At 37.2% G+C, this 72,089-nt stretch overlaps 1 long non-coding RNA gene and 1 pseudogene across 2 annotated transcripts; both read left to right on the top strand.

The window, feature by feature from the left end:
- Positions 30,559 to 31,172, top strand: MKNK2P1 (MAP kinase interacting serine/threonine kinase 2 pseudogene 1; annotated as a pseudogene).
- LOC105376496 (uncharacterized) lies at positions 32,099 to 57,955 on the top strand. Of its 2 annotated transcripts, none has more exons than XR_930823.1 (3): positions 32,099 to 32,505; positions 51,863 to 52,046; positions 57,801 to 57,955. It is a non-coding gene; the product is annotated as an uncharacterized LOC105376496 (long non-coding RNA). The 2 variants fall into 2 exon arrangements; XR_930824.1 differs by lacking the exon at positions 57,801 to 57,955 and adding an exon at positions 52,564 to 52,642.
- The last annotated feature ends 14,134 nt before the right edge of the window (positions 57,956 to 72,089 follow it).

Raw genomic sequence — 72,089 nt, 5'->3', positions numbered from 1 at the left:
AAGGGTCTAGTTTCATTCTACTATATGTGGATATTGAGTTTTCCCAGAACTATTTATTGAAGAGACTGTTCATTTCCCAATACATATTTCTGGTATCTTTGTCCCAGATGAGTTGACTGTAAATGCATGGGTTAATTTCTGGGTTTCCTATTCTGTTCCATTGGTCTATGTGTTAGTTTTTCTGCCAGTACTGTGCTGTTTTGGCTACTATAGCTTCGTAGTATAATTTGAAATCAGGTAGTGAAATGCCTACAGCTCTTCTGTTTGTTTTGTTTTGTTTTGCTAAGGGTTGTTTTGGCTATTCTGGGTCTTTTGTGGTTCCATATAAATTTTAGATTTTTTTTTTGAGAATGTCATTGGCTTTTTGGTAGGGATTGCATTGAATCTGTAGATTGATTTGGGTAGTATGAACATTTTAACAATATTGATTCTTCTAATTTGTGAACATGGAATATCTTTCTATTTTTTGTGTGTCTTCAATTTCTTTCATCATTGGTATATAATTTTGATTATAGATATCTTTCACTTATTTGATTAAATTTATTCCCAGGTATTTTTTTCTTTCATAGCTATTATGAATGGGATTGCTTTCTTGATTTCTTTTCCAGATTGTTCACTATTGGCATGTAGAAATGCTTCTAATTTTTGCATATTGTTTTTATAGCCTGTAAACTTACTGAATTTGTTTATCAATTCTAATAGTTTTTTGATGAATTATTTAGGTTTTTCATAATATAAGATCAATTGTCTATGAACAAGGACAATTTGACCTCTGCATTTCCAATTTGGATGGACTTTATTTCTATCTCTTTTCTTACTGCTCTGGCTAGAACTTCCAGTACTGTATTAAATGAAAGTGGTAAAAGTGAACATCATTGTCATATGATGAAATACCAATGACATTCTTCACAAATTTATTATTGTACAGTTCTGAAGGCCAGGAGTCTGAAATGGTTATTATGGGGTAAAAATAAAGGTGTTGGCTGCATTCCTTCTGAAGCCTCTAGAGAATACATTTCCTAGCCTTTTCCAGCTTCTGGAATTTGCCTGCATTCTTTGGCTCATGGCCACTTCTTCTATCTCCAAAGCCAGCAGTGTAGCACCTTCAAATCTCCTTCTTTTTCTCTGAATCTGGGTCTGTCATTATATCTTCTCCCCTTCCTCTGAGTTTCCTGCCTCCCTATTTTATTCATTTAGACCTTTGTCCTTGTAATCTCCTCTTCTCAGATTTTTAACTTAAGCAGATATGATTTTTTTTTTTTTTTTTTTTTTTTTTTTTTTTTTTTTTTGCCATGGAAAGTAACACATTCACAGGTTCTGGGGATTAGAATGTGGACATCTTTTGGAGCCATTATTCTGTGTACCACAGTATAAATAGCACTTAAAGGTATACATATTTTCGCTACAGTAGAAAGCAGAAGTAGCTTTAGTTGAACAACATACAGGGTTCCACCACATATGTATTATATATTTTCAAGCAATTTAATGGACTTTTTATATCTTAAAGATAAATATTCGTATTTTTATAGGTTTGTCCTAAAGTCTGAAGAATTTTTAATGTAATGAAATCATATTACATGAAGGTTAAGTTCTAAATTCATACATAATGTCAAATCATTGCATAATCAAAATTATTTTTTGAAAGACTGAAATATTCCTGAAAATGTAGTATTTTTATTTTTATTGCATTTTGGCTGCAGTTTCTTCCCCTCTCTCCACCACACACAGTAAGAGCCAAAGCCTGGAAGAATAATAGAATAAATCAAGAAATTCTAACATTTCATGTTTGTTTTATTTGTATGTTTATTGGGTTTTCTGAGCATTTGACATGAATTTGCATAAGTTAAAGATGCCTATAATGGATTCCACTTTTATTTACAGAACCTGGAATTTGAATCCAGCACACTAAATGTGAGTCCTTGTCCTGTCACTGATTATCTGCAAAATCTAGACTATTAAAATATATGTATATATACACACATATACATATAAAGTTTATTGAGAAATAATTTATATTCTATAATATTTACCCATTTTTAACTGAATTCTGCAATTCAATTATCTTTTGATATTAAATACAGTTTTGCCACCATTAACATAATGTAATTTTAAATATTTTTATTAACGTCCAAAATTCTCTCTTGCAATTTGCAGCCACTTCTTTTCTCATTCCCAGTCTCAGGAAATCACTACTTACTTTGAATCATTATAGATTTGATCCTTTTATATAAATGTAGTCTTGTAGTATGTGGTCTTGTATGTCTAGCTTCTATCACTTAGCACAGATATATTTTAGATGCAGTCCTGTTTTAGTGTGTATCACTAATTTCTTTTAATTGAATAGTATTAGATTTTATGATGTAACAGATTTTGTTTAGCTAATTACTAAGAAACTGAAATTTGAGTTGGTTTCAATTTTTGGCTATTATGAATAATGCTTCTACAGACATTTACATGCAAGCCTTTGTCTGGACATGTTTTCACTTTCTTAGGTAGATTTCTAGGAGTGGAAATATAGGGTCATGATACATTTATATTTCACTTTTTAAAGACATTGCCAAAATATTTTTTAAAACACTTGTACTATTTTATATTTCTACCAGCAATGTTATAAGGGTATCAATTTATCCACATCATTGCCAACACTTGTTATTGTCTTTTTTTATTATAGTAATTCTAGTGGATGTTAAATGGTATATTGTTGTGGTCTTGATTTGCATTTCCTAGATGACTAATAATGTTGAGATCTTTTCATGTGTTTATGAACCATTCCTATATCTTTTTAGTGAAGTATCTATTCCAATATTTTGCCCATTTTTAAATTGGGTACTTTTTAATAATAATTGTAAATTATTGCATCATCTTAGCAAGTGGTAGGATCTAACATTAATCTTACTAATAAGATGTAGCGCCTAACTTTTAACTTGAGACTTGGTACCTGACCCGCAGTTAAGCTGATTTTTCCCATTATATTTCAGTCTTTTTGTTTTGTTTTGTTTTTTGAAATGGAGTCTCACTCTGTCACCCAGGCTAGAGTGCAGTGGTGCCATTTTGGCTCACTGAAATCCTGCCTCCCAGGTTCAAGTGATTCCCCTGCCTCAGCCTCCTGAGTAGCTGAAATTACAGGTGCATGCCACCATGCCTGGCTAATTTTTGTAGTTTTAGTAGAGATGGAGTTTCACCATGTTGGCCAGGCTAGTCTTGAACTCCTGACTTCACGTGATCCTCCTGCCTCAGTCTCCCAGAGTGCTGGGATTACAGGCGTGAGCCACCATGCCTGGCTAGCGTTATATTCCAGTCTTGTCCAGTTCTTGTTTCCTAAATGTTAATTTGCTGGTTCTCTTATGTTATTGGAGCACTACTCACACTTGTTTAACTGGGACCCTGAAAACTTCCATGGCATTTTAATGACATGCTTAGTGACATTCTTAGTGACAGACAGATACATGATCCAGAACCAGAGCACCCTACCTACCTAACTCCAGTTACCTTGGGTTGGCAAGACTATATCTGTTTCTAACCACTTGAGAAGTGAGAAGCATCCTCCTGGTTCTCACACCTCCGTGTATCATGTTTGTGTAATCCTCCCCTCTCTAGCCACTGTGCTCTGGGCTGTCATGCTTCTTTCAGTTTCTTTTTTCTTCTCCACAAAGGAATGTTATACTTTGGCCATAAGAACTATATGAAAGTGCAAAGGGTGTTCAAAGGAAGAAAAATTTGTATTTTGTTTAGGGGATCAAGCACAGCTTCATGGATTTAATAAAGTTTGAAAACAAGACTGAAGACTGAATACTGTGCATTCTACAGGGCCCCTTAAGCTCTCAGACTCTCCTCTAGAGTTTATACAAAACCAGCCCTCCATTTTTTCACCTCCATCACAGAGTAAGTAATGAACCATGTTCCATGATGCAGTTCACATTTTGTAATCCCAAATGTTCCCGCTTGCCCAGCACTCGACCTTTCTTATGCTTCTCTGTTCAAGCTAACTTAAATAGGAGGCAATATACAATAGTGATCATGAGTGTGAATTCTGGGTCCAGATTGCCTGGCATCAAACACTGGGAAAATTACTACATCTTTCTTTGTCTATGAATCTTTATCTATAAAACGAGAATAATAATAGCACGCATTTCATAAGTTAGTTTTGAGGATTATGAATTAATACATGCAAAGTATTAGAACAGCTCCTGGCACATAATGAGACCTGTAAAGATGATAAGCCAGTTTTTCTTCTTATGGATCCTCACATCTAATATCTGGTACTGTTTGCCTGGTAATAAATTTTGCTTCATTCTCTGTTGCTGAGAATTTCTATCATTAACTGAGCTGCCTCTGGCCATGCTGAATAGATAGCCTATGTAATACCACCTGGCTCCTGGGGTTACAAAGGGAAGCATCCTACAGTTGTTAACTGAACTGAAGCAATGAAATAAACAGACTTGAACCTCTGCAAAATACTACTGCTTTTTTTTTGTTAAACTTGAGCAACTAACTCAACCTCTCTAGGTTCATGCCTTATGGAGTGATTATAGATATAAGCAGGTGTCTCATATAAAATATGAACATAGTAATGCACTCAACACTAGTTATCTGTGGCTACTATTACCATCACCGCTATTACCAAACCACCGCTTTGATGCCACTTCCAATATAAGCACCAATCAGATGGTGTGCCCTAGTCTCTTAGGGGTCCAGACATGTAGAACAACAAAACACAGAAGTTCATTTATACAGGAGGAAGAAACTAAATGAGAAAAAGAATAAGGTTGGTAAAAAGACCAAAAGGTAACTGTTGATCCAATTTGATAAGCCCAATTTAACTAGACATAGGGACCTCTGGGAGAAATCAAATAAATCTTAACACATTTTTTAATCTGAAAACTAAAATGACAGAACTTATGCTTTAGGAATGTAAACTTGGCAGTAAAGAAAAAAATGTCATTTTGAGGGAAGGCAAGGGAATAAGATGTAGACAGCAGTTAGAAGCTATCGGAGTGGGGAGGCAAGATGAAACTGGAGCATTCATTACGTGCTTGACTGTCAAGATAGAAAGTAGGGAGATACATGTACCTGTAGAAGCAATATTGCAGAGGAAACATGACTGGTCTGAGAAATGAATATTTGTGTCATAGAGAAAAAAAGAAGCAAACATGACCATGAGTTTTTGAGCTAAATACTAGAAAGACAGAAACAGGACAGTTAAACTGAGGAGTAATTGTGAATAGATATTTATGCCTAGATTCCTAGGCATAAATAAAAGAACATAGACTTTGAATATATTTTGGTGGGATGTTGCCTAAAATATCTCAACTTCAAGATTCCTTGGATGTCAAATGGGACCAATGACAATTACCTTGCCAGATAATATAGGAAACTAAATTAAGGAGGAAAATACATATTTAGGTACAGCACCTACTACAGAATTTGAAACAAAGTAGAGATACCATAAATGGTAACCATTTCAAGCTTCATTCTTGTCATGATAACTTCTGTGCAATTTTAATTAAAAGGGATATCTAAAGGCAAATGTTGAGCATACATAGTAGTAGAATGGGAGACAGGTTGGAACTAGATCTGTGGATCTTCAGTTGATGGCATAAAGCCATGATAGTTGAGGAGCTATCCATTCACACAAGAAGGAAGTATGGCACAGCATTCTGGAGCCCAAGTTCTATAATCAAACTCCTGGATTAGAACTTGGTATTTCCAGTTATTAACTCTGACTTTGGGCAAGCTACGCAATCTCTCTGCCTCTGTTTTTTTCACCAGGTAAACGAAATTAGTGACAGAACCCTATATAATATAAAATTATTGTATGTATGAAATATTATTATGAATGTAAAACATTCAGAAAATAGTGCCTGACCCTCATTAGATGTTTAATAAATTAGTTACTATTGTGATCTTAGTTGTCAAATATCTATTATAACTCTCCTTTTTATAAGTCATTGATAGACAAAATTTTATGAAGATAAACTTTTACTATAGTAGAGGAAGGAAAGAAAATTGCAAAGGAATGTGAAGAAACAATCTGCTAAGTGGATCCAGGCTGTGTCACAAAGTCCAGAGGAAGAGTGACTCTAACAAAGGAGGGAGTGATGTTTTCTGACTAAACATTTCAGTGAAATTAAAGCCTGATGATACACTGTGAGGCATATGTGGCAGACAGAATAATGGCTCTTCAAAGATGTCCACATTCTAATCCCTAGCGTCTGGAAGTATTTTACCTTACATGGTTAAAGGGACTTCGTAGATATGAATTAACTAAGTATCTTGAGATGGGGAAATTATCCTGGATTATCTGGGTGGAAGCAGGGGTCTTGTAAAAGAGATGTAAGAGGGTCAAAGACAGGGGAGATGATATGACAAGAAAAACAAAGGGAGAAAAGTTGATGTGATATAGGGCCATGAGCCAAGGAATGCAGGTAGCCCTTAGAAACTGGAAAAGACGAGAAAATGGATTCTCCCCTAGAGTCTCCAAAAGGAATCAATCCTGCTAACTCCATTTTAACTTTGTAAGACTCATTGTGGACTTCTCTTTTCCCAAGCTGTAAGATAGTAAATTTATGTGTTTGAAGTCACTAAGTTCATGATAATTTGTTATAGCAGCAACAGGAAACTAGTACAAAATACGTATTATGAGATCTGTAGTGATTTTAAAAGTAGTATATTTGGAAAAGCCATGACTACAAAACCCAAGAGATAAAAGGTTAAGAACACAAGAGTATGTGAGAGAATGGTGCAAAGGAATCATTTGGAGACAGTCAATGACACTTTCTTTCTTTTGAGCACCAAGTTTAATTCACTGCATAACTCTCATGTTCTACTGTATGCAAAGCTCTACATTGCAAAGATGTAGGATATAATTTTGTCCTTAAGAAGTTCACACTCCCAAGTAGAAGTGATTAAAATGTAGTGAAACCATTCTTTTTGTCATAGCAAAGGAGAAAAGAAAAACACACTGGTTCTTTCTGACTAGGGAAAGGAGAGGTTTGGAAAGACTTCACAATAGAAATATCCTACAATTTGTGACTTAAAAGTAGAAGTATCCAAGAAAAAGCTCTGGAAGCAGGGTACTGGAGGCTTTACAAACAAACGAGTTGTGAAAGGCACAATAACATTGTGGAGCTGGCAAATTACTTGGCATAAGTGTAAATTAGAGTGCATGAAGGGTAAACACTAAAATTAGGATAACAAACTTTGACTCTAATAAAGAATCTCCAAAGTCTATTCTTGATATATCTACTTCTCTTCATCTATACTGCTTCCCCCACCCCCATTTCAAGCATCATTATCAGTCATAACACTTGTTCAGTAGAAACTAGTGCCCGTTCTGTGCTAATTCCACCCTTCTATTTTATATCCTTTTTACCTTTTTTACTTAAACATTCCCAACTTTTTTTCCTTATAGCCATTGTACTTACTACCCCTTGTGCATAGAACATCTAGGCCCCTGATGCCTACATAGTTTGGCCTACTTGTCAATTATGTCTTAGTTTAGTAGAGGGATCTTCCTTGGCTACGGTATCCAAAGTAGCCTCCTCAGACACACCATATCTATAACATCTTATTTTATTTACATCTTGACATTTATGATGATCTGAAATTATCTCATTCATTTACTTAGTAGATTGTCTCTATCATCTCACTTCCAACTCCTGCTAAAATCTAAGCTTCTTGAATATGTCTGTCCTTAACCTGGTTCACTGATCTACCTCTAGGGCCTGGGTTGGTGCCTGAGACATATTGTCAACTCAGAGTATATTTTACTGAATGTGTCTTGAAGGCTCTTGAATGCCATGGAATGTGGTATACAAGTTGCAGGTTCAAATATTACCAGTCATTTACTTTATGAACATCCTTTGGAAAGTTAATGTCCTTGAGTCTTGTTTTCTTGATACATAAAATGAAAATTCTAATACCTTCTTTGTAGGGCTCTAGTGAGGATCAGTAAGGATGCAGCCAAAGCACCTAACATAGTCATTGATCCATACTAAACACTTGATAATGCATGCTATTATTACTATTTTTTCCATTAGATAATGGGAGATGTTCATTGGAGACGGCCATGAAGTAGCTAAATTTTCAAATATCAAAGAGTCAGTAAATGATAAGATGAATCAAATAGAGGTGTAGCTCAGAAAGAAAGATGATTCTCTAGGTGTACTTTTGTGTGACCCTAGAAATACCTTGACCTATTACATATAATGGAAATTTCGACTAAAGAGAGGCATTAAGTTCTTATGGCTTGGGATTATTTGTAGATTTCCGATGGCCATTTTTATGAACAAGGAACAGAATTTATGCCACTTGTCTTAGTCTGTTCTGTGCTACAATAACATAATACCTGAGACTGGGTAATTTAAAATAAACAGAAAATTACTTGGCTCATGATTCTGGAAGCTGGGAAGTCCAAGATTGTAGGGACAGCATCCAGTGAGGGCCTTGATGCTGCATCATCCCATAGTGGATGGTAGAAGGGCAAGAGATGGTACAAGGAACAAAAAATTGAACTCATAGCCTAAGCATTAATTCATTCATGAAGGTGGAGCCCTTATGACATAAACACCTCCAATTAGGCCCCATGTCAAAACACAGTTGCATTGGGGATTAAGTTTTTGACACGTGCTTTTCGGGAGACAAATTCAAACCATAGCACCACCACCCCTAACCAAATCTTGAAATAATATTTGTCATAATATAGGATTCTTGGGAAATAATACACAGTGAAGTAGACTTGCCAATATAGAACAAATAAGTACAGTAGAATAAGCAGCTGCTAAAGTTGATGGTTTCTTAAATTTTTAAAGTAAATACAAAGTTAGTGAATGCCATTCCAAATAAAATTATAAATGATATCAATAATACTTTGCTTACATTTATATAATTAAAACACTTCGGCATTACAAAAACTGGTGGACTGAACATAGCATATCAACAAAAGTCTCATTTTCTTCATACTGATTTCACTCTGTGCCTGCCATGGAGAAAGTGTGGCACACAATAATTAATATTTAAAATGAAAGCAAGACAGGTTTTCTTCAATCTAAGTAAAATTAATATATCAAATAATATTAATTTACGAAACTTATATATTTGAGGGGCTTCCAAAGAAACCTTTGGCTTTACTAAATGACTCACTGCCATATTTCTGTTTATTTAGAATCTGACTCTAAAACACAATGTTCAGATTAAGGGAGTTGTTACTCTTACTTCACTTGATATTGATTAGAACCCAATTTAATAATTGTATTCAGTTTGGGGAGTCATATTTAACCTGGTCCCATATTATTATAGGTTATTAATATCCTGAAAAGCATTCAAAGAAAGACAAAGAGCATAGTAATAGAAATCTTGAAACTATGTTGTAATAACTAAATCAAGAAACTATGAATTTTTAATATAAAGGAAGAAAAATGCAGATGTGGTGGAAATTACTAGGATTAGGGGGCTAAGATGGTTGGTTGGTTTGTGAGATGGCAGCAGTTTCCAAATGGTTGTACTGTGAAAGGAATTATGTGTCATGCATGCAGTTCTAGAGGACAGAATTAGGATGAGAAGCAAAAGCTACAGGGCACATATGTGGGTCAACATATGTATAGACATTGCAAAAACTAAGACCAAACACTTCTTAAACAATGACCTCCATCTTAAATTGATATTGAGGTGGCAATGGAATTGCTTATATCATCTACAGAGTTCTTTCAGTATAAGGAGATAAGAAAAAGATGAATAGAGAAAAAAAAGATAAAGTAACTTCCATTCAGTATATATGAGGGACATAAGTTTGTCAACAAAAATAACAAGCCAAATGTTTTGATTATAAAATCCCTTGCAAATTTCTGTGTTTTCCTGGTAAGTTCCTGGTAAGTTAATATTATTCATTTATACTGATGTCATTATCAACAAGTTGTTGAGTTAAAACTTAAATCTTGCTTTCATTGCATCCTGTGTTTATTGCTGTCATATCTTACTTTCTGCTGTAGAAAAATTAGCTGATTTATTCTCTCTTTTATCCACTATACTCTAAAATCTGTGTGGATTGAGAAAGTGTTTTCTTTGTCTCTGAATCTCCTCTCCCAAGCACAGTGACTGTAACATAGACAATGCTTAATAGATGCTTGTTGGTCTTAATCAAATCCTCATATTCTCCCTATGTCATTATTCAGATGCCTGAAACTATGCTATAGAAATGTATGCTTCATATTTTAGTTGCTGTCTGCAGATGTTGATATCTGAAAAAATGCAAATTCTGATGATAATTTGTACATTTTTTATTGTGATAAGAGTCATTGTTTATTGAATGTCTACTATGTGTCAGGTAATCTATTTATATATTTATTACACTGAATTCCCACAAAAAAATCATCAAAGTACATACTAACTGGCAGATAAGAGAAATGGAAATGCTGAGAAGTTAAGTGACTTATCTAAAGTCACCCATCTGAAAGTGGCAACTGACCCAAGTTATTTCCGATTCCAAAAACATGAGCATTTGAATATAACACAATTTTAAAAAGTTTTAAGAATTTATTATGAAAGAATTCAAATGCACAGAGAAGTTGCGAGTATAGTATAGTGACCTCCAATATCCTTGAATCCAGTTTCCCTATTAACATCTCAATGCATTGGCTCTGTGGTATTCCTTCTTTTCCTCCCCTTTTCTTCCCTCCCCTCCCTTCCTTTCTATACTTCTCTCTTCTTCACACACATATATACATTCACACACATATATTCGTACACACACGTGTGTGTATGTTATTTATATACATATAAATGTGTATATAATTTATATAAAATATGAGTGATGAATGAAAATTTTCTCATATTTCATCCCACCTAGAATAAAATCTAATATCCTCACCATGGAGATGGAATAAGAACAGGATGGTGCTCATGAAATTTTACAACAATCACCCACAAATTACTGTTCTAATCACTTTTTCCTTTGTTAAATCTATTCTGGCCATCCTTGCTGTTCCTCCCACCTCCAGGCCTCTATATTTGTTCTGCCTGACTGTAATATTTTCCCCTAAATATCCTTGGGATTCACTTGAGGATTTTATTCAGGTTTCTTTCTTGTCCACCTTATTTAAAACAGCAACCCACTATATTTCTTCATATTACTTTGTCACTTTCTGACCTTAGGATATGTATCTATTGATTCTTTTTTTTAATTTTATTTTACTTTAAGTTCTGGGATACATGTGCAGAATGTGCAGGTTTGTTACATAGGTATACATGTGCCATGGTGGTTTGCTGCACCTATCAACCCGTCATCTAGGTTTTAAGCCCTGCATGCATTAGGTATTTGTCCTAATGCTCTCCCTCCCCTTGTCCCCTACCCCCTGACAGGCCCTGGTGTGTTATGTTCCCCTCCCTGTGTCCATGTGTTCTCAGTGTTCAACTCCCACTTATGAGTGAAAACATGTGGTGTTTGGTTTTCTGTTCCTGTGTTAGTTTGCTGAGAATGATGGCTTCTAGCTTCATCCATGTCCCTGCAAAGGACATGAACTCATTCTTTTTTATGGCTGCATAGTATTCAATAATGTATATATGCCACATTTTCTTTATCCAGTCTATCATTGATGGGCATTTGGGTTGGTTCCAAGTCTTCGCTATTGTAAATAGTGCTGCAATAAACATGTGTGCATGTGTCTTCATAGTAGAATGATTTATAATCCTTTGGGTATATACCCAGCAAAATGTCAGAAACAACAGATGCTGGTGAGGCTATGGAGAAATAGGAACACTTTTACACTGTTGGTGGGAGTGTAAATTAGTTCAACCGTTGTGGAAGATAGTGTGGTGATTCTTCAAGGATTCTCTATTTATTTATTTATTTATTTATTGAAAATGTATGGCTGGGCGTGGTGGCTCACGCCTGTAATCCCAGCACTTTGGGAGGCCGAGGCAGGCAGATCATGAGGTCGAGAGATCGAGACTAACCCTGTCTCTACTAAAAACATAAAAATTAGCTGGGTGTGGTGGCGCATGCCTGTAGTCCCAGCTACTAGGGAAGCTGAGGCAGAAGTATCACTTGAACCCAGGAGGCGGAAGGTGCAGTGAGCCGAGATTGTGCCACTGCACTGCAGCCTGGTGACAGAGTGAGACTCCATCTCAAAAAAACAAAAACAAAAAAATTATGCTTAATGTGGGCAATGCGTTTTTTCTATTAGATACCATTGTATTCCCAGTGCCTAGAACAGTGTCTGAACCATAGTTGGTGCTCAATAAATATTTGTTCAATTAAAAAAGGAATGAAGTGATACATAGATTAATTATTTCAGTGTATTGATGGCCTTATAGCCCATATTAGATTATAAAACCTTGTAGATTGTCTGTGTCTTTTATCTTTTTATTATTGCAGAACTTGCTACAGTGCCTAGCATATGAAAGGTACTGAAGAAGTAAGATGATGAATAAACAAATGAGTAAGAACAAAATAGGAGCTTAGACAGTCCTACAGCTCTAAGTTACTGACTCTCATTCCAGTGCTCTTTCTGGTAACCCACACGATTTTCCTTGCCTGTGTAATTATGTAACTTCATTTTTCTAAAGCTAGCCAAAATTGGTTTGCAAAATTGATTTGCTACTGAAATGATCACTAAGTCAAACTTTTCTTTTCTGCAAGTCTACCACATTTCATCTATGTAGGCTAAAAAAAAAAAGTTTTTGGTTTGAAAACAGTTTGAAACAACAGTAATAGTACCTTGAAACACTTATAAAGACTTAATAGTACCTTAATTTTTGTATTTAATAAGGAACAAAAATAATAAGTATTAAGTATTAAATAATAAGTATTATAATAAGTGTTAAGTATTAATAAAAAATAATAAGTATTAAATACGCAACAAAAATAACCTCTGCAGCATTTGTTTTACAGTGATGACAATGAGGAATAAAATCCAAATACCTGTGAGATCTGATACCACTAACATTTTAGTTTGTTGCCAATGAGTATTTAAAAGGTCATACAAGGGGAGAGGATAGTCACAGGGAGCCTAGAAATCAGTTTGGGATTCTTGATCTGATGCTTTTTTTACTCTTGGGCAAATTGTCTTGATGTCTTTCTATGTGATACCACAAATGCTTCCTCTCCTTCTACCTGACCTATATTCAAGTCTCAGTCATATCTCTTCTTTTGGTACATAGAACAAGATTTTCTCTGGTCTTCTGTTTCCTCATTTCTAAAATAATGACATATCACCACTTTAGAAGTTCCTAATGAGGACAAAATGAGAGGTCATTTGCCAAGTGTATCAAGCACACAGTAAGTAGTGTATTATGGTTGTTTCAGTTCCCTCTTCTCCTCTAGGACACAGCACAATGAAAGAAGTAGTATTGAAATCAACTGGAAATAATATTTAAATAAAAATATGTTCTGGTTTGCAGCTGTAATATTCTCAAGAATTCTCATCCTCTATGTAAAATAGATAAGAAAACGATAAAAGTAGAATATCGGAATAGCCAAATACAACCTTTTCCAATGCACTCCGAACCTGCCCCCTTCTTATTCCTTATACTACCTATCCAGTGAGTAAGAACACGAGTTGCTTAAACTAGAAATCTAAGAGGCATTTGACTTCTGAGCCTTCTTCATCAATGAGATTGTTAGTTGACAAATTCTTCTATTTTACTCCAGAAATATCTCTGTATTTCATCTCCCTTCCTAAGTCCACACTGCTCCTTCCTCAGTTGAGCAAGTCAGCATGCTTACTTACCAGCTTGGCCTTCCTCCTTCTAATCGTAACTCCTCCAATTCATTTGTTTCAACTGTAAATGCTTTTCAAGATCTAATTGTGTTTTTGCCTGCAGTGATGAATTCTTGTTGAATAGTGGATAAATTTTAAAATAAAATAAAATGCAAACTTTTAACCTATCATTTTCAATCCTTAAAGATCTGGTCTATGTATGCGGTCCTGTTTTCCACCACCCCTCTCTACATTCCATGTACCATATTCCAGTTACAACTGATTTCTCTGAACCCACTGCATGCCCTCACCTGCCCTTCACCTCTGTCTTTACACTTTATTTCCTGACTGACCAGTCTCAAGTAGCATTTCAGACATTATCACATCACTCTATTTCCTTCATCTCACGTATCTCTAACTGATGTTTTCTTATTTGTTTGACTTATCCCCTTCTGCCATAGTATAAACCCCATAAAAGCCAGATCTTGTCTTGTTCAGTCATTTAATCCTAGTGTACTATTATGAAATATATATTTGACTTTCATCCCCCATTTCCTGGCATACAGCTCCTAAAACCCTTGGAATCTCCTGAATGGTGAGTGTCCTTTATATGCTAATGAGATGACTTTTGGCTGGCAGTCTCTAGACAGCCTCAAGACAGGGGCTGGTAACCAGAAATACCAAGGCATGATTAGAGAGTTGGGTTGTTCAACCCAAACCCCCACCTTCCAGGAGCAGAGAGGGCCTGAAGGTTGAGTTAGATCGCCAGTGGCCCATAATTTAAGTAATCTCGTCTATGTAAGGAAGCCTCCATAAAAACATACCAGGACAGAGCTTCTGGATTTCTGAACCTGTAGAGGTGCCTGGATTGTGGCATGCCCAGAGAGGGTATGAAAGTTCCTTGTCCCTTCCCACATGCCTTACTCTATGCATCTCTTCTATCTGGCAGTTCATCTGCATCCTTGGTAACATTCTTTATAACAAGTGGGTAAACATAAGTGTTTTCCTGAGTTCTGGGGCCTCTCTAGCAAATTAATTGAATTATGGGAACCCTCGATTTATAGCAGTTGGTCAAAGTATAGGTGACAACCAACTATTTGCAATTGGCATCTGAAGTGGGTTTCAGTCTTATGAGACTGAGCCTTCAACCTGTGAGATCTGGTACTAGCTCAGGTAGACAGTGTCAGAATCGAATTAAATTAGAGGACATCCAGTTAGTATCTGCTGGAAAATTGCTCAGCGTGCGGGAAACACAGACACACACACATGAGTGAAAGTAAAAAAAAAAAAAATTTTGTGTCCTGTTTTTAGGCCAGCTGTCTACAAAATTACTGAAAAATTAAATGCTTTGAATTGTGTGTGTAATAAACGAATGAAGAACAGCCCCTCGGGCTAACTACCTTTTTTTCCTCATATTGGTCAACTAATATCCATCTTTTACTTCTCACTGTAATTGACTATAGAAGGGTGTGACAGAGATTACTGTTGCTCACCAATATTCATATCCTTTTTTTCTTGGACATATAGCTAGACTAATATTTCCCAGCCTCCCTTATGGTTAGAATGCTCATGTGACAATATGTAACTGGAGAACAATCATGAGGATCTGTGTAGGGTGGATTCATAAGATAAAAGAAGTCTGGGCCTCTGAATGACTAAAGCCTCTATTCCCTATCCAGCACTCATGTTAGACTGTGATTTGAGTGAGAAACTTTTATTTCATTAAGTTGTTGAGGTTGAGGAGTTATTTGTAATAGCAGTTAGCCTATCCTGACTAACACAAATAGTTTAGTGAAAGCACATGACACCCCTTACCCATCGCCCACCAAGCTATGAGCTCCTAAGGGCAAGGGTCATGGCTGTTTCAATTTTGCATCCTCAGTTTCTAGTATAATCCCTGATACATATGGTGTGCCATGAATTAATGATTAATTTCAATGATACACTTTTCCAAATTCTCTCTAAGGTATCATTTACTCTCAAATGACACCAAATATCCTCTATCTGCTAAACAGTTTTTTCTTAACCAAACTGAAATAAAAAGGAGATTTCTAGTATCTGTGTGATGTAATGGAAAAAATCCATAGCGTGGAGACCAGATAGTCCACTCTCAAAGGCTGGCTATAGGACTTTATCTGTCATCTTGAGCAATTAATTTTACCTCTGTGAATCTCAATTTCTTCCTCTGTAAATGGGGATAGTAATTATTATGAAGACTAGAAACAACATACGTAAATCATATACAAGTGCCTGACAAGCATGCTTATCACAAATGGTATGGATAAATTAATATTTTCATAATTACAAGGCAAACGTCTATATTTCTCCACAGAAATTGTGGAACAAAGTATGGCAGCCTTCTTTGGTAGAATACTTGAGAAGGTAGTTAGTACTGATAACATTTCTTGCGTGGGAGGGAAGCTGCACCAATTTTGAGGTTTTGGCCATGGTCTAATGCTTGTGGGGACTTGGGTGACATATGCCTTGATTGAAGGAACCTGACAGTGCTCGAAAACATCGCAGACACCCAAGGGCTTCGCCAAGAACTGAGACCATTTGCAAGCAGCAGAGATTGACCGAGCTACTGAGAATATAACAGACAGCAAACCAGAGACTTGAGAATCATAAGAACTGAGAAGTAACAGCAGCAATTCCCCAGTCATTCTTTAAAATTCTCTGGTATTGCATTTGTTATTTGTAAGTGGATATTTTGCAGGCAACTAACAGCAAATCCAGCCCATGGTGGTAAACAGCAAATCCAGCCCATGGTGGTAAGATTTTTAAGCTAGAGCTTTCTGTAGAGAGACTTATTTAGAGCAAGACTTTGAATCATTTAAAAGCAAACCAGGCAAATCCTCATGTATTTTCCCCCATTAAATTACCTCGTTTCTAAAGGGAAGATCGGATGATACTCCACAGCTAATATTGACTTACTGAAGATGGTATCAAATCCTCTGCCTTTTCTCATAATGATATGAGAAGATAAAGACATGCTCCGCTACTGAGTCTTCAAAGGAAGCAGAAAAAGTATAATACATAATTTTAACTCAAGGTAGGAAATCAGAAGCTGACCTAGAATTGACTGCAGTGTACTACTATAATCTATGTCCTAGCCCTCAGGAAAGTATGAAGATTGCTTCCTACCTGGAGTGTGAGCCCTTAAATTTTAAGACAGGCCCAGAAAAATTCTGGACGAAGAAATGACTGTAACAATGGTATTAATCGCTTGATCATCACTTGCTTATGGTAAATAACTTCCCAGTTTAAAAAGCACTTGCACAGACATTATTTACTTTAATCTTCTCAGAGGAACACTGCTGGACATCATGGGAATTCCACACAATGAGTGTCACATCCATCAGAAAACTGAGGGTATGAAGTCTAAAGAAATAGAAGATGGTGGTGAACAGGGACCACCTCTCTGCCTCATTTGTTTTCTGCCTAGGAGGTACCTTCATAATTGCATGTGTGAAATCCAGAGTCAAGAGAGATAAAGGGACATACTTCTAAGTCCCAGACAATGTCTGGTCTTTTGTGGATCTGAACTAAGTGAGAGGACTTGGATTTGGGAAGAGTACACTTAATTTGACACTCCTAGAATCTTAGGTTTTTAGATTCTGGGAAATACAACTTAGTATAGTATTAGTTTCATTTTATTATTAAGAAAACAGAAAACAAAGAAATTTAAAACTTGATTAAGAATTAAAAAGAAAAAGTTACAAAGGAGGCCTAAGTGATCTAATCAGGAGACCTGTAACACCTTGTTCCACAAGACAATCTTGTTAATCTTGGGAGACAGGGGTAGTATAAGTGTAACCAGTCCTTACCTTTCATAGCACAATTTAATAAAAATGTCTAAAATTTGGAACTGAAGAATTAACAGTATACTTATTTTGCATGGTGATGTGGAATTAATGACAACAAGAAGTAATAAGAGAAATTATTAATAGAGTTAAAGTGGTTCCTTCTAAGCAGTAGGACTGGGTATGGGGAGACCATTTTTAAAAATTATTTAAAATTTAAAAACTAAAAAAAATGAATTATAAAAATATAAAGTTAAATCCTAATGTATTAGAAAGAGCCTTGGGTGTGGTATCCTGTGCTTATCAAAATGACTTCAGGAACATAATGTATGCTCTCCAAAATTCACATTTAAAAATCTGTATAACATACTGAATATTTTTATCTGTATAATAGTTGTACCATTTTATTACCTTTTCTATTTCATAGGGTCGAACTTTACTGTAAAAATTTATACAGGGAACATGGACAATTTCTTTTGGCATTATAAGGCACTTGAGATATAATCATAGCCCTACTAATATACTTACCATGATTATTAGATCATGTAGTACAATATACAAGATAAATGTCTGCATCTATTGTATTAGCTAGAATTGAAAGGCATCTTGTCTGTCGACCTCAAACAGGCACTGGAATAGAAGGATAATATATTGCTGTGTCAGGTTACCCTGGCAATTGTGATCTATAGTTTTTCTACTGCTCTGAGGAGCAAAAGATACACATATTTCATCGTCTTTTTACCATAAGAACTTGTGATGAAAACTATGCCCTAAGCATATGGGTTAATGTGGGGAAAATCACATCCACATATAGCACCTTTGAATTTATATCCTAACATTAAAATATTGGCTGTGTGACCCTGTATAGAAGACTTGGGTGGAAAGAGGTGATCCATTTCTAGCAGAATGTCTATGTGACTTTAAAGAATAACAGCTTGACCTTTAGTGACATGCACAGTCTTCACATGAATATGCACAATATTCACTTCAGTTAAAAATAAAAATTTGTACATTTATAGGTAAAAGATTTCATCACGCTAATGGTCCTCAGGGAAGCCATGAGACTACTAAAACCTTTTTTCGTTCTTTTTTCTGTTTCAGGGTAACTGCTAAAAGAGATATTACTAGGGATAGGGACCTTACATGTTAAAATTTCTAACATTGTCTTTGCCATAAATTGGCATCCCTTATGTGGTAAGTTGGGGTTACAAGGAACTTGAACACATACACTAAATGTACTGCTGGGCCCATGTTCTTTCCTACATTTCTGCCTCTAGTTTGCTCACCTCCCACCCATTTTCAACTGAATTGGCAGAGTCCATCTTAAATAAATATCTGACCCTGTCTCTCTACTACTTCAATGTGTTAGCTGGAGTCATGCAGCTCTCAGGATGAATGTATAATCCTCAGCAAGTTACACAATATCTGCGACGACCCAGCTTTTCTCTAACTGTCCAGACCAACATCTTCTCATAACTACTTTTAATGTGCCAGACACTATGCTAAGCTCTTTATGTTGCTCTCTTCTCAACTACTACTTGTCCTTGAAGATAACTTAGATGTTACCCGAACTTCTCTCCTGCAACCTCACATGTTCTGGATCAGGTTTTCTTCCTCTAAGCTTTGATGGGACCTTGTACTTTTATCTATGATGGCATTTCCACATTGGCCAGAAATCGTCTGTGTTCCAGTGTGGGAAACCTGCCTTTTTTCCAGGAGAGTTAATGTGACATAAAGTAGGAATATTGACTCTGGAACTAGTCCAACTAGGTTCAAATCATGACTCCACATTTTGCCCTCTAAGAGGCCTTGTGCACGTTGCTCAACTTTTCTGTGCCTCAGTGTCCTTACCTGTAAAATAAGAATTGATTAAGTACCTACCTAAGTAGTGCAATTACTACTTAGTTGTGTTAATTTATGTTAAATAATTACAAAGACATCTGGGCACATACAAGTTTCTCACTGTGAGTTGGGCTAACCAATTTGACTGCCTATGATGGGGAAGCCTGATTGACCAGTATAAATTAATTCATTGAGATCTTATTTTCTTCACTGATAACAAAAAATGAGGGTAATGGATTCTAAAAGAGTTGTCAATATTTCTGCTTAAGGAATAAATGGACTTCACAGTACCTCATCTAGACCTGTCACAGCACTTACTACTTTCCACCTCATAGTTTTCTAGTGTTCCTGTTTTGCACCTTCCTAGTGCAAGTTCAGCTCACATCTTCATTTGCATCTTACCTTTCTTAGTAATTAATAGATGCCTGCTGTATAGCAGAAACTGAAGTATTTGCTAAATGAAAACACATAAACAAATCTGCAAGGAATCAAAAGCAGCAGCAAGTCTGATACTATACAAGGGTTAACTGGATTTGTTCTCCTTCAAATTGGGTTCTGTGACCATGAACCACTGTTAATATCTTCAGAAATAAGAAACCTTGTAATTGTAAAGTATAATTTCATAAACTTCTATTATAATTCTAGATACTATAAAAATCAAAATATATTCCCACTCTCTAAAATCTTAATTTAACAGAACAGTTAAGCACTCAGCGAGTATTTATAGACTTCATTGCCTTATGGTAGAGATTTGGTGATAAATATTCAGAATTAGACATTTGCTCTCAAGGAATTTACAAGTGTGTAATGTCATTCTTCTCCCTTAACCACACTTTAAATATATTTTTATGATCCATCAAAAGTTCCCTGTTCTAATATCAAATGATACATTCTGCTTGTCTGTATACAATATATTTTGTGCAATTCATCTCACAGAGAAGAGCTTACTTTTTAATTAAATTTTTGCAGTTTACTAAATATCAGAAACCTTATATTTAATCAGATATTTTAAAAGCATGTACTGACAAGCTTGTACATAAAATTAAAAAAATTAAACCAACGAAAATGTCGTTATATCTAATATGTTCTTACTTCATTTAGCAAATCAGAGAACTCATTGCTTGAAATAAAAGTTTATTCCTCTTTTAATTATAATGACCATTGATTTATGTAAGTTAGTGTTTAACCCTGTGACGCTCTTCTAGAGATCACTTAGACTCAGCCAGAACCCTGTTAAGTCCCTATTTCTAAGTGCAAGCCCTCTCTCTTCCTCTCAACTATGCTTTTCAGATACTTGCTTTCCTTACTCTTCCACAAATGACTTTGAAAAATAAAAGCCAAAATGGCAATATAATTTTATACTCAAGCCTCTAGACTCCTCAATGCCTTTACCAATACTCTTTCATCTCCTGCAAACAACTTCCTGGTTTGCTCCCTGGAAAACAAATTCTACTCACTTTTAAGATACAGTTCTAAAGGTCCATTCTGGAGAATGTCTCTAATGTCGCTACACCAAGGTCAAGTTACTTACTCCTCTGGACTTTGTATAATCCAACATAATTATGACATTCCAAGTATTGGCCCAAGCTTCTCATGGATTATCTTATCTGCACAGCAGTCCTGTGAATAATCCTTACTGTTTATAGTTCTTATTTTATGGTGAAATAAAAGGTAGCTAAGAAAGGTTAGTTAATGTGCTTGAATTTACTACGTGGAGGAGCTATGATTCAAATCTTGGTCTTCAGGACTGCAAACCCTGAGTTCATAGACACCAAGTTACACGACATGTTGTTAAAGCAAACTAACTCGTTTTCCTAGAATTATTTATCACATGGTCATTCTGTATCTAGGTAGTGAGTTCCTTGTAGAAATTAACCTATCATTGTATTCTTAGTGCCTGGAACCTAATAGGAGTTTAATAAGTATTTGATGGATGGGTTGATGGGTTGGTGAATAGAGTGAGATGACTGAATGAATGAACAAAATAAACAAAAAAACCTAATACCTGTAGATTGACTTGTGATCTATCATGGAGATAAGATTGAATGCTTATGTTGGCTTCACCATCCTCTGCCCTGCCTTGTTCAACCTTTGCTACCACTCAGGAATACAAATATATTCTGATTGCTTTTCACCCACTGTTATTAATATACCAATTTTCATCACTGGGAGTGCTTATATAATGCATCACTGACATCTGAGTAGTACTTTAATTTCTCATATATTATTCCAGATAATGCATGTGACATTGTGATGTTTGTATTTCCTAAAAAGTAGGTTTACTTCCCACAGAGTAGGAACCCAATAACTGTTAAATTAATTAATGAATCAATAAAAAATGAATGCATGAAGGACTTGGTCTTTCAATTAATCAACTAATCAATGCTGAAGTATAAAAACTGTAGTCATTAACTTACTAGCTTGTGTTTATTTCAGACTATGACTAACAGCATTAATACTTACTGCCCAAATATGACTCTGTGACAGGTACAGTGGTAGGCTTCTATTCACATCAAATTGTAAAATCCTTATAATAGTCCTAGAAGGTATGTGCTTTTAATGCCATCTCAGACATATGCAAACAAAGAATCAGAGAGCTTAATTTTGGTGGATTAAGAAACTATCATCTGTGAAACAGCATAGCTCAGATTCAAACCATGCCATTCTTATTCTTCATTGTCTGCTCTTTCCTTTGTATATGGATTGTAGAATGCCTGTGCAATATGTAAACCACTAATTCCTACTTTCCTAATGACACTGAGGTTTACTGATCAGACATATTACTGGAGTTACCAACCCTCATCTTGAGGAAAACATTTAAAAGTATGGAAAAAGCTGAATCCTCAATTACATATAACTTGCTTTATTAAACTGATTTCAGTTGATTTCTGAAGATCTGTGGTGAAATAGAGCCAAGTGATGCCCCTAAATAACTCAGTGCAATCTATCATCTGCTCCTTGCCTCCCACCTCCTTCTCCATATACAGAAAGATAATCATGTATTTATGTAGGGCCTTTTATAGCTCAACATATTTTTCAGTAGGTGATTCATTTTGGGGAGGCTTTCTTGTGTTTACCAAAGGCATATTCTCCAAAGGTAAAACTGCAGCTGGTATATGTACATTTTCCCCGGACAAACTCTGTACATCTGTTTTATCCCAAATTGAGAACTTACTGGTTTTAGATCCATGCTGGACTCAGGGTTAGAAAGATTGAAAGAAAAAAAAGGGACTTAATGGATTCTGCCTTTAAGGTAATCATTCATATATTTAAAGGAAATGTAATGGTTCTAAATTGTTTGTTTTCTTATGTAAAATATCTAATTCACTATTCATAAGAAAATCTTTTAGATCATTTATAATGTTAGACTATATATAAAATAAAATCTTGCAATGAATCAGTTCCTAAGGTGAGAAATCAGAAATCACTACAAGAAGGAAAATACAGATCCTAAATGTTTATTATATGTTAATTACTGTAAATGAATATTTACATTAGAATGAATTTTTCTGGCAGTGAAGTTAAAGAAGAAAGACCCATGGTGGCTCATAGCCTTCACTGATAAAAGAAAACAAGATGATCATCAGAAGAGGCAGTTTCTTCCTGTGTCCCACACTAGGAGAATTTCACCTTGGGCAGAGCCAAAAATGAAATGAAGGAGCATGGCCTCTGGATTATACAGTCCTGGATAGGGCCTTTTCCATGCATAAACTTGGATAGATTATTCTACCATTCTGAGGTTTACCTCAGTAAAATTAGTTTAACAACTAATTCAAAAGAACATATGTAATGTAATTGAAAGAAAAAATAATAATGCCAACATAATTCTAGATTTACCTACCTTTAGAAACAAAATGTGACCAATACCATTGGAGACCCTGGATGTCTCCTGCAGGTCCCAGCCCCTTCGCTCCTCCCAATCTCAGAAATAGTCAAGCTTCTGAATTTTTAGTGTAGCCATTCCCTTGCTGTGGAGTTTTCCCCTAAACTGTGTATCCTAAGGAAGATATGGTTTAAGTGTTCGTGTTTATGAAATTTACATGTATATAATCATACAAAATACGTTTTTCTACAAATTTCTTTTTACACTCAATTTTGAGTTTGAGATTTATCCCGTTAGTTACATTTAACTGTAGTTCAGTAATTTTCACGATTGCTTAGCATTCTGTGTATAACTACAATAAGACAATTTACTTCAACATTTGACTGTAATAATCATTTGGGTTTTTTCTCCAGTATTGTTTTGTTTTGCTATTTAAAACAAATGCTTCTATGAACATTCTTGTCTATGTCTCCTGGTGCACATGTATGAAAGCATCTACAGGGGTACATTCTTAGGAGCACTATTGCTGGGTCAAAAGTATATAAATCCCATCCCTGCCAATCAGGTCTGATGGACAACATGACAGGTACTCATATTGGATTAATCACAGTGAAGCACTCATAAAAAATTATCCCTGCAGGCATCCACAATTTTTTACTTTTCTAGATAATACCAAAATGTTTTCCAGAATGTTAATGCCAATTTATATTTTTACCAGCAGTCCCTACTGCTCCACATTCTAGACAACAGTTGGATGTTTTAATTTCTTTAAATCTGATGGATAAAATGTTACTTCATTGTCATTGTAATTTGAATTTACCTTATTTCTAATGAAGCTGAGCATTTTTATATGCTTATTGACTACTCATTTCTTAACTTAATCTCTAAAGCTCAAACAGTAAAATATTTCATACATGCTTGTTAAAAAAATGAAAATAAATATGAACCTAAAGTACCCAGGACAAGTCCTGATATAGAACCAGTATTTAATACTTATCAAAACTTACCATTAGTCCCCATTCTCCTTACAATTGAAAACTATTTGATAAAATGAGGAAGAACATCTACATCTAATGCTTTTTAACATAAAAGCACCAAAATATTTTCCAAATAAATGCTTCTTGAGTGCACCTATAGTATACACACATATACACACACCAAAACCCGTTTACCCAATATTTAAAGTCATTTTTGTAAGAAGCTAAAGTTAAATTTTTCTATTATATTCACGTTTTGCAATCCAATTTTACACAGGGAAAGAGCTTAAAAGTAAACAAGAATTTGACAAATGAAGAAAGTATTCCAAAAAGAAATGTCACTAACTCTAGGGGTTTTGTTTATTTTTTTTTTTTTTAACATTTTTAGTGGGGGGAGAGGCTCTGCGTCCAAATCACAATGGAGATACACTTTAAATGAGAGTAAGTGTAGTGAAGTCCAATTTTATGTAACTTTTAAAGTAAAAAATATTTATGGTAGCAGTAAACCGATAAGCTTTAGTTAAAAAATAATACTAATGCTGTACAACTTTCTAGATTCTGTGAGTCTAGCAAATACTTTTTCCTTTTCTTTCTTTTTTTTTTTTTTTTTATTGAGACGGAGTCTTGCTCTGTCACCCATGTTGGAGTGCAGTGGCGCAATCTCCAATCTCAGCTCACTGCAACTTCCGCTTCTCGTGTGCAAGCGATTCTCCTGCCTCAGCCTCCTGAGTAGCTGGGACTACAGGTGCATGCTACCATGCCCGGTGGCCTTTTGGTAGAGACGGGATTTCACCGTGTTAGCCAGGATGGCCTCAATCTCCTAACCTCATGATCTGCCCGACTCAGCCTCCCAAAGTGCTAGGATTACAGGCGTGAGCCACTGTGCTCGGCCTAGCAAGTACTTTTTATAACGGTTAATACACAAAACAATCTCCCAGGAAATCATCAGGAACTCTTTTTATCAGTTCCCCAAATTTTGGAGAAATTCCAAGTGCAATTTAGCCACTTAGAGTGATATAAAACTAAATCTTAAAAGGGCAGGTGGGGCTGCGGTCTACAGAGTAGCCACTCTTTTATTCCTTTACTTTCTTAATAAAATACTTCCACTTTGAAAAAAAAAAAAGTGTAGATGGGCCAGGCCCAGTGGCTCATGACTGTAATCCTAGCAATTTGGGAGGCCGAGGTGGGTGGATCACCTGAGGTCAGGAGTTCGAGACTAGCCTGGTCAACATGGCGAAACCCCATCTCTACTAAAAATACAAAAATTAGCCAGGCATGGTGGTGGGCACCTGCAATCCCAGCTACTCGGGAGGCTGAGGCAGGAGAATTGCTTGAACCCAGGGGGCGGAGGTTGCAGTGAGCCGAGATCGTGCCACTTCACTCCAGCCTGGGTGAAAGAGCAAAACTCTGTCTCTCAAAAAAAAAAAAAAAAGTGCAGATGATATTACCTTCTTTGAACAATTATTTTTAAGATTAGGGAGCAAATATATAAACTGGCTAAAGAACAGTAGACACTCAATAATAATTTATCCAGTAATGCTTTATTTATTCACGAAATATTTATAAAGGGCCTGATGTTGCATACTGTGCTAGGCACTGAAATATATGTATTCCAAAAGAAAAAAATAATAAAACCAACTATAGCAGAAGCCACTCATACTACTGATATATATGTCTATATATCAGCTTCCACACAAATCTTTTCAACAGATGCTGATTTGAATATTGGCATAATGCTCTAATTATCATAAAATATACATTAACAGAATAAAACTTTCTTTTACCTTTTCTTTCACTAACTATATATTTCAGACTGGCGAGTCTTTTTTGTGGAGGCTGTCCTGTGCATCATTTCATATTTGGCCCCACTCTTGGCTTCCATTGCTAAATTACTCAGTGCAAATGGCACCTCCACCCCACCCTGTGTTGTGATCGCAAGAATTTACCAGACATTGCCAAATGTGCCCTGGGGGGGCAAAATCACACCCAGTTAAGAGTCACTGGGCTAGAGTAAATAGTAGAGCTGAAAGAGCAGTAGATGGAGAAAGAAGACCTAGGATTGAAACTGGCTTTGTCCACTATTTCTGCATTCATTTAACTAGGGATAGAATTTAGAAACCAGAGCATGTAGCAGTAAACCCAAGCTACTGGGATTTTTCAGAAATTTTAGAAGTTCCATTATGCCCATAAAACAAGATATAAGCTTTCAAGCACCAGAGTAAAAGTAACTTCAAATGAGTAACAACCCCAAATTCCCAGCTTTAACATCTATAGAACTTATGGTCCAGTAACATAAATACCAGATATTTTATGTTGGTGTAGTCTCTGTGTCATTTGCTAAAACACAGTTTCCTCATCTGTAAAAGGAGGGGTGATTTCTCAGTTCCCAAGTTGGTGTTGAATACCCAGCTAAGGATTTCTATGAGTACACATATTTACTTCTTTGTCATCCTTCACCATATATTGCTATAATTAATGATTTGTTTGTATTTCCCTGTAGAGTATAAGCAGAGACAATGTCTTATTAATCCTTGTATCACAAGTTCCTAGCCCAGTTTTGACATGTCATAAACATTCATCAAGTGAATTATTTTATGAATCTCCGTTTTCAAGTTTATTGATTCAGCTTCCCCTCTTTCTCTCTTTCTTTCTTGCTTGGACATTTCCTTTCATTTTACTATCAATATTACCAGAATCCATAATGACAGACAGGTTATATAAACAGCCACAATTTCTTATGATTTTAAGGGCTCCTGCACTTAACCTAGACATTTCTACAGATGCCCACCAGTAAATGGAATTCACAGAGCAGGAGACAGGGACTTTCATCTGAATATTAGGAAGCTTATTTAAAATACAAATATCTCTGAGAATGGAAACTCTCAGTTTGCTCATTCAAAAATTGTACTCAATTATTCCTACTTCATAGAATTGCTGTGCCAATAAAATGAGTCCTTTCTAAACTAAAATCTCTATGAAAATGGAAGAGATTTATTTTGTTTTGGTTTATAATTAAGTGGAAATGACTGATATCATGTATTTTCTCAATAATCAAACTGGCCTAGGAAATCATAGAATCTGCTTCAGGCCACTTACTGAGAAAAAACACCCCCTGAAGAACATTCCTGATTGATGGTCATTTAAGTACTATTATCAACAATTCTTATGTCAGCTTCAAGAAAAATCCAAGCCCATGAGTACAGCAGCAGGAAGAAACTACGGATATCCCAAGACCAACTCTGACCTTTGTTATCTTCGTAGTAATATAAAAATGTAGAAGGATTAAAGCTTCTCAATGAAGCTTCTAAGTGAGATGATCTTAAAACAGACACAGAAAACTAGGAGAGAGCTAGAGACTAGAAATCAGAGGAATTAGTTTGGAAACCTAGCGCTACCACTTACTAGCTATGCAATTCTGAACACATGGTACAACTCTCTGAATCTCACTTTCCTCAAATGTAAAATGGGCATAATAAAAAATACCTTAAAGAGATGGGGTGAAGCTAATATAAATGAAAATTCAAAGTGACTAGAATGTTAAGAGAAATGCCATCACAGAAAATAAATGGATCAAGGAATTTCTTAGTTTATTTGGGCAACTATAACAAAATACCTTAGACTGGGTGCCTTATAAACAATAGAAGTTTATTTCTCATGATTCCGGAGGCTGGGAAGTTCAAGATCAGAGTGCCAGCATAGTTCAATTCTGGTGAGGACCTTCTTTGTAGACTACTGACTTCTTTCTGGGTCCTCACATAGGAAAAGGGGCACAGGAACTTCTCTGGGCCTTTTTTGTAAAGCTACTCAACCCATTCATGAGAGTTCTGCCCTCATGATCTAATCACATCCCTAAATGTCCCACCTCCTAATATGATTTTGGGGGTTAGGATTTTAACATATAAATTTGTGTGGTGGGGGGGGGGACACAAATATTCAGACTATAGCAAAGCGTAAATATTTGAAAATATTTTAACTTAAGGTGGCTTATTTGATCTGTTGGCTTCTTTTGAGAATTTTTTCTTCAGGATGAAAAGAACACTGCAAGATTGACTCAATTTCTATACTTCTGTTTAAGAGAGAGGAGGAGAGCAGAAGAAAGGAGGGGAGAAGAAAGAAAAATTACAGGCTGGTGTAGCTGTAACTGGCTTAGCAAACAGTCTGGGGAAGGAAGAGCTTCTTTTTGTGAGGAAAGAAAAAAAATGTTTCCTAAAAATAGTTTTACCTATCTTGAGATAAATACAACGCTCAAGAATTAGAAGTTTTAAGAGGTACATACAGCCACACACATCCTCCAGAGTATGAGTCAGCTCTAACTCACCCCATCTCTCTCCTAGTTTGTCCTAGTTAATTACAAACTTTCTCATCCTAGCAAAATCATTAAGAGTCAGACACAGAGGACAGAGCATTGAAAATTAATTCCATTAATTTCATTTAGAAAAGTAGGATATTTGTGGAAGAGCGTCTCTGTCTTTCAAATCTCTAAAGCAAACAGGTTGATGGTTTTTAGTTACTAAATCAAATGTATGAATGATCTAAGAGATAGTATGCTCCAAGGAAATAGGGATTTATAGTCTCAGCTCTAACACTAAAAAAAAAAAAAAAGTGACTAGGGATACCATTTTAGCCTTCTAGAGTGGGTTGAATACTATACCCAGATATTTATGTCTACTCAGAACCTAAAAATGTGAACTTTTTGGGAAATAAGCTTTGTTAATATATTAGTTAAGGATCTTGACATTAAGTCACTCTTGATTTAGAGTGGGCCCTAAATCCAATGACTAGTGTTTTTATTAGAAGAGGATAGGACACAGAGAGACACGGAGAGGAGAAGGTCATGTGAAGACAGAGGTAGACATTGAAGTGATGTACCTAGAAGTCAAGGAACGCCAGGTATTGCTGGCAATCACCAGAAGCTAGGAGAGAGGCATGGGGCATTTCTCTCTCAGAGGCTCCATAAGGAACAACTCCTGCCAATAACTTGATTTCAGGCTTCTGGCCTCCTGAATGGTGAACAGATGCATTTCTGTTGTTTTAGACAACTAAGTTTGTTCTCTTTTGGTATGGCAGCTGTGGAGGAAACTAATATACTTTTCCTGTCCTTTGTCTAATTTGTGATACACTGGAATCGAGTTATATATTTATCTACTCTTGGTTCAGTAATTACACTGTATTTGGGCTGGGATAACAATAATAGAAAGACATAGACTTGCCATCAAAGAGTTTACATAGAAGTTGGGAACTGAGACATTAATTAGAAAATAAAAAACAGCCCTAAAGGGGTTATCATAGTAGTCAGTAGAAGGTATTGGGGAAAATGGGGTAACATGGAGGTGGGTAGAGATGGAGTCCTGGGGAAGACAAGGAAAGCCTTCAAAGAGAGGGACCACTGGGATGAGCACTGGGATAGGGGAGGGGGTGTCAGCCTGGTGGACAAGAGCCTTATCTAGTGAGGGCTTTATGCAGTTTCATGTTTCACAAGAATTAAGTAGTAGGAATGGGAAAGTAAGGAGACAAGAATAGAAAGGTAGACAAGGTCAATCATGAGTGAAGTACTGAAAAGCATACAATTTTACTGAAATAATGTTGTTATTGATTGAATGTTTGTGTTCCCCCAAAATTCATATCTTGAAACCCTAGCCCCCAAGGTGATGGTGTTTGGAGATAAGGCCTTTGAGAGGTAATTAGATCATGAGAGTGGAGCCCTCATAAATGGGAGTAGTGCCTTTTTAAGACAACACAAGGAAGCTTACATTCTCTCTTGTTTTTTGCTTTCCACCACGTGAGAATACAAGAAGAAGATGGCCAGCTGCAAGGTAGGAAGGGGGAGCCCTCATTAGACACCAGATATGCTGGTACTTTTATCTTGGACTTCTCAGCCTCCATTTTGACAAAAAAAAATACATATATGTAAATAATAAATCTCTGTTGTTCACACCACCTGGAATATGGTATTTTTGTTTTGGCAACCCAAGCAGACTAAGACAGGAATGTACTTCAATTTACTCATCTGTAAAATGTGTGGAGTGGACAAAGTCATAATTTTACCTCCAATTTCAAGGTTCTGAAGATCTAGGAAGGTTAAAGTTCTTGAAAGTTGTTGTAATTTTGGCTCTGACACCAGGATAACTAAGCGTCAGATCTGTTCAATCAGAAATAACTATTACATGAGTAATATCAGAAAAGTGTACATCGTTAAGTGGCTGATTAACTAAAATGCATTTCCGTAAAGTTCTGTACCAAAATGTTACTGTAAGGAAACCAACACCTCCATTCTATCCCTACACCTGAGTTTGTGTCTTAGTGAAAGATACACAGATCTTTGGCAATGCATCATCTAACTAAGAAGTGGTTTTGATTTTTGTTTAGGGATATACAATAGGTTTCAGTCCCATTCTGACATAACAGTATTAGAATACTGAACATGTAGTCAATACATGGCCCCTGAGGTGGTGGTAGTCTTCGTGGACCAGGCCACGTTCTACGATAAGCATTGTGACCTGGAGAGCCTGGGCATGGTCCTCTACATCATGCTGAGTGGCTACCTGCCCTTCGTGGGTCACTGCGGGGCCAACTGTGGCTGGGACCGGGGTGAGGTCTGCAGGGTGTGCCAGAAAAAGCTGTTTGAAAGCATCCAGGAAGGCAAGTATGAATTTCCTGACAAAGACTGGGCACACATCTCCAGTGAGGCCAAATGCCTCATCTCCAAGCTCCAAGCTCCTGGGGCGAGATGCGAAGCAGAAACTTAGCGCCGCCCAAGTTCTGCAGCACCCACGGGTGCAGGGGCAAGCTCCAGAAAAGGGACTCCCCACTCCGCAAGTCCTCTAGAGGAAGAGCAGCACAATGGACCTGACACTCTTCGCAGCTGAGGCCATCGCCCTTAACTGCCAGCTATCTCAGCACGAAGAGAACGAACTAGCAGAGGAGCCAGAGGCACTGGCTGATGGCCTCTGCTCCATGAAGCTTTCCCTTCCCTGCAAGTCACCCTGGCCCGGAGGACAGGAGCCCAACCACAGCACTCTGAAATGCTCCAGTCACACCTTATAGGCCCTAGGCCTGGCCAGGCATTGTCCCCCTGGAAACCTGTGTGGCTAAGGTCTGCAGAGCAGGCAGCAGCGTCTGCTCTATGGCTCCATTCAGGCTTTTTCATCTACGAAGGCCCTGAAGTTCCCACCAACCCCCCATTTCCCTAGGGTCCTCGAGGAAAAAGCTTTTTCCAAAGGGGTTGTCTTTGAAAAGGAAAGCAATCACTTGTCATTTTGCATAATTGCCTGCAGCAGGAACATCTCTTCGCTGGGCTCCACCTGCTCAGCCGCCTGCAGATCTGGGATCCGGTGTGCCCTCACCGCTCTAGCGGTGGCTGGGGCTGCAGCCTGCAGGGAGAAGCAAGAAGCATCAGTTGACAGAGGCTGCCGACCCGTACCTGTTCCCTCTCTGCTCTGTCACCCTCCTCTGGCGGTCCTTCCACCTTCCTCTGTCCTCTGAATGTCCTCTTTGCCCGTCTTATCCCTTGGCTGAGCAAAGCCATCCCCTCGATTCAGGAAAGGGCAAGGAGCCTTCCTCATTCAGGAAATCAGATCAGTCTTCCGGTCTGCAGCACGCAGAAGCACATAATCTGTCTCCCTCATTTATCATTCCCTTTGTTTGTGATTGCTGCTAAAGTCAGTATTATTTCTTTTTTTTAAGTTTGTTGTTGTTGTGTGTTTTGTTTTGTTTTTTGAGACGGAGCCTCGCTCTGTCTCCCAGGCTGGAGTGCGGTGGCGCAATCTCTGCTCACTGCAAGCTCCGCCTCCCATTTTCACGCCATTCTCCTGCCTCAGCCTCCGGAGTAGCTGGGACTACAGGAGCTGCCACCACGCCCAGCTAATTTTTTGTATTTTTTTTTTTTTTTTAAGTAGAGACAGGATTTCACCGTGTTAGCCAGAATGGTCCTGATCTCCTGAGCTCGTAATCTGCCCGCCTTGGCCTCCCAAAGTGCTGGGATTACAGGCGTGAGCCACTGCGCCAAGCCAAGTTTGGTTTTTTAACCATGCTGTTCCAGCAAAGATGGGACCTCAAACTACCACTGCAAGCCCATGGACTTCCCAGAGAGGGTAACGGCTTGCTCTTCTTTCTGGAATGTCCATGCATTTGGGTTTTGATCAGCAGTTCCCTATTGCTCTAACTGATTTTAAGCTGTTCCTATGACAAACTTAGAGACAGCGTCGGTGTCTGCTGCTGTGTCCCCAGGTATTGTGTGGGTGGCACAGATCTGGGCAGTTAGATGGAGCTCTATGCATGAGATGAAGCCACACTGGCGTGAAGCCTCGCTGCCCTGTTTGAGTGAGGCAGTCCCTGCTGCCCGAATGCGTGAAGGTACAGCCATTCAGGTAAGCTGAGCTATTGAGTTACATAGAGGAAATAGATTTGCATTTGTCAGGCAGACATTTATACAACACCACGATGTTTTATACATTATGCTTGTTTTAATAAAACTGAAATTCTAAAAAAAAAAAAAAAAAAAGAAAAGAAGATGTTTAAAGATCCTGTATATAATCCTGAACCACTCCATACACTGAAATGGCTCAATTAATGCTAACTCTTGTAGAGACTTGTAAAAATTATTTATAATTCATTTCTACCAAGTAGCATCTGAGGGTTGTGTTGGAATTTTCCCAGGAATTAGGGGCTGTATAAAACATCCAACTTACTAATAATGTTACCCAACTGCATTATTATCTTCTGTCCCCTATCTCTACAGAGAAAAAAAAAATGTACTATTTAGGAATTACATTTGTGTCTGAAAAGGGATGACCCTTCATGTTTTAGAATAACAACATCTTCACATCAGCAGGCAGTGATGTAACAATTAGGGCTTTTTGAATGGTAGGCTAAGGTGTAGTACAGGAGACTTGTCTTTGAATCAGATAAAATTGATTTACCATCTGATATATTTTGGCTGTGTGCCCACCCAAATCTCATCTTTAATTGAACCTCCCATAATCCCCATGTGTCATGGGAGGAACCTGGTGGAAGGTCATTGAATCATGGGGGCGGGTTTGGCCCTTGCTGTTCTTGTGATAGTGAATAAGTCTCACAAGATCTGATGGTTTTATAAAGGGCAGTTCCCCTGCACATGGCTGTCTTGCCTACTGCCATGTAAGATGTGCTTTTGCCCCTCCTTGGTCTTCCACCATGATTGTGAGGCTTTCCCAGCCAGGTGAAACTGTAAGCCCACTAAACTAAACCTCTTTTTTTTTTTTTTTTGAGGCAGAGTCTCACTCTTGTCACCCAGGCTGGAGTGCAACGGCATGATCTCCACTCACTGCAACCTCTGCCTCCCAGGTTCAAATGATTCTCCTGCCTCAGCCTCCCAAGTAGCTGGGATTACAGGCACCTGCTACCACGCCTGGCTTTTTTTTTTTTTTTTTTTTTTTTTGCATTTTTAGTAGAGATGGGATTTCACCATGTTGGCCAGGCTGGTCTCGAACTCCTGACCTCAGGTGATCTGCCCACCTCGGCCTCCCTAAGTGCTGGGATTACAGGCATGAGCCACCGTGCCTGGCTAATCCTTTTTTTTTTTTTAAATAAATTACCCAGTCTTGGGTATATCTTTATAGCAGTATGAAAATGGACTAATACAGCATACTAATTCCGCCACAAGTCGTAAGAAGAGTAAGTTAACTCTTTGGTAATGTGAGAATAATAATGACCACTTCATGAAGTTCATATGGTCATCTCATGGGATAATGCATATGGCAACACCTAGTTTAATGCCTTAGATACAGTGGGCAACAGAGTAATAAATGTTTTAAGTAGCACATGCATAAATACTACCACCTTTGTCCTTTTTTTGTGGATGTAGGCTTGTATATTTAAATGGTAGATAAAAAATAAAATGAAGAAAGTGTGAACACTAGGTTGTTGACCTATTTACACAGTCATAATGCCTAGCACAACTGCTTGTACTTAGCTTCACATTCTATTGTACAGATTTGGGCAGTTTGTTGTAATTTTTATGTTTTTTTACAGGGTTTAGTACTCTGTAGATGGTAAGCAACAAATACAATAGAGCACATTTTATGCTATTTATAGGTCTAAAATATCTCTTTTAAAACAATTGGTCAAACAGACTACAATTTATAGTGGCATATGTTAAGTTACCATCTATAGTCTAAGGTTCAGAATATTTTTTTCTTGGTGAAGCAGCACTTTCTTTTTATCACCCATCCACTATTTTTCAGGATTTAATAAATTTTGCATAATACAAAACACAGGCATCTACTACAAAGCCAGGATGTCTGTTGGTATTACACACATACACCTGTGAATATACACACCTATTAACAAGCCCTTGAAATATTCACATAGTCACATTGCTCATCTGAGGAAAATCCATATCACTGTACATGGCTTATATGTAGTGAATAGAATTATATAATATATGTGGCTTTTTGAAACTTATTCATATGCTGTAAATAAATGATATTATTGCAGTTGCCAAAGGATTTTGCCTCAGTCTCACTCAGCCTCGTCCTTAAAAATCAGGAGTGCACAGGCCAGTTGTGGTGGCTCATGCCTGTAATCCCCACATTTTGGGAGGCTGAGGCCGGTGGATCACAAGGTCAGGAGGTGGAGACCATCCTGGCTAACACAGTGAAACCCCATTTCTACTAAAAATACAAAAAATTAGCCAGGCGTGGTGGCGGGCGCCTGTAGTCCCAGCTACTCGGGAGGCTGAAGCAGGAAAATGGCATGAACCTGGGAGGTGGAGCTTGCAGTGAGCAGAGATCACACCACTGCACTCCAGCCTGGGCGACAGAGCGAGACTCTGTCTCAAAAAAAAAAAAAAAAATCAGAAGTGCACAGATAAAATGTATTATCTTTAGTCATAGAAGTCCTAATTCTGGACCAAAAATATTTACTTGTTAATTCAGTGTAGATCCAATGTGACTGCAATGTAAGAATGGATGGTACTCTGTCTCATCAATAGTACTATTATTTTTCCTATGGCTCCAAGTGCCAATCAGTCAAAGAAAATCTCCATCTCTGTTGCATTTACGTTTCTGAAATCTTCATTTCCTAGAAAGAGGTACAAAGGTAAATAATTACAATAATGATATGGCCTCAGAAGGTTATTTTTAAGTAACCATCAAAAAGGACACATAATGTTCAGACCCAAATTTAATATATTATAATTTAAAAATGTAGGATTTGGCACACAGTAGGCTTAGTTCTTGCCTTTTCCTTGATAGGAAAAGTTGAGCATGTTCTATAGACTTTGATCTCAGAGTCTTATTCTGTAATCTGAATAGAATAGTACTTCCCACGTAGATCATCCTGACAGTGACCCTGGATGAGTTCACTGAAAAGTTTATCATGCAGAGCCTTTTCTTCTTTCCCTTGAGTGCCGTCAAGTTAACTGTGGCAATTACTATAGGAATCGGAAGGGCAATGGGCCTGGGATAGTATGACCTCGGTAAAACTTTGTTTCTTATCAGTTAATATTTGTTTCACCTGGACAAGTCACTTAATCCCCCCAAACTATAGTTTATTCATTATAAGAATTCTTCAAAAAAGAAAGAAAGAACAGTTTCTTTCCTAGTTTGACTACCTCACTAGTCTGTTGAAGGTAAATAAAAAACTAGATTTCAAAGTGCTTTGTAAACTGTATCAAAAAGCCTTTAAAGAATATAGCCCAGGCCAGGTGCGGTGGCTCACTCCTGTAATCCTGGCACTTTGGGAGGCCAAGGCGGGCAGATCACGAGGTCAGGAGATCAAGACCATCCTGGCCAACACAGCAAAACCCCATCTCTACTAAAAATACACAAAGAGTTAGCTGGATGTGGTGGCAGGTGCCTGTAGTCCCAGCTACTCCGGAGACTGAGGCAGGAGAATCGCTTGAACTCAGGAGGCAGAGATTTCAGTGAGCCGAGATCACGCCACTACACTCAAAAAAAAAAGAATATAGCTCAGCAGTTAACTGGCAGGGACTTCCAAGTTGTTTTGTTAAATAAACAATGTTGATATGTTGGGAAATATGTAAAAAATGTTTGATTTTAAACAATGATAAAAACTATACATACGCCCATATATAAAAATATATTTTTATAGTATATTTGTATCTATATATTTACATGTAAATACATCTGTAGATATATAATGGTGGAATTCCATCAGCATAGATAAATATCAGCAATCCTTACATGGGCCAGGTAAAGTAAGGATGGTGGAAGAAGAGAAAATATTGGCATTAGAACAGCAAACAAACCGAAAACTTACAAAACAATTTCCTGAAAATAAAAACTATCTATATCCAAGATAAGTATATGTGTGTGATATAATCTATGTTAATCTGAAGTATATAAATATTGTTTGCATGTTTTTGTTTATAGACATAAACTATATAAGGATAATCACCAAACATTAGTGGTAGCCATCTCAGAGTGAAATATGGTGGAGGAATATGTTTCCATTTTATTCCTAAACATAGTTAGTATTTTTCATTTTTGTTCAATGAGCACATATTATTTATAAAATTTTAAAAATGCACGTTTTTATTGTGAAAACCAAAACACATTTACTAACAAATCCAAGGAATTATTATCCACTATACCAGGCATTTTTATAACCTATGTTCTGTTATTTCTCCTACTTTTCCTACTGTAGACATTATTAGTTGATTATAACCTCCTTTCTTATTAAGACTAGACACAACCTCATAATTCTTCCTCACACAGTGCAACAGGAGCTACTATTAAGTGATGAGAGATGGTCAGTTAAATGAAATAATGTCTCGCTATCAAGGCATTAATTTACTTCCTTGAAGGGATAACCCTGGATTTTCATTTCTGCAACTGCATTGCATCAGCAACATTTTAGCCAAATGTGTGCAGAACAAATGAGTATTTTATTAAGATAATAATTACAATTTAAACAATGGTTATTTTCACTAATGATATTAGGCAGTAATTAATACAAAATTAATTGTTCACATATGTCAATCTTCAACAGGGAAAAGGTCAATGAAAATAAAATGATATTTAAAAAGAAAACTCCTAACATAGAAAAATTAGACACATAGATCAAAATTGTGTGGTTATGCTCCCATTACTGCTGAAGAAACAGTAAGATATTCACTTATTGGTGAAATAGATTATGATTTCAGTGAAATTATTTAAAGCAAGATTTCCAGCATGACATTGCTCTCTAAATTCATAGTAATTTTCTGTAAATAACTGTACCTCAGACTCATTTGCCTTATCTGTAGAATGGAACTAAAGCAATCCCTCTCCTTCCTCAAAAGATTGAATACATGTGAAAATGCTCTGCTAACAACTAAGCAAGATAAAAATGTAAATAATTGTGATTATAGATGGTTACTACTGCATGTCATTTATATAAGAAAAATGACATGCCAGTCATAACAAAACTTGGTAGAATTGGGTAAAGGTGATCCTCTTGGGAGAAAAGATGGTTTCTGTACGAGCAACTTAGTTTTGTCTTTTGATTAGGCATCTTCAAATTGTTTAACATCATAATCAATTATGGATAATGACAATTGCATCCTGTAACTGTGCAATAAATGGTTGTGGTGTTGAATTGCATAGGGGAGGGCCAGGAGTATATATCTTCAGATTCTTACTTTATTAAAATTCAAAATTCAAACGTTTTGAAGCCTTCTATTACTATTTGTAAAATGGAAAAAAAAATCAAGACACATGGAATAAAATGGTTAAGAATACAATTTGTTTAGATAGTTTGAAGAAATGACTTGTTTGATTATAGCTCCCTAGATTCCTTTACATTAGTAAACATTGTCTGATAAGCCACAGTATATAAACCTTGTGTTGGATTGTTTAGGAAACACTGTGGGAGAAACAAAATACTCAAAATAAGTTAAATTTGAGGTGGTTCATAAGTGTCTTTATAAAGATAAAATGCATAGCAGGGGCTCAGATTTTAGTTTTATCTAACATATATTCATTCAATAGTTACCCTGTACTAGGAACTGTGGTAGTTTAAGATACAGTTCTTCCAATAAGAGAGATAGATTTTAGAGAAAAGAAATGATACACTATTAGGACTGCACAAAATGATATTTCAGAAGGAATCCTAGGGCATATAGCTGTACAGAGAAGACCCTCCCTCTGCTATCTACACACAACAATTCTATTAGTTCAGACAGGAAAGACTTTTTGAATGAGGTGATCTTTGAGTTGCGTTTTAAAGAAGAAGAAAACAGCTGAATTAGAGAAACAGAGCCAAAGAATGAAAGGGTGAATCAAAGAAAAGGCAAGAGTAAAAGTAAAATTTCATTCAGCTCAAATTTTGAAGTCAGTGCCTTTTAAATATATTAGGTATGTAAAGGTGAGATACATATTATTTTGTCCCACTATTATTTTATTTTCATTTTTTATGTATGCTCTATAGAGGCCCAGTATAATTAAATGGTATGTCAGGATTGGAATTCAATTCCATTCTGATCTCTCTTTCATTTTCTTAATATTAACACTTCTTTCTATTTCAACTCCTTACTTCTTGCAGACATGGAAGAAGAAATAAGCATAAAAGCCTTAAATTTTCTTTCTAGTAGTAAGAGTGAGATTAGAATTTTCCATACTAATTTTTCTTTTTCTTCTAAGACCAAGATAGGGACTTACATAAGGGTTAGTGGTGCCTAAGGAAAACGTGAATAAAATGCTGATCACTGACCATTTCTTATCAAGTTGAGGTCCTAATCAGTCCTCAGTTTCTTTCAGAAAATATTACCTTGTGGGTAGAATATTGTCAAACATCATGCCAGAATATCTTGCAGAAGAGGGGCAAATAAGGAAATATTCTCAGAGAATGTAATAAATGCTACAATGTAGACCAGTACAAAGTACTGAGGAAATGACCAACACTGTGAGAATGCTGGGGAGGGTGTCATGGGAAGATCATATTTAAGAGAGGTTTTAACGGATAAACAGGCATTTCTTTTTCAATGTAGAGGGGGAATAGGACATACTCTATTTTGAGTGAACCTCTTAAATGAAGACACCACAATGTGTGAGTGGTGTTTTGAGTGAAGAATAATCAACCTGCAGTCTGCCACTAATGGGCATTTAGACTGATTCCACGTCTTTGCTATTGTGGATAGTGCTGCAATAAACATATGCATGCATGAGTCTTTATGATAGAATGATTTATATTCCTTTGGGTATATATCCAGTAATGGGATTGTTGGGTCAAATGGTATTTCTGTTTTTAGGTCTTTGAGGAACTGCCACACCCTTTTACACAATGGCTGAACTAATTTATGCCCCTACGAACAGTGTATAAGTGTTCCTTTTTCTCCACAACTTCACCAGCACCAGTTATTTTTTGACTTTTTAATAATAGCCATTCTGACTGGTGTGAGATGGTATCCTTAGCAAACGGACGAATAGTTAACAGGAACAGAAAACCAAGTACAGCATGTTCTTACTTATAAGTGGAGCTAAATGATAACACGTGGAGGCAAACAACAGACAACGGGGCCAATAGGATGGTGGAGGGTAGGAGGACGGAGAGGATCAGGAAAAATAACTAATAAGTATCAGGCTTAATACCTGGATGATTACATAATCTGTACAACTAATCCCCATGACACAAATTTACCTATGTAACAAACCTGTATAGGTACCCCAAACTTAAAATTTTAAAAAGATATTAATTTATGGGACTGTCTATACTGCTAGGTAGAATCTGATTGTGTCCTCCCTAGTATCCCAGAAGTCTAGCAGAGGAAGATTGCTTCGGGGCTGTTTGGAAAGACACGATGATGGCTTCATTTTTTCTTCTAGCATGATGGATCAGTATCAGTACAGGATGCACTGGTCAACTGACCATCAGTGGAACAAAATCACTTAAGGACATTCATAAAGGATAGCTGCTCTCTCTAACTCTGTTTCTCTTTCTAGACACACACCACATTCACACACACATGCGTGCGTGCACACACACACACACACTTACACACTCCTGATTGTTTCTATGGCTATGTTGATGCACAGTCTGAAAATTACATGTGACACATATCTTGATTCTGCCACTTATGAATTTAAAGGTCAAGAGTAAGTTAATCCATCTTTCTGAGCATTCATTTTTCCTCATTTGTTAACTGGAGTGATAATACCTCCCTACCAAGGTTGCTGTGAGAATTTAAATATAAACAATATATTTGATAACCCTTGACATAATCTAACAGACAGCAAGTGCTCAGTAATTTTTTCTTCCTTTCACTTTCTTGAGGGAAATTTTTTGTAGCTTACAGATTCTTGGTCACCAATACCAGGGAAATAAATTACTTCTCTGTATGACAAAAAGAGGTAAAAGTACAGATGATGGGTACAGTATTCTTACTGTGCATGAATACCACTGACACTTATTAGGTCCACCCCAGGTACCAGACACTTTGGTTAATCTTGGAGACACAGGATTGTGAAGGAAAAGACCCCTTCCTCAAACAACTCACAACCAATTAAGAGCAAGACATACATGAATCACAGAAAGTTAGGTAACAAAATGGAATTAAAACTCAGAATAGACTTGCTTACAAAATCTCTAATGGGTCCAACACTCATTAATATGTCTAGAACACTTGTTGCTAGATGATATTTAATTAGTGAATGAATTTAGACTAAAAACTTGATACAGTTCTGTGTCACTCAGGAAATCAGTTTGTGTGGGAATATTTTCAGACCAAAGAGCATGAATCAATTTCACTAACCCCAAATAAAAGATGCATTTGAGAAAACAGGAAAGTACTGTCATCTGAGAGACAGTTATTTTTTCAACTTAATTTTGTTTCTTATTTTGTCTGTCTTTTCTGAAGATTAAGACTAACTCCTTTTTTTCCCACCTAGCTTTGACGTTTGTGTGTAGGGTCTGTAGATGGTATAAAAATAACTTTTTCAATAATATATGCTGTTTCATATAGACAGAACTCTCTCAGTAAAATATATATGAGAACATTTCTTCCAGCCACCAGCTATGATTCATTTATTACCCAGTTGGCCAGAGTTCTTGGGAAAAGAGAATGGTCATTTCTCTCAACATCCACCCCACAATTCTCCAACTTTTACCCTTTTTCTAGTAATAATGCCAATCATACCTTATTAGATATTTTCTTACCCCCACCCCTCAACCAAAGTGTTTTCCTGCTCCACCTGCCATTCTGACTCAGTGATTATTTTCTGGTATTATAAAACCAGACCAAATTTTGCTTAGAAAATGTAAAGTAAAATCTTTAAAAGGGGTGCTTTTAAATGGTGCTTATTGATAGCTACTATCATTTTTCTCAAGCAACATTCCTTTGATGTGGCAGACGTAATTTCAAAGGATTTTAGAAACATTCAGATGTTCAACTGACTTTATATATTGACACAGTACAATCAAGAATTTCACTGTGAGCCTTCCATTTGCCATAAATAATATAGTATGCAGTCAACAGAGGATAGACAACCAATAGGGAACTATTAGAAGGGGTCTGCAGTAATTTTTAATGTCATAGTATATTTCTGATGCTATCAAAGACTAAACCAAGAAAATGTTCAGATAAGAATAAAAATTCATATAGTAGGTCAGTTTGTTTTGAGTTAATTAGAATTAGAATTAGAATTAATGATACAGGTGAAATAAACAGAGGTAGCAACTTGGCAATAATGTCTATACTCCAGCTTTAGAAAGGTACAGTTCAATGATCATAATAATCAGAAATATGCTAATGGACGTTTAAGAATAAATGCAAATGGCTCTCCTGGGATGGATATTTTGAATGTCTGTACTACTTTGATTAATACTGTTATGACAAAAGGCGCAGTCCATAGTTGCAAGTACAGTAAGGTCTTGTGTTCTGAATGAGAAATGTTAGGAATTAGAAAGTTTTCTTCTCTTTAATATTAAGTATGTTCTTTTTGATGACATTCCTTTCTAAACCAGCTTTCGGGCATACTTACAGAAGCGTTAAAGAAAATATGATATGTTTAAATTATATAAGCATAAAGCTGAAAGGGACCTTTTTAGTCTAATATTTTACAGATAATGGGAGTGAGATTTAGAGAAATGAGGGAATTCTACTACAGCCACACAGATAGTTGATAGCAACACCAGAATAGAAATAAACGTCGTTCCACTACTGCAAAAATATATTGGCAGCTTGGAGTTCTCCTCTTTCTACACAACCAACCTGCCCCTGTGCTAGCTCACCTCTTCCTTCATCACCACTATAAATTGCAGTTGGAGGCAGTCACTGAAAAATAAAAGGAAGGAAGCTAAATTAAAAGTCAAATATTCGTGTTACTTTCTGATGCTCAGTTCTACTTAACTTATTCCCCAGGTGAAACTTTAAGGAAAAAATTTTTATTTTTTAGTTAACATAAAACACTTGTTTGAAATCTAAATTCAGGATGGACACGGTGGCTCACGCCTGTAATCCCAGCACTTTGGGAGGCCGAGGTGGGCAGATCACTAGGTCAGGAGATCGAGACCATCCTGGCTAACACGGTGAAACCCTGTCTCTACTAAAAATACAAAAAATTAGCTGGGCGCGGTGGCGGGCGCCTGTAGTCCCAGCTACCCAGTAGGCTGAGGCAGGAGAATGGCGTGAAGCTGGGAGGCGGAGCTTTCAGTGAGCCGAGATCGTGCCACTGCACTCCAACCTGGGCGACTAGCAAGACTCCGTCTCAAAAAAAAAAAAAAAAAAAAAGACATCTGAATTCATAGCAAAATATGATGTTTATAAAACAAGTTTCATATGTCACTGAAAAAAAGTCTCCAAGGATCCTTTGCCTGTAGAAATATTTTTCTTGTTCTTCATTCTTCTCTAGACTTTATAGTACAGTTGTTTCTCTGTATTAGTGTGCAGCTGAGCTCAGGATCTCCCATGAACACTCAAATCTAAGATGTTGCACGTTCTTCATATAAAATGACAGAGTATTTGCATATTACCTGGGTACCTCTTCCCCTATACTGTAAATCATCTCTAGGTTACCTATAACACTTAACATGATATAATCATACATGTTCAGTACAGAAGAAACCTTTTTCTAAATATTTTTGATCCATGGTTCATTAAATCCACACATACAGAATCCATGGATACAGAGGGCCTACTCTATGTAGAAATTGTTTTCAAGATCAATCTTGTAAGAAAAATTCTAGTAGAACATGAACATATGGAGATAGTATGCTTTAAACCTTGTAAGATGATTTTTACATTGCACTTAGCCTTTTATTCTGCTTTTTGGAGTTAATGGTTAAGTGATGTATTAGCTTTTTTTTTTCATCTTGCACATGTGGAATGGGAGGTGAGTTTGATAAAACAACTGTACGAGGGAACAGCTGGAGACACTATGTCATAAATGCCCAATGTATAACAGGTAGACTCCTTAATCGGAGTCCTAAATACTCTGCAAAAATCACAAAGTAGTTTAGTCTCTTGCCTTTATAACTCCAGAAAATATCATCTACTACCATAGTTTTCACTACTACCTATACCTCTTCACAATGCCAGAATGTCCTACCGAACATTCATACCCAAGGCTCTTCAAATTTAATGTGTCCAAGTGCACACATTACCTTTTCCCTTATTTTCCTTCTGGTCCTCTTAGTTTCTATACAGTTCAGCCTTACCAGAAATTCTGAAAATCAACAAGCTCTCTATGTGTTCTCTTTTCTTTCAACTATCACTACCTTAGTGCAGACTTTTCTTGTTCTTTATTTGGACTAATATTTAGATACTTCAACTACTCTCCTCCCTATCCTCTCTTTTTTATAACAATTATTCTGCCATTGATGTAAGAGTATTTTGCGAAAATTTAAATCTGTGCATGATCTATCCTGGTTTCTAATCACCCAATGGCTTCCTATCATCTGCAATTTAATTTCCAAATAATTCTTAGTCATAGCTCCATGATAAACAAAAGCAAACTTAAACTAAATTCCCATTGTTCGGTAAGCTTGGAAATGCTGTGTATTTAACTTCCTTTAAACAATTAGTGTGTCAAAATATTTGCAAACGGAGCCATATGAAAACCTGCTTGACTCAGTTGGGCACAAGTGTCTTATAATTAATTCTATATACACATGTTCAGCCACTTCTCTTGTTACCCTACTCTTACATTTTTTACAATGTACTATGCCTTACCACGTATTTGTTGTTTGGTCTCTGTAAGAGCCTATGAAAAAAATATGTTACCCTTGAAATATCTCAAAGTATACCGTTGAAAACAGGTACTATCTTTTCTGTATCTCTATATCCCCATTACCTACAATGCCTGGCACACAGTAGACTCTCAGTGAACATGTGATGACAGAATAGGTGGAGGGATGGGTGATGGTAAACTGATAGGCTGCAGTCATGCATTATTCTAGACAATGAGGGAGAAAAGCTCTACAGCAAGTTTGTCCAACCTGTGGCATATGGCCATATGTGGCCCAGGACAGCTTTGAATGCAGCCCAACAAAAATTCATAAACTTTCTTAAAACATTACAAGTTTTTTTTTGAGATTTTTTAAAGTTCATCAGCTATCATTAGTGTTTGTGTATTTTATGTGTGGCCCAAGGCAATTCTTACTCTTCTGGTGTGGTCCAGAGAAGCCAAATGATTGGACACCCCTACTCTATAAAGTATGTTCAACAAAACAGTTTGTGTAGAGAGACAATGGCAAGTGTCCATGGCTTTTTGTTCGGTTACCATTTCTTGCCTGAGGGGATATTTACCCTTCACATCTGAGGCTTCTCTGAAGGGACACACCAGCCATGAGGAGGTCGTCAGTGAGATACCTTTCTTTTGGAGAAAAAGGAAGATTTCAACTCAGCCTTGGTTTTAGCCATTTTCTCCAGAGATCTTGCCTGTTTCTTCTTTGTTTTGTTTTTATTTTTTTAATGCAGGGAAGTGAATTCTCAGTTGAGAAGACTTCATATTTCACAATATTCTAAATAAATATTAACCTCGAGGGACTGTTTTTGTTGTTGTTGTAGTTTTTGATTTTTCTTTTTTTTCTTTTTTTTTTGAGACGAAGTCTCGCTCTTTTTCCCCAGGCTAGAGTGCAATGGCGCGATCTCGGCTCACTGCAACCTCCGCCTCTCAGGTTCAGGCGATTCTCCTGCCTCACCCTCCCGAGTAGCTGAGATTACAGGTGCCTGCCAGCACGCTCAGCTAATTTTTGTATTTTTAGTAGAGACGGGGTTTCACCATGTTGGCCAGACCTCAGGTGATCTGCCCACCTCGGCCTCTCAAAGTGCTAGGATTACAGGCATGAGCCACCACACCCGGCCCATAGTTTTTAATTTTTCATATAGTTTTTTGGCTTTTTAAAATTTGTTTATAGCTTGTGGGCTCAAAAATGTCAAAGATGACTACGGGTCAGTGAAAATCTGCAGAACAGTTAATTGAATTAGGACTCCACAGTCTGGGCAAGGGTATTTAAAATTTCTCTTTGTAACCCTCATTTGAGAAGTCATTCTCATATTAATTAAAAAATTAGGGCTCATGTATTGAGACTGAGTCTTACACAAATCAATTGCCTTATTTCTCTGCTTTGTAATATTCACTCTTTAAAATGTTGGGAAATAGAGTATATATTTGATGCTATAGGAAATAAAACTGTTTTACTGCTAATATATTCATGATAGCATCCCGTAAGGCTTCAATGAGACTGCATGAAGAATATTAAATATCATCTCTAAATAAGGAAACAAAGATTCTGTTAAGCAGGAAATAAGACATTAGGGAAGTTACAAACACATGTTAATTGAAAGAAACATAAACTGCCAAAGACTAAAATACCAGAATAGCTAACTTGGGTAAGGGCTATTATATGTATTTGCTAAGCATTGATGTTAAAGGAGGAGAGGAAAGATATTTAGACTGATTCAGTAAGTATAAAAAGTGAAATGTGATGGGGTTATTAAGTGGACACTTTTCACTAGGTGATCAGTAGTGACCTAACCTGCCCATGAAGATGAGGGTATAGATTACTCCTTGAGAACTGTAGTGAGAGATGTCGCTAAGATTTTTGGCTTTTTTGTTTTAAGTCATTTAATATTTGGCTCAATAGTTTTTGCTTTCTTTTTTTAATATAAAAGGGGACTCTAATCTTGGAGGAAATAATCATTTCCCGTGTGATTCAGTGATTCTTTTGTTTCTCTTGTATCCAAAATCACAAATTTAGAATTGAAGGGGACAGTAATAATAATAATAATGACATGTATAATGCAAAACTTATTTAGGTTTACAGAATGTTTACAGTTTGCAAAGCAATTGCATTTGTGTTCTCTTTTTGATGCACACCAAAACATCACAGAGCAGGTGACATTACCACCATTTCAATCAAGAGGATCCCAGAGATAGTGATTTTATGAAGACACAACTCAGTGTAGGAATTTTTTTTAAATAGCAACTACTGCCACCATATTTTACTGCCTGCTATATTACACAAATTGCCTAGGTACCTTATAGATATTTCTGTTCCTCATAACAATCTTCTGTAGTAAGGATTACAAGAGTGACTTACTGATAATAAAACTAAAAGTCAAAGTGGTTAAGTGACTTTCACAAGGTCACGCAATTAGTTTTAGAACAGTCTCGCCACCAGGTGATGTCCTAGCTTTTAACGGTGATGTTTCCATTTTTACCCTAAGAAACTGTCACCCAGGTCCTACTTACATACTTCCAGGATTAGACAACTTTTTGTGTACTTAGTATGATTTATTATCAACTATTTTGTAAAACATGTTCTTCAATGAGAATTTAAATTACAGCTCATTGTAAGATTGAATTAATATAGTCCCAAAGACTTCCTCTTCCACAGACAGCCTTTAATTCTGTAAGGAGATTTCAAGTATTCCAATATTAAATACAGCAAATAAGAAAATAATTGTTTTTGTTTGTACTGTGGACTTGAACCAGGCCATGATGCATCATGGTCCTCACCCATTGGCTCTTTAGTTATAGACATGTGATTTCAATGTCACTCACAACCTGAAAACTCTGGCAAGATCAACACTGCAGGTTGCTCTCATACTTGGCCTACTTCTATGAGATTTTCAAAAGCCCATCAGGCCCTCAAGTTTGTTAGGAATTTTAATAGGTCATTTCACCAGACATTTTATCACATACTTAAGAACCCTATAGAAATGCCTTACAAGTGAATGTAAGTATAGCAAAAACTGCAATTACTTTTGCACCAACCTAATACCTATAGTACAGAATGTAATGTACTCACAGGGATGGGAAACTCAATGCTGCCTATCCTCTGTTGAACTGAGAAAAGAGGAAATTAGCACATTTAATAATTACCCAAAACATATGGTTTTAATTTTCTTATTTGATAGGTGAGAGAGTCCAAACAAATTGATGCAAGTAGCACATCCCCAGTAGGTTTGTGCAAGTCTTTGAACCTAGATCTGACTCTTTCTTTTATATTACATTATCTAAGAAAAGGAAAACAAGCAAATCATTGCTGATCACTTCTATAACACAGACTGAATGAGATGAGGCTTTTTTTTTTTAAGTTCTTGTCGTGTGTGTGTATTTTTTAATCTATGTACTGGAGAGCTGGCATGAATCATTGGCCAAATAATGCCTGACTATCTCCAGAAAACTCAGAATGTTTGACTGATAAAATCAACATATAATGGATGGGTTTAGAAATATGAAGAGTCTCCTCAAAGAGAATGAATAGTTCCCAAGCCAGAACAAGACTTGACTCATTGGTATCAGCTGAGCTAAAGAAGAAAACTATGTTAAGAGAAAATAGGTTGTCAGCAATGGCAGCTGAGGAAAATGCAGAGAGAGGAAAACCAATGTTGGCAATGCATATCTGGACAGTGCCTAAGGAAAGAAAAATTGAATCTGGGTGATGTGAGCATTGTCTCAGAGGAGCTGAGTGTCCCTCTACAGTCCAATCCTCTCATATTACACACGCCCCTTCTGAGGAAGAGTCCTGCTACTAGAAGCACTCACTTCTGAGAATGTTGAATTGACCAAATTTTCTAGGAGATAGAGCCTTAACAGACTTAGTTTAAGAATAAGTCCTTATCAGGGTTCTTCTACTCTTTCTTGAAATAATTTATTTGCATAAACTTAGTAAGACAATCCTGGGTCAAGGACTGCTAATTCTACACGGAGGTGCTCCAAAGTCCAGATATTTCTAGGCTTTAGGGAAAACTATCTCCTTCACTATGAACGGAATGTTCAGAGTGGGCCATAATTTGAAACTGAAATAATACAATCCGAGATTTGGCGAAGGTTTAACTAAAAGACTTAGCCTGCTATGATGCTAGTGTTATATCAAACTAAATTTGGCCTGAGGATGTCTCCATACTCGAGTCCTGACATAACAAACTGCTACCTAACTTAGTGCATAAACTGAAAGCCTAAATTAGGAGTATACTTACGTAACAAACAGCTGAGGGTCAGCCAACCACAGCAGTTGAGCTTCAGTCAATTGCAGAGGGCCAACAGTTCAAACTATGTTCCAATAAGGCAAATGCTGAAATATAATCAATCGAGCTGTCTCTGTACCTCACTTTCATTTTTTGTACTTCATTTCCATTTTCTATCCATAAATATTGTCTGACGACGTTGCAGACCAGAGTTCTTTGAACGTGTTTAGGTTCTGAGGGCTGCCTAGTTTGTGAATTGTTCCTTGTTCAATTAAATTTTATCAAATTTAACTTGCTTAAGGTTTTCTTCTGTTAATACTAGGATGCAGACTGCCTCCAGCGTATTTGTATTAGTCAGGGTAGGCTAGATTATGGTGACAAATAGATCTAATTAAATGTGGCTAGCTCAACACAGTAGAAGCTTATTTATGTTCATCTTAATGACTGGTCCTAGTTTGACAGGAATAAGTTGGTGGTGTTATTTGTGTTTCGTTTTGCAGGAAGAAGCTCTTCTCCACACAGCCAGTCTTGAACCAAGACTATGACAGCTCTGGCATCCCCAATTCATAGTTCCCAAGGTTACCCTTGAGATCCTTTCCCAAGTTGAAAGGAGCAAAACTCATAAAGGAACATGTGGAAGGGTTTTATGTTCATCCCTACAAGTTGTATCACTTCTGATCATATTTCATTAGCTACAATTCAATTCTATTACCAATCTAACCACAAGGGACATTGGAAAATGTAGCCTGGCTGGGTTTCTGGGAAAAACAGGAGAAAAGATTTGCCAACACCATTTATTACCAACTTAGGCAAAATGAATTCTACCTGTAGATCAGCTAATGTTACAGAAGGAATATATTAGGGGTCAAATAGGGTTTTGTAAGTTATCCCTAAAGCATTTCATGTGTGTGTGTGTGTGTTTGTGTGTGTGTGTGTGTTTGTGTGTGTTCGCATTTCTTGTTGTTACAGCATTTTTCATCTTTTTCCTCCTGTCCTTTCTTCTCTGGTAAGGCTTATTGGAAGAGATAGGTTTTGGAGTGAGATGCTCTGGGGTTGCAGTCCAGCCAGCTCTTCTACGTTTCAGCTATATAGACTCACCAAGTTTTAGTTTCCTCATCAGTCAAATTCGGGCAATAATATGTAGGCACTAGAAGGCCAGTCTGGCATGAGATAGGATGTCAGAGAGATTCTGTGTTTTGGCCCCATCTGCTCATATTAGAAAAATCTGGTCACTAGAAAAATAGGAAATGAAATAACTTTGATCTTGACTTTAAAAAGTCACTTAATATTTTTATTCTTTATTTTTCTATATTACCTTTATTAAGATATGCTTTATAGACAACAACATTCAACAATTTTAAGTGTGCAATTTGATAAATTTTGACAAGTGTATACAGTGGTATAATGATAGTCATAATAGATAATATTAACATGTATTTCCAATACCCCAAAGCTTCCCTCATGTTTCCCTTCAGTCAATACATTCCCATTCCACCCCGGCCCTGATAACCATTGGTATCATTTCTGTCAATGCAGCTTTTCCTTTTGTATAATTTCATATAAATGAAATCATAACGTTTTTTTATGTGTGGCCTCTTTCATTTAGCTTGATGTTTTGACTTTTATCCATTCTTTGTGTATATCAATAATTTATTTTCAATGATGAATATTATTCTGTTGTATAGATATACTAAATTTATTTATAAATTCTATGCTTCAGGTCATACACATTTGTATTGTTTTTGGCTTGGCTAATGTGAATACATCTGCCACGAAAATTTGAGTACAAGTCTTTGTGTGGACATATATTTTCATTTCTCTTGAGTAAATACCTAGGAACTGGACTTCAATGTCCATCTGCTTTGTTTAAATGCTTAATAATTTATATGTGTTTGCTAGCCTGGCTTATATCTCTACATTGGGGAGGAAAACATTTTGCGTAAAAGAAAATAAATTTTGTTTACATGAATGGGATATGCCTCTATTAAATATTTAATACCTTGACTGCTTTATATAGTAATCTCTCAAGCTTGGCCAATGTGAATTTGCCAGACAAATAGCAATATAAGAGCTATAGTTAAGTTTCTTCCGTGTATTAAGTTTCTTAAGTTTCTTCCATGTATTAAGCACTGAACTTGGTAAGGTCTTAACAGTAGCAACAACAAGTATTTAAACCTTCACAACTCTGTCACTGAAAAATTTTTATGTCATTTTTAAAATGTAGAAACTTAGACATAGAGATTATTATACTTGCCCAAAGTAACTAATTAGAAAGGCGCACAGAATAAAGTCCAAACCCTGATCTACCTGACTTTCATTCCCAAACATTTTCCATTGATCTATGTTTTTGAAATTTCAAAGCTTCAGAAAACTTTCTGGCAATGGAGATCTCATTTGTGGTTTTGTCTGTAGGAAGAACCATCTGAGTGTCTTGCAGCTCCTCTCCCTTCACTAGGCATCCTTCTGCCTATGGCAGATTATGCAGAGCAGATATTGCCCGTTACTTTCTGCATTACATGGAGTCAATTTGGACCTTGACAAGTTATTTCCATCAGACTCTCAATACAAAATTTATGAAAATAGATATACTTAATATTTTAAATAATGAACGTTATAGCAATCCTAGATAATAGAGAAGTTTTCAAAAAATTAATCATCACCTCAAAAAGGCAACATAATCTCTCACAGTTGACAAACTCCTTAGCAACACAAACAAAGCCCTATAAATCCTCCTAACATTTTTCCCCTTCCCTTTAAGTGTACCATGTTAGGCTGACTCTAGATCATCTAAGTTTAATATCATTCATGATCTAGACAATGACAAAAAGAGGATAATAGGAGTTTTATGTATTTTAAACTGCCTTATCTTTATAAATAATATTGAAATTTCTCAGCTATTCTATCTATGCCTTGCGTGTAAGACAAGAATGGTGTTTTGCTCATAGAAAGTTCTCAAATAAGTACTTATTCTAGAGTACAAGGTCAATTTGTCACTTCCCCTTCCATTAGTTTTGATTATACCATCCTAGAATTATGAAGCTATTTTCTATTAATAAGGACTTTGTTTCAGCAATGGGTGAAGGAGAGAGTATTTGCAGATGTAACCTCAAATAGTATATCATGTGATTTAATAAAATAAAATAACTTCAACTATTTTCAATTTCATTATATCATTAAATTTATGATATTTATTTAGCAGGATGGGTGATCCAAGGAAGCAAGACATAGGTTCATTTGAGTAATACTAGAGGCAATAGTTAGGGAATTTTATAATTTCTCCACTGACAAACCAATATGTTTTTCCTACTTCCTCTCTGTTCTTCCCTTTCTAGTAAAGCTTACTGGAAGAGACACAGTCTTTGGAGTTGGATGATCTGGGATTGAAGGCTGGCTCTTTTGATTTATATCTACCTGAAGTCTTCAAGTTTTAGGTCTCTACTCACCAAAACAAAGATAATAATATCTACCTGTATGGCTGTTGTGAGAATTAAGTGGCTGCTTGTGCCACTCCCTAAGGTAGGAAACATAGGAGAGCAAGTTTAGGTGGGGAATATAAACTTTATTCCTGTGATGTGCTCAGGTGCCTGTGGGACATTTGTAAATTATTTAAAAGGTGGTGGGTGGGTAGGGTCAATCTGGGCAGCCAGATCAGAAGGGTAGAGATTTCTGAGGCATCAGATGGAATGACTGTTGTTTTCCCAAGGAGAGAATGTAGAGTCAGCAAGACTCTGGACACATAGGGTGGAGACCTGGGCACATCAGCATGTTAGGAGTGAGCAGAAGTGCCACAAAAGCAATGTAGAAGCTTCCAGAGAGGATATGCATAACCATGTTCTTCTGCATCTTTGTGGGCTAGAGTTGCGCACTGTGCTATTTTTATGAGGCTTTTGTTCAGTTGATTAAAAAAATAGTATCCTTGAAAAGAGCATTAGAGAACACCATGGGAAACTTATACTTGCCTAAACATTCAAGTTTTCTAAGTTGTTGACGACAGCTGGTTGAGCAGTCTTTTCTTCTACTCTCCAATTTACAGGGAAATGCTGCAAAGAATTTCTCACCAGCAGATGCTTTCCTTGTAGCAGAGGCTGCTTTGTGGGTGAAAGTGAAATGAGATCACCCAGGCTGTCTGATAGTGAAGTCTGCATCCTTGGCTTGATCTGGCCTCACTTTTGGCTCCATTTAATACATATCCTACTTATTGAGCATCTATCACATATTGGGTTGGGCAATTGGGACAAAATATGAGTGAGAACCAGTTTCTGCCAATGGAAATTTTACAATCTGGTGCAAAATTGAGCCATACCAATTTATGGAGACAAACATAAAAAAGAATGCCTAACACCACACCTGGCCCTGATTTTAAAATATTTTCTTTAACAGGAAGAGAGTTTTCAATTGTGTACCTTCTCTCTGTCTCAGGCAATATTAGATTTGTAACTGTATTACAGAAAAGGTATTATTACCTCCGTTTTTAAAAAGGGCAAATTAAGTCTAAGAGTCTTCAATTTGCCTAGGATTACAAAGCCAACAAAAGGTAAAGATAAAGTATTAGCTGGTTATATTGGACTGCAAAGCCGAGTTCATTGCACAACACTATTTAGAAATGCAGAAAACCAATTGTAAAATTTTAAATGAGAATACACGGTTTACCTGTTAAATTCAAGAGAGGAAGAGAGGACAGGGAGAAAGAAGGGAAGATGGTGAGGAGGAAAGAAAAAAAAGACAGGAAAAGGTAAGAAGAAAGAGAATGCAAAGAAGTAAAAAGAGTGAGGAAAGAAAGGTAAAAGAACTAAGAGATACAGGTGATAATGCTTTCCTGAGCTAAAGATAAGCATCCCTTCCAGCCAATGTTTATAAAAATTTCTTCCCCAGCGTTCAGAAGGTGAAAGAAGATCATTACTCAGTAGGACCTCTTCAAAGGGTGACTAAAAGCTATAGAGTTAATAATGTTAAAAAAATTAATTCCCAAAAATCAAGAAAAGCAGGAGAAATAAAATAAAGCTCAAAGGGAAAATAGAACCAAAGATAAAAATCAGACCATGCTATTACTAACTCAAAGACTTGAAACAAGAGCACAATAATATTTATAGACCTGTGGGCTGTGAAATGAAGGGATCTATTTCTCTGGCATGCATATGTCAAATGTAAATGTATGCGTGTATGGACTTCATAATTTGCCTATCCTACTTTTATTTGAGGATCTACAAAATGTGATAGAGAAATGTAAAACTTGAAGTTAGAAACCTTTGAGTATGGCTCTCATCTTTTACCCAATTATTTGGGAAAATAATTCATATCAACCTCAGGGTCTTCAACTGTAAAATTGAAACAATTAACATACAAGCCATATCTATGAAACTTGTTATGATCAATTATCTTGAATCAAATGAATTGAGGTAGTAGTGGCATAATGATTAAGATCATGGCTGTTTGGTAAGTACCAGGTTTGAATTAAGGACCTGCTGTTTAACACTAATCAAGCTGTTTTACTTCTGTAAGCATCATTCCCTTGTCTATAGAATGGGGATAATAACAGTACCTAAGTCATGAGGAGGTTATGGGAATTGTTTGAGATCATGTATATCATTGCCTCCTACAGTACCTGGTAAGCAGTAAGTTCTCAAAAAGTGCTATTTGATTATTGTAAGGATGATAGCAATGCATGACAATGACAAAGATAATCATCATAGTTATGGTGGGGAGGATCTAATAGCATCTGGGAAGACTTCCCTTACCTCATTCTTACCTTTGCAGGAGATACAAATGTCCACCTCGATGTTACTGTACAATTTTGAACATACTGAACATACTTTCACTATAGATCTTTGTTAAATAATGATACTGACAGGACAGAGGGAGTGATGATGCTATAAGATGTATTAGGCACAGTATAGGTAGATAGCACATTATCTATCAGCTTTTGATAAAGTACCTCAATCCTGAGCTGAGTCATATCAATACAATCTTTAAAAAGCTACTCTGAATGAAAACTCGCTAGCCATATGTAGAAAGCTGAAACTGGATCCCTTCCTTACACCTTATACAAAAATTAATTCAAGATGGATTGAAGACTTAAATGTTGGACCAAAAACCATAAAAACCCTAGAAGAAAACCTAAGCAATACCATTCAGGACATGGACACAGGCAAGGACTTCATGACTAAAACACCAAAAGCAATGGCAACAAAAGCCGTAATACACAAGTGGGATCTAATTAAACTAAAGAGCTTCTGCACAGCAAAAGAAACTACCATCAGAGTGAACAGGCAACCTACAGAATGGGAGAAAATTTTTGCAATCTACCCATCCGACAAAGGGCTAATATCCAGAATCTACAAAGCACTTAAACAAATTTACAAGAAAAAAACAAACAACCCCATGAAAAAGTGGGCAAAGGATATGAACAGACACCTCTCAAAAGAAGACATTCATGCTGCCAACAGACACATGAAAAAACGCTCATCATCACTGGTCATCAGAGAAATGCAAATCAAAACCACAATGAGATATACCATCTCACACCAGTTAGAATGGCGATCATTAAAAAGTCAGGAAACAACAGATGCTGGAGAGGATGTGGAGAAATAGGAACACTTTTACACTGTTGGTGGGAGTGTAAACTAGTTCAACCATTGTGGAAGACAGTGTGGCAATTCCTCAAGGATCTAGAACTAGAAATACCATTTGATCCAGTGATCCCAAGGGATTATAAATCATGCTACTATAAAGACACATACACACATATGTTTATTGTGGCACTATTCACTATAGCAAAGACTTTCAACCAACCCAAATGTCCATCAATGATAGACTGGATTAAGAAAATGTGGCACATGTACACCATGGAATACTATGCAGCCATAAAAAAGGATGAGTTTCTGTCCTTTGCAGGGACATGGATGACGCTGGAAACAATCATTCTGAGCAAACTATCACAAGGACAGAAAACCAAACACTGCATGTTCTCACTTATAAGTGAGAATTGAACAATGAGAACGCTTGGACACAGGGCGGAGAACATCACACCCCAGGGCCTTTCCTGGGATGGGGGTCACGGGGAGGGATAGCATTAGGAGAAATACCTAATGTACATGACGAATTAAGGGTGCAGCAAACCAACATGGCGCATGTATACCTATGTAACAAACCTGCACGTTGTGCACATGTACCCTAGAACTTAAAGCATAATAAAAAAAAAAAGAAAGAAAAAAAAACATACTCTGAACGGCCGCTTTCTCACATGGCCCTCTCCACCTTCAAACCAGCAATAGCAAGTGGAGTATTTTTCATTCTTTGAATCTCTCTGATTTTCTCTTCTGCTACCAGTTAACGACAATTCTGTGCTTTTAAAGAGTAATGTGATTAGATTTGGCTGATTTACTGAAGTAATCTCCCTTTCTGTGAACCAAAGGTCAATCGATTAGCAGCCTAATCATTGATTGATAGGCCTACTAATTGATTAGTAGTACGATTTTGACTGTATGTCTACTATAGATCTTATAACATAATCCCGTTGTCACTAAATTTCCTGCCCTTCTTTCCTGCCAATATGAGCATCATGAGGTTCTGTTCCCTCACTGCCTTAGACATAGTAGACTCTCAAAGAATATCTGCCAGCGGGGCGCAGTGGCTCACGCCTGTAATCCCAGCACTTTGGGAGGCCAAGGCGGGCGGATCACACGGTCAGGAGTTCGAGACCTTCCTGGCTAACATGGTGAAACCCCGTCTCTATTAAAAATACAAAAAAAAAAAAAATAGCCGGGCATGGTGGCGGGCGCCAGTAGTCCCAGCTATTCGGGAGGCTGAGGCAGGAGAATGGCATGAACCCGGGAGGCGGAGCTTGCAGTGAGCCGAGATCGCGCCACGGCACCCCAGCCTGGGCGACAGAGGGAGACTTCATCTCAAAAAAAAAAAAAAAAAAAAATCTGCCATAATATTCTGGGATTGCACACTTTAAACTCTAAAGCAGTAGAGGCATGCTCACTAGTGTAACTGTAGTTGTTTATATAGTTTTTTTTCTCCTTTTTTTTTTGTTTGTTTTTTGTTTTTTGAGACGGAGTTTTACTCTTGTTGCCCACGCTGAGGTGCAATGGCCCGATCTCGGCTCACTGCAACCTCTGCCTCCCAGGTTCAAGTGATTCCCCTGCCTCGGCCTCTCAAGTATCTGGGACTACAGCCATGTGCCACCACTCCTAGCTAATTTTGTATTTTTAGTAGAGACAGGGTTTCATCATACTGGTCAGGCTGGTCTTGAACTCCCGACCTCAGGTGATCCGCCCACCTCGGCCTCCCAAAGTGCCGGGATTTACAGGCATGAGCCACCACACCTGGCTCAATTTTTTTTTTAATAATAAGCACTCAGTGTGTTGTGAAGTTCTCCAGTATCACCGCCACCTGTGACTGCGAAAACAGCTGTTTTTTGTTTGGTATGAAAGCAAGCAGGAAGAAATTGACTTGGAACTGGAGGTATTTAATAACAGCACAAAAGATAAACAATATAAAACTTGTTGATGAAAATGTGGTCATAGAAGACTAGCACAACTATCTCCTGGGATCTCATTAGACAAGCAAAATCTCAGTCCCCACCTAGAACCTATTGAATTGGAATTTGCATTTAACCAAATCCTCAAGTGATTCCTCAGTTTGAGATGCCCTGCTCTAAAACCCTTGGCATAGTAACTGAAGTAGGCATGAGCTCTTTTTATGAATTATCTTCAGGAAAGGGCACTTGGAAGGAAGCAAACCTCTATAGATCAATTGCTATGTACCAAGCTCAGAATAGATGCTTTGATATGCATTTTACTTTAAACTACCCAGTGTTCTTATAAAGTGTATACTGTTATCATTCTTTTTTTTTTTTTTTTTTTTTTTTGAGACAGGGTCTCACTCTGTCACCCAGGCTGGAGTGCAGTTGTGCGATCTTGGCTCACTGCAACTTCTACCTCCCAGGATCAAGCGATTCTCCTGCCTCAGACTCCCAAGTAGCTGGGATTACAGGTGCACACCACCACACCCAGCTAATTTATGTATTTTTAGTAGAGATGGGGTTTCACCACGTTGGCCAGGCTGTGGAACTCCTGACTTAAATGATCCACCCACCTCGGCCTCCCAAAGTGCTGGGATTACAGACATGAGCCACCGCACCCAGCCATTATAATTCTTTTATAGACAAAACCCTGATGCTCAGTGACAATTAATAATGTAGTCAAGTCAAACAGTGAGCAAGTTGCAAAGTTTGAATATGACCTGATGATGCTACTTCAAATCCAGTATTTGCAGGAATCCTAAGCAGTCACATCAGGCTCGAATTTAGTGAACCTACTCTTAGTCTCCAAACCTCCCATCCAGAGCCATTACAGAGAAAACTACCTCTAACTGAAGTTGCGCATTGGAACACCTTGTTTAAAGGCCGGGCTTCAAATTCAGGCAGGTATGTGTTGAAATCTCAGCTTCTCTATTTATTTGCTATGAAACATTAATATTCCTGTACCCACACAGAAAAAATACTCCCTCCATAGGGCTGCTACAATGACTTAATATCATGTGCATAAAGCACTTGGCACAGTCCTTAATGGACATTAAATATTCAACAAACACTAGATGCTATTCCAATTAAACTATTTCTTTCTAAAACTTTCTCAATTTGATATAAATAACACTCCCAAAAACTCTTAATCAAAGTATTGCTTATTATTGTGTTTTATAGTCAATAGCTACTTGTTAAATATACTTGGTTATTTCAAAAGAACTCAAAGCAAAATATCTAATTCCAAACTCATTATTTCCCCTATTTATTGCACTATAGCTTAAGCTATCTTTGTCATATCAATTACTATATTATACTGTAATTATTTTTTATTCATACTGCAGTATGACTTATTTAATATCAGGCAGCATATTTTACTCATACTTTGAATGCAGTCCCTAGCACAGTGTCTTGCACATGAAAAACATTAAGTGATTTTATATGTTATTGGTCTAGATATGCTCATATCTTGGTATGACCATAGAAACAGCATTTTTAATTGTCTCAGAGGGAAATGCCATATTTTCTTTAGATCACACATTTGGTAACTATAAACTATAAACTATTCTATTATATAAACTATAAACTATTCTATTGGGGAAAGTAGACTATTCACTTAAGAGTCGAGTTATTATTAAATGCTGCTATATTCTCTTTTATTTTAAGACCTGAAAAGAAAATTCCTACTTGTAAAATATTACCAGTTTGTTAGGAAACAAACAAATAAATAGATCCACTGCAATTCTGGCTCTTTGGTATAAAGAATAGTTGATATAAGGCACAGGATAAGCTGCCATTATGTTAACTGAAACATCAATTCTTTTACAAGGAAGTAATATTCAATGATTATTTGACAAGAATTATATTTCCTCTTTCTTTGTTGCCACTAGTTGATTAATAATATATGAAAATTCTCAAGGGTATTAGTTTGGCCAGTCTCTCAGTAGAGCTTACATTATAAGGGTTGTGTAGCTGGACCTCAGATCTAAATCCATAATACAGACCAATAGTATTCTATTTCACAGAGGTGACATGGCAACATATGCAAGGTTTCAACATGAAGCCTCTTTGGACTTTATTGTTAAAAATGAGGAGCCTTTATTAACTACGCACCTCGAAGCTTAATGGTTGTGTTTTCTAAGAGGTAGAGTATCATGAACAGAATAAGCATTACAATGCAACTTTTCTAGGGTTTGAATCCCAGTTTAAATATACTCTAATTGTATGAAGTTACAAATTTACTTAATGTTTCTTATTCTCATTTTTACATTTATGAGACTGAATCTTCTAGGGCTATTGAGATGAAAATGAGGAACATGTATAGCAGGTAGGAGTGAGCACAAACAGTAGTTATTCTACTCTTTCCAAAGTGAATGGTGAATGTCTAGATTCTGGTCAAATTTTATCTACTATAAAGGAATATCAACATACACAGCAGAAGTTCCCATTACAAGACTCTGTTTCTATCTCTCTCTGTCTCTCTCTCTGTCTTTCCTTGCATGGACCGATATATGTGTGTCTAATTACATCAAGGTTTCCTATAACTAGGTGATGCATTTCCCTCTGAGAATTAGGTTTGTAAAGTCTATATATAATGCTTTAGATTAGCAGAAGTTGCCTTAAGGGATAGAATGTCTCCCAAATTAGAATGGGAAAGTAGAATCTAAAAATCTAATGAAGATATGTCTAAAATTAGAGTAAAGCTTATAAGATGATGATGATGACAGGGGTGATAAGGATAGCCATCATTTATTAAATACCTATTATGTGCTAGGCTCTGTAGCAGATGTTTTATAAACATTATCTGCAAAGCTTTGAAAATACCTACAAAGATATTGTTTCCATTTCAGTTCTCCAGAAACTAAAGTACAAGTAGTTTGAACTACTTTCTTGGAGTGAAACAACTAATAACTGGCAGAATAGGAATTAGAATTTAGATATTTTCTGACTCCACAGCTAGATGTAATAGACTACCATCGTACTCCATTGGAAGAAATGTCACGAAAGTATTCTTCCAAGAAACTACTAAAAGGAAACTTAAAAATCAAATAAAAAATGGTGTTGCATCTTAAGCATTATTTGAAGGAGCTGTCATTGCTCTGACTGGCTGGTATGGAATTCTGGTCACTTTACAGTTTTAGCCCTGTGTAGATGTAGATATAGCTGGTTAACCACATTATTCATTTTATAAGAAATAAACTTGGTTTTTGTGACTCAAAAATTCATGAACTTAATTATCACTGGATACATTGACCATGTTTCTGCATCTTCAGTGTTGAATCTAGTCTCTGAAAAGTGTTGTCCCATAAGGCCTGGACTACACCCACTTATCAATAAGTACAGCTTAGATCACTTAGCCAATCTTCTGCTGTGACATTGCTGGTTTTTGTTATGGTTAATAACATCTACCATCTTAAAACCACATGACAGTAATCTTCTGCTGTGACATTGCTGGTTTTTGTTATGGTTAAAAACATCTACCATCTTAAAACCAAATGACAGTCAAATGAACATTTTAAACAGATTTCACGGCATTTGGTATGTAGGTAATATATGCAAAATAACAATCTAACCAAAGAGAGTATTCACATCCTCTTTTAATTTTCCTATTTTTTTCTTTAACTTTCTTTTCCTCCCTACTTCAATAAAGGTAAAAGAATTGTTTCCTAGCTCACAAATATCATATGCATAAAGATTAAATAATTTCTCCGTGGCTCACGCCCATAATCCCAGCACTTTGGGAGGCTGAGGCAGGCGGATCACGAGGTCAGGAGATTGAGACCATCCTTGCTAACACGGTGAAACCCCGTCTCTACTCAAAATACAAAATATTAGCCGTGCATGGTGGCAGGCACCTGTAGTCCCAGCTACTCCGGAAGCTGAGGCAGGAGAATGGCCTGAACTGAGGAGGCGGAGCTTGCAGTGAGCCAAGATCTTGCCACTGCACTCCAGCCTGGGTGACAGAGCAAGACTCTGTCTTAAAAAAAAAAAGACAGTTCCAAGATGGCTGAATAGGAACAGCTCCAGTCTATAGCTCCCAGCGTGAGTGATGCAGAAGATGGATGATTTCTGCATTTCCAGCTGAGGTACCAGGTTCATCTCACTGGGGCTTGTGGGACAGTGGGTGCAGGACAGTGGGTGTGGCGCATCCAGCATGAGCTGAAGCAGGGCGAGACATCACCTCACCCGGGAATTGCAAGGGGTCAGGGAATTCCCTTTTATAGCCAAGCAAAGCTGTAACAGACGACAGCTGGAAAATCGTGTCACTCCCACCCTAATACTGCACTTTTCCAATGGTCTTAGCAAAGGGCACACCAGCAGATTATATCCCACACTTGGCTCGGAGGGTCCCACGCCCATGGAGCCTCACTCATTGCTAGCACAGCAGTCTGAGATCGAACTGCAAGGTGGCAGTGAGGCTGGGGGAGGGGCGCCTGCCATTGCTGAGGCTTGAGTAGGTAAAGAAAGTGGCAGGGAAGCTCAAACAGGGTGGAGCCCACCACAGCTCAAGGAGGCCTGCCTGACTCTGTAGACGCCACCTCTGTGGGCAGGGCATAGCCGAACAAAATGCAGCAGAAACCTCTGCAGACTTAAATGTCCCTGTCTGACAGCTTTGAAGAGAGAAGTGGTTCTCCTAGCACGGAGTTGGAGATCTGAGAACGGACAGACTGCCTCCTCAAGTGGGTCCCTGACCCCCGAGTAGCCTAACTGGGAGGCACACCCCAGTAGGGGCAAACTGACACCTCACATGGCCGGGTATCCCTCTGAGAGGAAACCTCCAGAGGAATGATCAGACAGCAACATTTGCTGTTCAGCAATATTCGCTGTTCTGCAGCCTCCGCTGCTGATACCCAGGCAAACAGGGTCTGGAGTGGACCTGCAGCAAACTCCAACAGACCTGCACCTGAGGGTCCTGACTGATAGAAGGAAAACTAACAAACAGAAAGGACATCCACACCAAAACCCCATCTGTACGTCACCCTCATCAAAGACCAAATGTAGATAAAACCACAAAGATGGGGAAAAAACAGCAGAAAAACTGGAAACGCTAAAAATCAGAGCGCCTCTCCTTCTCCAAAGGAATGCAGTTCTTCACCAGTAATGGAACAAAGCTGGACAGAGAATGACTTTGACGAGTTGAGAGAAGAAGGCTTCAGATGATCAAACTTCTCCAAGCTAAAGGAGGAAGTTCGAACACATGGCAAAGAAGTTAAAAACCTTGAAAAAAGATTAGACAAATGGCTAACTAGAATAACCAGTGCAGAGAAGTCCTTAAAGGACCTAATGGAGCTGAAAACCATGGCACGAGAACTACATGACGAATGCACAAGCTTCAGTAGCCAATTCAATCAACTGGAAGAAAGGATATCAGTGACTGAAGATCAAATGGAATGAAGTGAGAAGAGAAGTTTGGAGAAAAAAGAATAAAAAGAAATGAACAAAGCCTCCAAGAAATATGGGACTATGTGAAAAGACCAAATCTACATCTCGTTGCTGCACCTGAAAGTGATGGGAGGAATGGAACCAAGTTGGAAAACACTCTGCAGGATATTATCCAGGAGAATTTCCCCAACCTAACAAGGCAGGACATATTCAAATTCAGGAAATACAGAGAACGCCACAAAGATACCCCTCGAGAAGAGCAACTTGAAGAAACATAATTTTCAGATTCACCAAAGTTGAAATGAAGGAAAAAATGTTAAGGGCAGCCAGAGAGAAAGGTCGGGTTACCCACAAAGGGAAGCCCATCAGACTAACAGCTGATCTCTCGGCAGAAACTCTACAAGGCAGAAGAGAGTGGGGGCCAGTATTCAACGTTCTTTTTTTTTTTTTTTTTTTTTTGCATTTTATTTCCTTTTTTTTTCTTATACTTTAAGTTTTAGGGTACATGTGCACATTGTGCAGGTTAGTTACATATGTATACATGTGCCATGCTGGTGTGCTGCACCCACTAACTTGTCATCTAACATTAGGTATATCTCCCGATGCTATCCCTCCCCCCTCCCCCCACCCCACAACAGTCCCCAGAGTGTGATGTTCCCCTTCCTGTGTCCATGTGATCTCATTGTTCAATTCCCACCTATGAGTGAGAATATACGGTGTTTGGTTTTTTGTTCTTGCGATAATTTACTGAGAATGATGATTTCCAATTTCATCCATGTCCCTACAAAGGACATGAACTCATCATTTTTTATGGCTGCATAGTATTCCATGGTGTATATGTGCCACATTTTCTTAATCCAGTCTATCATTGTTGGACATTTGGGTTGGTTCCAAGTCTGCTATTGCGAGTAGTGCTGCAACAAACATACGTGTGCATGTGTCTTTATTGCAGCATGATTTATATTCCTTTGGGTATATACCCAGTAATGGGATGGCTGGGTCAAACTGTATTCAACGTTCTTAAAGAAAAGAATATTCAACCCAGAATTTCATATGCAGCCAAACAGAGCTTCATAAGTGAAGGAGAAATAAAATACTTTACAGACAAGCAAATGCTGAGAGACTTTGTCACCACCAGGCCTGCCCTAAAAGAGCTCCTGAAGGAAGCACTAAACATGGAAAGGAACAACTGGTACCAGTCACTGCATAAATATGCCAAATTGTAAAGACCATCAATGCTAGGAAGAAACTGCATCAACTAACAAGCAAAATAACCAGCTAATATCATAATGACAGGATCAAATTCACACATAACAATATTAACTTTAAATGTAAATGGGCTAAATGCTCCAATTAAAAGACACAGACTGGCAAATTGGGTAAAGAGTCAAGACTCATCAGTGCGCTGTATTCAGGAAACCCATCGCACATGCAGAGACCCATATAGGATCAAAATAAAGGGATGGAGGAAGATCTACCAAGCAAATGAAAAACAAAAAAAGGCAGGGGTTGCAATCCTAGTCTCTGATAAAACAGACATTAAACCAACAAAGATCAAAAGAGACAAAGAAGGCCATTACATAATGGTAAAGGGATCAATTCAACAAGAAAAGCTAACTATCCTAAATATATATGCACCCAATACAGGAGCACCCAGATTCATAAAGCAAGTCCTTACAGACCTACAAAGAGACTTAGACTCCCACACAATAATAATGGGAGATAACACCCCAATGTCAACATTAGACAGATCAATGAGACAGAAAGTTAACAAGGATATCCAGGAATTGAATTCAGCGCTGCACCAAGCAGACTTCATAGACATCTACAGATCTCTCCACCCCAAATCAACAGAATATACATTCTTTTCAGCACCACACCGCACTCATTCCAAAATTGACCACACAGTTGGAAGTAAAGCACTTCTCAGCAAATGTGAAAGAACAGAAATTATAACAAACTGTCTCTCAGACCACAGTGCAATCAAACTAGAACTCAGGATTAAGAAACTCACTCAAAACTGCTCAACTACATGGAAACTGTACAACCTGCTCCTGAATGACTACTGCATAAATAACGAAATGAAGGCAGAAATAAAAATGTTCTTTGAAACCAATGAGAACAAAGACACAACATACCAGAATCTCTGGGACACATTCAAAGCAGTGTGTAGAGGGAAATTTATAGCACTAAATGCCCACAAGAGAAAGCAGGAAAGATCTAAAATTGACATCCTAAGATCACAATTAAAAGAACTAGAGAAGCAAGAGCAAACATATTCAAAGGCTAGCAGAAGGCAAAAAGTAACTAAGATCAGAGCAGAACTGAAGGAAATAGAGACACAAAAAATCCTTCAAAAAAATCGATGAATCCAGAAGCTGGTTTTTTGAAAAGATCAACAAAATTGATAGACCACTAGCAAGAGTAATAAAGAAGAAAAGAGAGAAGAATCAAATAGATGCAATAAAAAATGATAAAGGGGATATCACCACCGATCCGACAGAAATACAAACTACCATCAGAGAATACTATAAATACCTCAATGCAAGTGAACTAGAAAATCTAGAAGAAATGGATAAATTCCTGGACACATATACCCTCCCAAGACTAAACCACGAAGAAGTTGACTCTCTGAATAGACCAATAACAGGCTCTGAAATTGAGGTAATAATTAATAGCTTACCAACCAAAAAAAGTCCAGGACCAGACAGATTCACAGCTGAATTCTACCAGAGGTACAAGGAGGAGCTGGTACCATTCCTTCTGAAACTATTCCAATCAATAGAAAAAGAGGGAATCCTCCCTAAATCATTTTATGAGGCCAGCATCATCCTGATACCAAAGCCTGGCAGAGACACAACAAAAAAAGAGAATTTTAGACCAATATCCCTGATGAACATCAATGCAAAAATCCTAAATAAAATACTGGCAAACCAAATCCAGCAGCACAGCAAAAAGCTTATCCACCATGATTAAGTGGGCTTCATCCCTGGGATGCAAGGCTGGTTCAACATACAAAAATCAATAAACGTAATCCAGCATATAAACAGAACCAAAAACAAAAACCACATGATTATCTCAATAGATGCAGAAAAGGCCTTCGACGAAATTCAACAGCCCTTCATGCTAAAAACTCTCAATAAATTAGGTATTGGTGGGACATATCTAAAAATAATAAGAGCTATTTATGACAAACCCACAGCCAATATCATACTGAATGGGCAAAAACTGGAAGCATTCCCTTTGAAAACTGGCACAAGACAGGGATGCCCTTTCGCACCACTCCTATTCAACTTAGTGTTGGAAGTTCTGGCCACGGCAATCAGGCAGGAGAAAGAAATAAAGCGTATTCAATTAGGAAAAGAGGAAGTCAAATTGTCCCTGTTTGCAGATGACATGATTGTATATCTAGAAAACCCCATCGTCTCAGCCCAAAATCTCCTTAAGCTTATAAGCAACTTCAGCAAAGTCTTAGGATACAAAATCAATGTGCAAAAATCAAAAGCACTCTTATACACCAATAACAGACAAACAGAGAGCCAAATCATGAGTGAACTCCCATTCACAATTGCTTCAAAGAGAATAAAATTCCTAGGAATCCAACTTACAAGGGATATGAAGGACCCCTTCAAGGAGAACTACAAACCACTGCTCAACAAAATAAAAGAGGAAACAAACAAATGGAAAAACATTCCATACTCATGGATAGGAAGAATCAATATCGCGAAAATGGCCATACTGCCCAAGGTACTTTATAGATTCAATGCCATCCCCATCAAGATACCAATGACTTTCTTCACAGAATTGGAAAAAACTACTTTAAAGTTCATATGGAACCAAAAAAGAGCCCGCATTGCCAAGTCAATCCTAAACCAGAAGAACAAAGCTGGAGGCATCACACTACCTGACTTCAAACTATACTACAAGGCTACAGTAACCAAAACAGCATGGTACTGGTACCAAAACAGAGATATAGACCAATGGAACAGAACAGAGCCCTCAGAAATAATACCACACATCTACAACTATCTGATCTTTGACAAACCTGACAAAAACAAGAAATGGGGAAAGGATTCCCTATTTAACAAATCATGCTGGGAAAACTGGCTAGCCATATGTAGAAAGCTGAAACTGGATCCCTTCCTAACACCTTATGCAAAAATTAATTCAAGATGGATTAAAGACTTAAATGTTAGACCTAAAACCATAAAATCCCTAGAAGAAAACTTAGGCAATACCATTCAGGACATAGGAATGGGCAAGGACTTCATGTCTAAAACACCAAAAGCAATGACAACAAAAGCCAAAATTAACGAATGGGATCTAATTGAACTAAAGAGCTTCTGCACAGCAAAAGAAACTACCATCAGAGTGAACAGGCAACCTACAGAATGGGAGAAAATTTTTGCAGTCTACTCATTTGACAAAGGGCTAATATCCAGAATCTACAAAGAACTCAAGTAAATTTACAAGAAAAAAACAACCCCATCAAAAAGTGGGCAAAGGATATGAACAGACACTTCTCAAAAGAAGACATTTATGCAGCCAAAAGACACATGAAAAAATGCTCATCATCACTGGCCACCAGAAAAATGCAAATCAAAACCACAATGAGATATCATCTCACACCAGTTAGAATGGCAATTATTAAGAAGTCAGGAAACAACAGGTGCTGGAGAGTATGTGGAGAAATAGGAACACTTTTACACTGTTGGTGGGACTGTAAACTAGTTCAATGTCTTGCACCATTGTGCAAGACAGTGTGGCGATTCCGCAGGAATCTAGAATTAGAAATACCATTTGACCCAGCCATCCCATTACTGGGTATATACCCAAGGGAATATAAATCATGCTGCAATAAAGACACATGCACACGTATGTTTGTTGCAGCACTACTCGCAATAGCAGACTTGGAACCAACCCAAATGTCCAACAATGATAGACTGGATTAAGAAAATGTGGCACATATACACCATGGAATAGTAGGCAGCCATAAAAAATGATGAGTTCATGTCCTTTGTAGGGACATGGATGAAGCTGCAAACCATCATTCTCAGCAAACTATCGCAAGGACAAAAAACCAAACACCGCATGTTCTCACACATAGGTGGGAATGGAACAATGAGAACAGTTGGACACAGGAAGGGGAACATCACACACCGGGGCCTGTTGTGGGGTTGGGGGAAGGGGGAGGGATAGCATTAGGAGATATACCTAATGTTAAATGACGAGTTAATGGGTGCAGCATACCAACATGGCACATGTATCATATGTAACAAACCTGCACGTTGTGCACATGTACCCTAGAACTTAAAGTATAATTAAAAAATATGTATAAAAAAGATTAAGTAGTTTCTGTAAACCATTTCTACATGCCAGTATTTCATGGACTCATATGGAAAAAACACAGTCACTTCTCCAGACGGTGACTCCACTCCCAAATGCCAATGCCATCTACCTCCTGACAGGCTCTTCCAAGCAGCTGCTACAAGAGAGAGACCAGCCCTTCCATGTCTAAACTGGTTGCCAGTTTGTTTTTTCGTTGAAATTAAGTGCCAGTATATTATGAGGATGGATCTGTCAAGACCCATATGCAAACACTGGACCAATTATCAAGTGGCAGGCAGCACCTGGTTGGCTACAGCAGCCAAGAGACTCAAGGCATCATACACAGCACAGCTTAATATGATTGCTTTGACGGAGGCTCAAAAAGAAGTAGATCAAAAGCAATAGAATGGGTCAACCAGCCAGGGCCTTAGCCTGGTAGATTTGTGTATTATCCTCTGTGCTCTCATCTTGTGTATTTAGTATAATGAAAGCAAATAAAGTTAACTATTTAATAAAACAATTTTCTTCTTAATAAAATTCATTGCTGATCAAATTAAATGATGAATGTGAAAGCAGTTTGAAAGCATAATGCACAATGCACACTGATTTGTAAGCCTTGGATTAGGCTTTTCTCTGGAATTGGGACAGGTGCCCCTTGACAATCTTCATCTGTAGGCTCTTCTTTGATGATACTCCTGGAGTCTTGGCAAGACAGTTGCAAAAGAGTTAATATCTAGTTACCATGGATTTATATCCAAAATCTCATACACCTCTGTAGTGAAGAAAACTCAGAGTTCTGGCAGGAACTGAGTCTGTCCTGGGCAAAGTCAATTACTAGCTCTACAATCTTTGCCAAGGCACTTCTTCCTCTGAAACTTGGATTCCTCATCTATTTAATAAGTACAAATGTCTGTCTCACATAGTTGCAGAAGAAATCACAGCCAAGCCTAGGATTTCAGAATTGCTCAGTCTGTGTTAGTTCTGATCCCATCTGCCCAAACTCTACACTATTACACTAATGTTCTAGGCCATTTGATAAACAGGAAGATGGGAAAGGCAGCACTAGTCAAGGTCACAGCTGTAAAAATGCAGAGACCCCCAGTTTCAAGTTTTTAGAAATAGTGTCTATAAAATGTATGTTTCCAATTTTTAGCTCATTTATCCCTATCATAAAGAGAATTTCTATCATGTAAATGATCAAGATAAATATAATTTATCACTGTAAATCCTACTAAAACACCACTGCTTAATCATTCATGTATCTTATTTTAGGAGCTTTCTTTTTTCTGAATACAGTCATGTGTTGCACAATGATGGGCTATAGTCTAAGCAAGGTGTCATTAGGCAATTTCATCATTGTTGCAAATCTCTTAGGGTGTACGTACACAAACTTAGATAGTGTAGCCTGCTAAACACATAGGTTATATGGTCTGGCCTATTGCTCCTAGGCTACAAACATGTACAGCATGCTACTGTATTGAATACTGTAGGCAACTGTAACACAATGGTAAGTATTTGTGAATCTAAACATAGAAAAGGTACAGTAAAAATATAGCGTTATAATCTTATGGTACTACCATTATATATGTGGCTTACAGTTGACCAAAACATTGTTATACAGTACATGACTGTACAGCTTAAGAAAGATACAGAAAGACATCAGTGAGCTTTTTTCCCTCATCTTTTTGAAGAAGGATGAGTTTGATTGCAATGTTTCTATTTATCTATGAAAATTTATGGATAAGGTCTTCCATCCATATAGAAATATCAGCATTTTCCTATTAAGTCAGAAACAACAGTCTAAACATCACATATTTTCACTGATCTTTAATAAAAATACAAGGTGATGGTAAATTATTTTCTAGAATACTTATATATTTCCCTAGAATGTGATCTCCTTGAAAGCACAATCTATAGCATGAAGTCACTTCATAGCATAAACTGCACGTTAATTACCATAACAAGGAGCTAATTAACAAGTTAATGTTTAAATTAGATTACAAATTTACTAGCTCTTTTAAAAAAATAAGCTTTTTCCTTTTTCAAAAATAAGTTAGCATTTTGGTATAAGAATAATACAACAGGCCAGGAGCGGTGGCTCACACCTGTAATCCCAGCACTTTGGGAAGCCGAGGCGGGGGGATCACGAGGTCAGGAGACCAAGACCATCCTGGCTAACACGGTGAAACCCCGTCTCTACTAAAAATACAAAATATTAGCCGGGCTTGGTGGTGAGCGCCTGTAGTCCCCGCTACTCGGGAAGCTGAGGCAGGAGAATGGCGTGAACCTGGCAGGCAGAGCTTGCAGTGAGCTGAGATGGTGCCACTGCACTCCAGCCTGGGCGATAGAGCGAGACTCCATCTCAAAAAAAAAAAAAAAAGAATAATACAATATGGACTAGAGGGAGATGACACTTAAGTTCAAATACATTTAAACAAATAGATATAGAGATAACATAGATGATAGATATATAAAACAAAAGGGAAGACTTTTGCTTGCAGTAGAAACCTGAGTGCCAACTAATGTATATGGATAAAGTGCTAGCGTTTCAAAATCTCCATTTTACACTCATCATTGGGAGAAAGAAAAAACTGTATCAGGCAAGAATCATGAAAGGATCAAAGGTTGCTAAATCTAGGTGAAAATTCTCTTGATAAACAGGGTATTTTTATGATCCTAACTAATGTCCTCACCAGCTGTTTATTAGTTGCAAAGGAAGAAAATAGCAATCACACAATGGGAGAAACTGGAAAACACCTTGAATAAGTAATCAAAGTTAATATGACTAATGAGAAGTTAGACATTATATGCCTCTAGATGTGATACCCTGAGAAGGACAAAACATCACATAACTTGAATCTAATCATGAGAAAACATTAGATAAATAACAAATAGGGAGCACTCTTTTTAATAGAGGGGAGCACCCTGTCCCTTATTAAAGAAAAGGGGAGGGACTGTGTTCTTAAAAATGTAAATGTCAAAAAAAAAAAAACAGAAATCAGTGGAATGCTGCAGGTGAGAGAAAGGTAAGGAAGCATGGTAGCTAAATGTAATGCCCAACTCAAGACTGAAAATGGTATTGACAGGGAAAAAACACTATCAAAGATGTACTTGGACCATTTGAAAAAAGTTGAATACAGAAAGTAAATTAAATAAAAATTTTGTTATCATTATTACATTTATAGAAGTTAATAACTGTATTGTCACTAAGAGAATCTTCTTTTTCTTAGAAAACTATATTGATATCATTAGGTTTAAAGGTCCATAATTTGTATGATTTATCAATAAATGTCCAGAAAGTATACAGAAGTTATAAATCAAATGTAGTAACATGTTGACAATAGCTTAGTGTGGGTAAAGGGTATTGACTGCTTTTTGTGCTACCTTTTTTTTACACCTTTTCTGTAAGTTTAAAATTATTTACAAACCAAAAGGCAAACCATTTATTAAAAAATCACTGGGCTATATATAAAATACAAGTGACTTATGGATCACAGAATTTTATGGATGAACCTACTCTATGGGGGATAACTTGGGGGAAGGATAAAAAATGCCAGTGTACTGATTATTTTAAGACTTCATAAGCTGGTCATTTTTTTATCTCCCACAAAGATTGTCTCATATTTTCAGAATATGATTATTGTCAGTTCTCTGTCTGTTCTTAAGAGTTATAGGTTTGTCACATCAGCCTCATAACTCATGATTTTTCTGTGACATCTGACCCCTGGAACACCTTTTGAAGCCAGGGTAATACAAGGCAGATGTTCTGCCAGCTCAGACCAGAACCTTCTAGTACCTCAGACCACCTGGGCCTGGTGATATGAAGGCCAACCACAGAAGCTGATAGGAAAAATCTTGGAGTCTCGGTTAGATTGCTCTACCCTAAAAATTATAGACATCTTATGCAAAACTGCATAATAAAATTTATATCTGCAACTTAAATAACAATACAGTCTTTCATTCTTTCTGGTATATAATAGGAGCAGATTTTCCAATAGGACAAGCAGAGGAGGATTTCTTTTTGTTTTTCTTTTTGCTCCTATTTTGGGAATACCAAAAGGAGTTATTCTAAATCACTCAGGCGTGAAACAAATGACTGTACTAAAATTGTGAAATGCCTTCAATTAAAAGAGTAACAAAACCTGTGGGCTCCTTCTGGGGTACTAGTCTATTGTCCCTCTATAGTTTAGTGTTTAGCATTCAGACCTTCAGTCAGGTGATACAGATGAAATTGCGCAAGAAGTTCATCTCAAAATAATGTCAACATTTTCTATATAATATAGACTGTCCAAGCTGGAAGCCACATAAAAGATGGCCAGCTC

This window comes from Homo sapiens, chromosome 10, assembly GCF_000001405.40.
Source record: "Homo sapiens chromosome 10, GRCh38.p14 Primary Assembly".
Lineage (NCBI taxonomy): Eukaryota > Metazoa > Chordata > Mammalia > Primates > Hominidae > Homo > Homo sapiens.
The sequence above is the reverse complement of the archived record's forward strand: the minus strand, read 5'-3'. Positions and strand labels throughout refer to the sequence as shown.